Raw genomic sequence first — 72,089 nt, forward strand, 5'->3', positions numbered from 1 at the left:
TCAATCGACGGATTTTTCTCACAACAGAAAATATGGAAAGTCACGTGTGTGACCTGTTTTAGGGAATTTTAAAGAGATTAAAGTGTTGTAAACCTTCCCAAATATTTGTATCTATCTAAGGAAGAGTTTAGAATAAACAGGAAAGCTCAGAAACGCGTAGAAATTCTAAAACAAGAAATTGCCGCATAGTCCATCAAAATAGATCACAATCACTCAAATAAAAATCATATTCAATAATAGTTCAAGGAAAATAATCATATAATTATTGCAAATAAAAAGATAAAATAGAATATACCACTTTTTGTTGGAAAAATAGCTTCCTCTATCGCCTCAGCAATGGGGTTTAGCTCCTCATATTAATCATGATCTCAAAATATGTGTTTGTTGCTCAAAAGATGATTAAAAGGGTGAAAAGTAATAACACAGACTGTTTGCAACAGTGTATTGGTGTTGCAAAATAGCTGTTACAATGGAACTGTTACAGAAAAACTGTTGCTTTGTCGCTGATTTTAAGACCCTAGAATACGACTGCCCTGCACAACTTAATGTTCTTCAGCTGTTAAACAACGACACTGTTCTGCGACTGTTTCCCGTGCGTCAATGTTCTTCGCGTTCTTCCTCTTCAGCAGCAGCAGCAGTAGAAACAGAGTTTGGTAAAGCTCTGATTTCTTCTTCTCTGGCTCTCCTTAGGTTCCCAAACTCTCGACACCTCTTTTATATGACCCAAGACATCTATTTATATCAAAAATACCGATTAAATCTCTCCCAAATCTTCCAAAATCTCTTTCCTTCTCTTCACGGCCAAGTTGCGGCAATTTCTTGTTTTAGAATTTCTACGCGTTTCTGAGCTTTCCTTTTTATTCTAAACTCTTCCTTAGATAGATACAAATCTTTGGGAAGGTTTACAACACTTTAATCTCTCTAAAATTCCCTAAAACAGGTCACACACGTGACTTTCCATATTTTCTGTTATGAGAAAAATCCGTCGATTGAGCCCAGTCTAATCGATTTAAACACCCATATCAGATTCCTAGACCCATAAGGAGTCTATCCTATGAAAATCAGAGGTTTAATCGACCTCAAACCCCTCCAAATCACGATTTCCAAAACTGTTCTTCACTGCACCTATTTCCCCGCCAAAACCTGGTTTTTGAAATGTTGAAGATGGTTGCCCCTTATCCAGAGTAGGGGTGCGATTAGCAACTTCCCGGAAATGGGATGCCCCTTAGTAACTAGGTTACCCCTTATCCAAAGTGAGAGTCTGAATAAAAAATGTCCTCCGGGTGCTTTCCGACAACTTTTCGAGTCAATTTTTTCCAAAAATGTTTATTGGCCAAAAATACCTACAAATAAAAAAACACCATAATAAGTACGAAAATAGGCCCTAACAATATATAGAATCGAGACAAATCGGACAAAAAAATGTGTCTATCACATACGAAGGAAGACAGTAACTCGCTGACAGGGGATTCGCGAGTGTTTCGAAAAACTTACCTCCCGTACCAGACGGGGGATGAACCTTTGTAGTCGACTCGGGCCACGACTCCTATGTCATGTACGAACCCGAGGGGCCGAGGTGATATCGTAATCACCGTCCTTCTCTGCAAACAGTTTATATTTAAACTACCCTTCCATAGGGTTTAAAAATAATGTCCCAAAATTTAAAGTCCAAAGTCAAAAAATATAAAGTGCAAAACAAAAAGAAAGTCTAAAAAAAATAAAAATCTACAAAAACAAAAATGTCTCTCTTTTTTTTTTCTCTCTTTTTTTATAAAAAAAAAATCTTCTTCTTTCGCTCTTTTCGCTTTGCCTTTTACTCCAGTCTTTAAGTATTCACCAAAAGCTTTGGCAAAATTTTCTTTCGCTCCAAATTCCAAAATCTGAAAGAAAAAGAAAAAAACCCAAAAACGTAAGGAAGAACAAATAAAAATAAAAACCTAAAAAAAAAAATCTAAAAACTCTAGCCTAAAGACAAGTCCGCGTCGGCGGCGCCAAAAATTTAATGTATTTTCAAAGTTGTTGTAGTAATATGATTCGTTCAAGACTTGTGAAAGCGAATTTTTAGATTTTTTTAATAAATAAAAATAGCGAACTAAATTAAAAATATGTTGTGAAAATTATGGAGAGAATAGGACTAGGATTCCACCATTGGTTGATATTAGTGATTTAATAAAACAATAATTATGCAACTCAACATTCAGATTGATTCTAATAGTATTGCCTAGACATGTAGATTTCCAAAAGAATAGATGTTAATCCAAGCATAGAATATAAAAACCCTAAAGCAAGCATATTCTAATAAGAGAAAATACACCTAACTAATCAAAATCATATAAATAATTTTTAGTTCAATGCAAAAATCATAATAGAGTTGTTGTAATTAATTAATAAAAATATATCACTTTTACCGAAACAACGGCTTCCTCCATAGCCCCAAGGATTGGGTTTATCTCCGCATATTGGAAACACACTCAGAATAATTTTTCATTGCTCAAAAGTGTGTACAAGTGATGAAATGGGAGAAAATAATGATTAAACCGGGTTTGCTCTAAACGATCCCCAAACTCTCCATCCCCTCACTGATACCCAAGGCACTCTTATTTATACTGTGAAGCCAATCTTAGGTCGAAAATCATCTCAATTACTCCAAAAGATCTTTGCAGTTAATGAAAGTATTTCACAGGAATATTTCCTCTCCATTTTCACACGTCTTCTGGGTTGTATGGTATATCCAAATCTTCTCATTTAATTGAGCCAAATAATGAAGAGAATATCTTCAATTAATTCCGTGGATAATTCCTTCCCTGTTTTTGAAAATATCCAAAAGTATACGATTTCCTTCCATTCAAGACACGTACAAAATCTTACTATCATGGTAAGAAGATAATCATGTCTTAAAGACACAAATATCCCCATAATATCATGACCAGAATCTCACACAGTTGAGATTTCTTTTCCCGCCAAATATCTTTCCCGTGAAGAAGAAGATGGGTGCCCCCTATCCGGTCGTGGGGTGCGAATAGCAGATGCCATGAGGGGCGTCTCTGATCAGCTGCTTGGGTGCTAATATCCTTTGGGTACCCCTTATCATTTGGGCGCCCCTTATCTACAAGTGAGAGTCTGAATAACGCGTTCCTTCCGGTGCTTTAGACGACTTTTCGAGCCAATTTTTCCAAGAATATTTATTTCCAAAAATACCTAAAAACACATAAAATACCATAATAAGTACAAAAAATCGAGTACCAACAATACATGAAATTAAGGACAACATAGACACTAAAATGTGTCTATCAGTACTCACGTAACAAGTTTTTCAACTCCAGCAGAATTTCTAGGGATGAGAAATTCGGCAGTTCGTGGACTGAGTTCGCGGACTTGGCAACAAGCCATTCTTCCAGTTTCTCTTGATCAAAAAAGTTCGCAAACTTTGGTTCAAGGGATAAGACTTATGCGCATATGTGTTTCCACAACAATACTTATGTCCATCATTGGTTATGTAATCTAAACTCTCATTCCAACCATTGAAACATTCTTAGAGGACGTTATATAATTGTTACACCATTTCTCGTCAAAGCAATTTTCAAAGTGATTGAAACATATCATGAGTTTCGTCACTAGATAAAGATAAACATGGTCGAAGCGAAACGCTTACCAACACATATTTCGAGATATAGATATGCGAGGTATACTCGGCTCGAAATACCAAATGTGTATAATCTAAGTCTATATATAGCATACGACTTTTTGTCTCAAGAAGTAGGAGATAGAGTAGATAGATTTTTGAGTGACAGATAAGTTCAAGTCTTCACATACCTTTCTGTCGAGAAGTTCCACCGGTTCCTTGAGTAGTTCTTCTTCTTGTATGATGAATCAGCATGAAGTCCTTGAGCTCAACTACACTTTCTACCCTAGTCCGAGACTTAGCTATAGTAGACTAGAAATCAAGACTTATAGTTTTGATCACTAACGTTGACAAACATGCTTGAGATAGAAACGCATGCGAGTTCGACCGAGCAATGCTCTAACAGTTCTGGTTCATAAGTCTACTGGGGACGTTTTACGCTCTACATAACCTACGTGACCAGAAGTGTCTCTTCAAGTATATGCGCTAGGAGCCACGGCATCACGACTAGCAGTGTCTCGTGGAGATGTATACTGTATATGGTCTTGAAATTGTGTCTATGAGTGCCTTGAGGACCAATAGATTAATCTCTCCCGTGAGAGTTGAATTCTGTCTATGGTCTTGAAATGATACTTTTGTTCCTTATCCAAATTTCACCATCTACAACTTCAAATCAAGGGTGTTGGATAGTGAAGATAATCAGATGACTTCAAGGTTGAGAAAGTGATTCACTTGTTTCATGGTTTCTTTCTTTTATAATTAGTGTTCATTAGTTGGCATAAGAGAGCATAAAAAATTTAGATTACGTATTTGGGTTTCATTCAGCACTGAACATTGAAGAAGCTTTTCTTTTTTTTCAACTATAAATGTTCGTGATTTTGATTTTTGGATTGACAAAGAATGAGAGAAAAGGATTGGTAACCACTGACTTAGGTTTGCCCCAGGAAGTAAGGAATCGCAAAAATTGGAATAATGAAAATGATTCAGATAAAGGTGTTAATGGAGAAATGAGCCGTAACCTAGTCGTCACTAAGTTATCAACCAATTCTTAGTCAGGTCAGTGAGTTGGCTGCAGTAACCCGACTCACAACTACTTCATCTTGCTCGTTTTGTTTTTAATATATATCAGTAATCAACTGTGTTTTTGCTGTAATTAAATTTCGAGGCTGAATTCAATGAATCCAGGACTTGTAATTGTTTCAGTTCTAATAATTTTAAGTATTTTTGTTATACATTGTCATAGTATTATTACACAGTGTCAAAGTCCAATTGTATCACAACTTCAACAATAATACTATGGTGATATATATCACTCCCCCTTAGTCAATACTCCATCTCACATGGAAACCACTCCCCCTTACACAATGATCCGAAAACCATATGTATTTGTAGTGTGAACTACATATTAATTCTCCCTCTTTTTGTCAATAAAATTGGCAAAGGTATAAGAACGGGATCATAATGAAATTTCCGTAAGAGACATTTCATGACTAAAAGAAAATACATACCATCTAATTTAGATGCAATCATATAGCCGAAGCTAATAACATTCATCAAGGAGTTTAAAGATACAAGATAACCCCTTTAAAATTCCAAAGCCGCACACCACTCAAGATATGACCATTAAGCACAAGTTCAAAAGAACTCTCCCCCATATAATGTCATTCCCAAGGGAACAACAAGAGCGACCTTAATTTCAAAAGAAAAGTAAGATTTTGATTGGACACCAAAAACAATGAGAATGATTTTCTATATCCAAAAACTCAATCAAATTAATCATAAATAAATCCATGATTAATTTAATCGGAATACGCAATCAAACTAAACACAAAAGTGATCAACTTAATTGATTATGCTCGACATAAGAGAACTTACGGAGCATACGACTAATATAACCATTAGAAATTGAATAGGATAGTCGTTCATATACTCAACATAAGAGGAATCTTACGGAGTATGAAAATACTAAAGTAGATTAATTATAAGAGAACCCATAATTATTTTAATTGGAATACACAATCAAACTAATTACAAAAGTAATCAATTTAATTGTCATTTGTTTTCTCGACATAAAAAGACTTAGGGAGCAATAACTAAATAACCAAACAAGATGATTAATTTAGTTCAGAATGATCAACATAAAGTACCTTACAGAACAACCAACAAAGCTAATAAAAAATTAATCAACTTGGTTGTATCGTGCTCAACATAAGACACATTACGGAGCCTCACAGTATTACATAAAATATGGATCAGTGAAGATCAATACTGTGGAATACACAAGGATTCATTCTATCTTCCATCACTATTTTCATAACGATATTTAATAGACATAATCCTTGAACACAAAAGATTTTAACGTATCTTCCATCAAAGAATTGACAATATAGGCTTAACTTTTGTATATGTCAAATTTCGATTCATCCTTAAATCAATACATGAATACCGATCATGAACGACTTTACTTTTGAAAAAATGTGGGACATCATAGTTCACGGACGTAAACACCAATATCCCATCACAAATTGCAATATAACAAATCATAAATATTAAATACTGCAAACCATCATCCTCCAAATATTTTTAGAATTAAAACCAGTAAACCTAAAAAAAGAACAAGAAGATGAAAAATAATAGCTATGTGTAGTCACAATCATTGCTATTCAAGCACTAGTTATTCTTCCAACTAAACCAAAAAGAAGACATACTAGGCAACTAAAACAAGAAACATGATTAAAAACACTCTAAACTCTGTCAGCAACTAGAGATTGAACATGGACGAGCTCATCAGTTGCCTTCTTCAGTTTGTTTTTCAGAAAATCAAGATTCCTTGTTGCAATTCTGAGTTGTTCACGTACTACTTCAAGGTCTCGAAGAAGGTTTCCTACCAGTTGTGATGACATCTGAACTGGTACTTTGTTTCATGATCAACAACATGAAAGCATGTTATAGAAACAGGATTCAACTCAAGAATATTGTCCTTCTCAACTTTATCAACCTTGTTGCTTCCATCCATTGTGTACAAAAAGAGTCAAGTAGAATCTTTTGACCTTATGAAACACAGTATTTATAAGGTGTTCTGAGAAACCCTAGGAACAATGACATTCGTGTGGGTTCGGTATGTGTACTTGGTCAATCACACATGTGAAACCCGGGGAAAGGATAAGCACAATTATTCAAAGAATTTCCGAGAGACAGACACTCGGAGAAGGGATGAAGGAACACGAGGACCAAAAAAAATATCTTTTAAAAAAAAAACAAACTTAACAATGAATTTAATACAACCCCGACAACTTTCCCAAGATGGGTCATCTTGAGAACAAGCAGCATCCACCTTTTATATAAAAGAGGGATGCAGCTTCAAGCAGTCATGGTGTTGTAGATGGTGGATTTTCAACAAAGGACAAAACCGTAAAATCATGATACATGTTTCTGACACGGCTTTCAGGCATGTGACGATTCATATTTTACGAATGCATGATGAATATGCATTTCGGAAGGCCTCCACTAGCTGAGCGTTCGATACCTCGCATTTCATCATGCCCTCTATGTAGAATAACATAATTGGGAGGTTCTACTTAAGATTGAGAGCAACAACGCCTTCAGGACGTCGGTGATACTCACTGTTCCCTGACTATGTAGAGAGATGTGTATAGACCCAAGCGGTTCTCTGTAAGACTGGGAGCAATAACGTCATCAGGACTTCGGAAACACTTGTTGTTTCACTGACTATACGCAAGAGATTAAATTCTACCGTGATATTCACCACTGAATTCCTAGAAGATAATCTATCTTATCTCATTACTCTTATTTCATGATCGAAATGGTAATAGATAAATGTATTACTCCGATTTCATGATCGAATCCAAGGCTGATCTCATGAAATGGTAATAGATATTACTCCAATTTCATGGTCGAACCCACGCTGGTCTCATGAAATGGTAATATCACCACTTATTTTATTACTCCGATTTCATGGTCGAATCCACGATCCAATGGAATGGTAATACCTATTTTATTATTCCGAATTCATGGTCGAATCCACGGCTGATCCTATGAATTGATGATAAAAAACTACTCATCTTTATTACTCAGTTTCATGAATTATTCACCACTGAATTTAATAAATTAGTAATAAATACTCAGCAAACAGGTATCTGGACCACCACTGAGTAATCCCCATAAAATGGTGCAAGTGTACTCGACAATGATGCATGGCTGAGCACCCGGATGCACAAATGGGTATTCAAAAATATGGAAAACGAGGAATCCTACACAAAATAGGAGAGATAAACAAATACTAATAATAAAATAATGGAGAGGCGCCCATGGGCCGGGCCCACCGGCCGGCCGGTCCCATGGCTCTCCCATTATTTTTCTTATTTTATCATTTTTGTGAACTCATGAAAACTCCCTCATCCCATCAACTTTCCTTGTTTGAGCAAAACTCACGGTTTCTCCATATTTTGATGAACTCATGAAAAATAATATAAAATTAGGGAAAGGTGTGCGGGACCGGGCAACATAACCGTCCGGCCATGCCCAACCCGTGGTCGGTCCCACACCTTGCAAACCCTAACTTTTTATAATTATTACTTCCCTCAACTCACGAAACTCCCTTGTTTCAACAAAAACTCATGGATTCTCCATAACTTCAAGGATTCTCCATAACTTCAAGGATTCTTGAAGAATAATATTATCAAATAGGGAAAGGTGTGCGGGACCGGGAAACCTAGCCGGCCGGCCATGCCCAATCCTTGGCCGGTCCCACACCTTGAAAACCCTAACTTTTCATAATTATTATTTTCCTCAATCATGAAACCCCATGGTTTGAGCAAAATTCATGATTTCTTCATATTTTTTCATATATTGCTCAAATCACGAAAACCAAAAGCCAACATGGTCACACGACTGGCTAGCCTCTCACGAAATTTTTTAATATTAAAACACTTTTATTTTAGTATTTTCAAAATATTCATGAATTGAACATACTTTCTCATTCCAACAAAAATCAAGAGTTTCAGCCAAGATGAAACTCTTTTGAAAATTCACAATGTTGCTCGAACGCGCATCAAAAAATACTGAAACTCTCAGTATGGAGACACGGACACCAAGGAAACACGTACATGCCTTCATGACCTACCAGAGTCATTCCTAGGGCTTGCACAAAGCCGGTCCCACATGTTTTCATAATTCTGACCCAATTTGCTCAATTGCTCATACTGGGCCCAAACTCTCTCCAACCAACTGGAGGATTCTTCAAACGGCCAACAATTGGTCACGTGACCACCAAGAGCCGGTCCCATGGCCTCTTGGTCGGTCCCCCATCTGTCATACCTAGGTTTTATCACCCAATGCTGAACCCAACAATATTTCAGAAAATGATGAAACCGGCATTTAATCACCATTCTTTCACCAACTATCAAAACTGAGAACCCTGGTGCATGCTCACTCGAGCACTGGGCACCACATGGACGCCCATCATCCCATGTGGTCGGTCCCTCTTCACTCATGATCAATTTTCAGCAATTTGCCAATCGATGAAGGATTGATCAAAAATTAGGGTTTCGAACAAACGCTCGTGAAATCAGCATTCTGAGCAAGTTCAAACATTAAATTATGTTGATCCAGCAATCAACATCTAAATTAGTTATATAATATTCGGTAATTTACCAATATTTTAATTAATATTTTATTGGATCACGTTACCAGTAAATAATTCGCCGAATCGAGCAATACTTGCTCAATTGCCCGAATATTGATCCAACTAACAATATTCAGTAATCTGTCGAATTGAGCAATACTTGCTCAGTTGCTCGTCAAATTCTCAATATTCAGTGATTTACAGAATTGAGCAATATTTGCTCAGTCACTCAAATACTGGTCAATAATTCACTGAATCGCTGAGCATTCATCACTCATGCTCGATTCAACAAAATCTAGACTCATTGTCTAAGCAGTCAACAACTGAATAATTAAAACACGTCTGCCTTGCAGACTTCACGATTCGTGAGACATCAATCACGTCACAAATGGGGGATATCACTTAGGGTTTTGGTCTGGCGGTCTACGACACGTGGGTTCATCCACAACGAGAAGTGTGCGTAAGTTGTGCAAACAGTTAAAGGAGTTATCAAAGTAGTGGGTGCACGATCAGTCAAGTCTCCACACGACATGTAACTGACTTTACCACGATCTCCCACTTTCCCACTCTTTCACTCAAGAAACCGTCACACTTACAGGGATCAATGTGTTCACTACTCTGAGAGTATAAATAAGTCTCTGAATCCATGATTGAAAAACAGGAATTACATCAATAATCATCCACACAGAATTTCTCAAGTAACTACTCTCAAGAATTCATCAATCTACCAGAACTTATTCGAACTCAACAGTCACCAATTCATGCGGAAACCCACCATACATCCACAATCCTTGATCATCATTGATCTACACAATTCTCAGCTTCCCTCCTACAGATCAACCCATCTCCCTCTTTGCGACCGAATTGACTCTGGAACGGCCATTGTTTTGGTTTAGGCCGGAGTCATACAAATTGTTTTCCAGAATCTATGCACCCCTTTTGCAGCGGTGCATCTGTGTGAGGATTAACATTTTGCCCGGCTGAGGAGTCTCGATAGCACGCTCAACTCTTCACTTTCCCAAAAAACCGGCGGCTCGTTTTCCCCCATCCACAGGTGTATTAAGATGATCATCTTGCTCATCAATATTCACTTCTTCTTTTCCTGTATCAAGGGTATTTAGAGAGACATTACTCGTCATAGATGAAGAAGTTTTATCAAGAAAAGGGCTAGGAGTACCTGAGTTAACTGCTTTCCATGTTTTTTTGATGCTCCGTTTGAGTTTGTTACACTGATTTTTAAATCTGAGACTCGATTGTTGATATGTAAGAAATCTGGAGCGAAAGTCTTGGATTTGCAGCTTTCTCCAGGGAGAGATGAGGAACTCGAATTTTCTTTCTTTCTCCTATGCCTTTTTCTCTTTACAGGGTCAGTCACCCTTTTGCCATTCTTCCTTCTTCCGTTGTAGGAATTTTTTGTTTTGAACACACAACTAAGAAAGGACTTATAACAGTACATTCCTTGAGTGTTTAAAGTGCCTTTTCCAACAATGTGTGAAACCGGTTTAATGACTTCTTTAGACATCCAAGTAAGAATGTTATGAAGCTTTTCATTCCTCAACCGATAACGACATCTTTTCTCAGAATGTCCTTTATTCCCGCAGTAATAGCAGTTAAAGGAATTATTTTTAACTGTTCTCTTGTGAGCAGAATTAGAAGGAGCAGAATCCTTGTTTTTGGGACCATTGCAAGCTCCTAAAAGTTTTTCACATGGAGAATTATCACTAGCTTTAACAAAGTTGATCTTACTAGTTATTGGAGCGTCTATTCCTTTATAGCCCAGACCACGTGTATTACGGTGTTCTTTACATGCTCCAAGCATAGAAGGTAATTTTGTAGATATAGAATTGAATCTACTCAGATTCTCTTCCAGTGGTTTTACTTTATTAAGAGCAGCTGCAAGCTCAGTCTCCAAGGATTTTTCTTTGGCGAGAAGACTGCGCTCTTTGTTGCAAAAAAGTTTTTGTTGAAAGTCATATCTTGCTTCAGTTTCTACAAGTCTTTCTTTCAACACGAAGAGATTTCGAAAAAGATTATCACATTCATATTTTTTTGTGCGTACATCTTCTTCACGATATTTAACGATAGATTGTAAGATTTTATATCCACCATCGTATCTTTTAAAGAGTTTTCTCAACTTTCTGTTTCTTGACAAAGAGGACCCATGTATTTACTCAAGCAGGTTGTTGACTTCTTTTCTTTCAAGGCACTATCATCTGAAAGATCATCCAACTGTTGGTCAAGATATTTTTTCCAGTCGAAAGTAGTTTCAGTCAATGGACAAGTTCTTGAGTTTTTCTCAGAAGTTTCAACCCTTTGAGACTCACGTGAGTGGCTCTGAACTGGTGTTGCGTTATCAGAGATGTACTTGTCGTCCATAGAGTCAGATCGCTACAAACACATACTTTTGAGATCTTGAACAAGTTTGCCTGCTCTGATACCAGTTGAAAAAGCGGGGGTCTAACAACACCACCCAATATTTCACTTAGCAATCTGTATGGACAAACTCGAATATACTTTTAAGAGAATCAACAAGACTCAATCAATTAAAAGTACATCAACGAGTTTATATCTCTCTCTCTTGATTTGATTTCCTCAAACAGAAACTGCGAGTACTAATCAAATACAAGGAATAACTTGGATGGAACCAAAAACCAATATCCAAGGATCAATCAATGACAATCAACAACCAAAGGTTGGATTAATCTAATTGATGATATAACGCACAACCTGTATTATTTCAATTATAAAGATAAAACAATATAATGCGGAAACTGAAATAACACAGACACCATAAATTTTGTTAACGAGAAAACCACAAATGAAGAAAAACCCTGGGACCTAGTCCAGATTGAACACACACTGTATTAAGCCGCTACAGACACTAGCCTACTCCAAGCTAACTTCGGACTGGACTGTAGTTGAACCCCAATTAGTCTCCCACTGATCCAAGGTACAATTGTACTCCCTACGCCTCTGATCCCATCAGGATACTGCGCACTCAATTCCCTTAGCTGATCTCACCCACAACTAAGAGTTTCTACGACCCAAAGTCGAAGACTTAACAATAAACAAATCTGACTCACACAGACAAGTCTATCAAAGGATCAATCTGTCTCTCACAGAAAAACCCTAAAGTTTTTGTTCCGTATTTTGATAATAATCAAGGTGAACAGGAACTAATTGATAATCCGGTTTTATATTCCTGAAGAACAACCTAGATAAATCAATCACCTGACAACAATCTTAATCGTATGGTAGTGAAACAAGATGTTGCGGAATCACAAACAATGAGACGAAGATGTTTGTGGCTACTTTTTATATCTTTCCTATCGGAGATATGAATCTCAAGCAATCAATCTGATTGTACTCGTACAATAGAAGATGCAAGATCAGATCACACAACTACGATAAAAGTAGTATCGGTCTGGCTTCACAATCCCAATGAAGTCTTTAAGTCGTTAACCTGATTTTAGAAGAAGAAAACCAAAGGTTAAAGGAGAAACGACTCTAGCACGCAAACTAGTATCACACGTGAAGTGTGGGGATTGGTTTTGCACAATACTAGATGTCTCCTTTATATAGTCTTTCAAATCAGGGTTTCGCCTTGGTCACAAAGCAAACAATATCCACCATCAGATGAAAACCTGATTTAGATTCAAGCTAATATTTCTCAACCGTTAGATCGAAAACTTAGCTTGTTATGAACAAATGAAATGCACACTTTTAGGTTTGTTAACCGTACCCAAACGTGTACATTTGTTGGTTCAATAATAGTTAACCAAAAGGTTAGTCATATGAGCATTTCATACCAACCATATTCTTCTTCACCATAACTAGTTCAAATGACTTCAAATGAACTAGTTAGAGAATTGCTCAATTGCAAGGAAATCTTGTGTACTACACAAGACACAATTGAAGCAAAGATGATTTGATTCACTTGAATCGGTTCATGAACTTTTATAGCCACGGTTTGCAAATTACATTCCTTAGTCTTTATAAGTTTAAGTTCAGAAATCATCTTCAGATATATAACCTTCTTAAGTTCGCCCACTAGGTTCGCGGACTTAAGCAACCGAGCAGAGTTTACAAACTCCAACATAAAATCTCGGCAAAGAATTTCCGCCAGTTCGCGGACTGGTACTCACTAACAAGTTTGTCAACTCCAGCGTAATTTCTCGGGATGAGAAGTTCGGCAGTTCGCGGACTTGGAAACAAGCCATTCTTCCTGTTTCTCTTGATCAACAAAGTTCGCAAACTTTGGTTCAAGGGATAGGACTTATGCACATATGTATTTCCACCATAATACTTATGCCCATCATTGGTTATTGTAGATGGGAAAAAACGATTTGCTGTTTTTACGGAATTGAGGAGACGACCATGCAGAGGAGACTCCTTGAACCGAGCAAATGCTCAACCTCACACAGATGCACTGCAAGAAGGGAGTGTTTTAAGTTCGAGAGATCAATCTGTAAGACTCCGGCCTAAACCAAGACAATGGTTGTTTCAGAGTCAATTCGGTCACAAGAGAGGATGGGTCGATCTGTAGGAGGGAAGCTGAGAAATGTGTGAGATCAATGGTGATCAAAGATTGTAGGTGTGTTGGGTATTCTGCGTGAAGAAATAAAATAAGTTCTGATTGACTGATTTTGCTCTGTTGAGAGTAACTGCTCAGACGTTGAGTTGTTAATATCGTGTTGTCTGCTTGACGAGATATTGTCTCCTTTCAATCATGATTCAGAGACTTATTTATATTGCTAGAATTGTAAACACCATGATCCCATGAAGTGTGACAGTTGATGGAAGCAAAGAGTGGAGAAGTGGAAATTTTGTTAAAACCAGTTGCTCAACATGCAGAGACTTGGTCGATTTTCCATCCACTACTTTGTTAACTCCTTCAACTAATTGCACGACTTGCTCACACTCTCATCGTGTGTATGAACACATGTGTCGTACACCTCCAGACCAAAACCCTAGTTAATATCCCTCATGCGACATGATTGATGTCTCGTGATTGTGGAGTCTGCAAGGAAGACGTGTATTTAGTTAGTCAGTTGTTGACTTCATGACTTCATGGGACGATGGGTCCATGTATTGCTGAGTTGAACATGATTTGCAAATTTTCTGAAACGCATGAATTGAACATGTCTGTTGAGACAGAGCTATAATTCTCAAGTAATCGTCGATAGTTAAGGTGAGAAAATATTGCTCATTCGATGAATTGTTGAATATTGATAGTTGAACCAATATTCCTTGGTTTGAGCAAATATTGTTCATCTGAGTAAATGTTGCTCGTTTGACGAATAATTGGTAGCGTGACCAGATAAAATATTAAATTCAGATATTGGCAACTGGACCGAGTATAATTAATAAAATGTTGATCTTGAGATTAACATAAAATTATTAGCGTTCGAATCTGGAATTATGAACCTTGGACTCGAAACCCGAATTCGATCAATCGATGATCAATTAATGTTTCATTGAAAATTAACCACAAAGTGAAGGAGGGGACGGCTACGTGGGATCATGGATAACCATGTAGCTCCTATATGCTCGAGTGAGCAAATACCAAGGTCTCTTGAAGAGTTGATGAAAGGATGATCAAATGCTAGTTTAATCATTTATTATTAAAATAATGCTCGTCTGAGCCTTATGTGATAAAACCTAATTAATTATGAAGAGATGAGGGACCGACCAAGGGGTCATAAAACCAGCCCTGGTTGGTCACGGGATCGTCTGACGATCATTCCATGAAATTCCAAGTTGTTTGGAAGAGTTTTGGATCGAAATACGTGCAATTGCGCAAATTAGGTCAAATTGTGAAAATGCGTGGGACCGGCTTCTTAGAAGCCAAAGAAACAACCTTGGTCGATCAAGGTAACATGCTCACGTCGCCAGAGTGTCCGTGTCTTAGCCCTGAGAATTTTGATATTTTCTGATGTGCGTTTGAGCAACATTTTGAGAAAATATGATAAAATTAAGGTTTTTGCTGAAACTGAGGAAACTTAATGAGATGAAGGAAAAATAATAATAAAATGAAGAAATCATGAAGTGTGGGACCGGCTATGTCCAAGGCATGGCTGGCCGGCCAATGAGCCCGGTCCCATAGCATTTTTCCTAACTTTATTATATTTTTCATGATTTTATGAAAACACCATGAAATCAAGGAGTTTGTTGAAATAAAGGAGTTTTTGTTGAAATCAAGGAGTTTCCATGAGATGAAAGAAACAAATAATAATAAAATAAGAGCGTGTGGGACCGGCTTGGGCATGGTCGGCCGGCTAGGGCCCGATCCCGTGAGTTTTCCCTAATTTTATGTATTATTTCATGATTTTATGGAAATTCCATAATTTGAAGAAAATATCATAAAATCAAGGAATTTCATTGGATCAAGGAAACATAAAAAATCATTCTTACAAAAACAAACGGTTTTTTTCCAATCTAGCGGACATGAATAAGCTTATTTCTCCCATCGACGGTTACTAATGCTCACAAATTGAATAGATAAATGGTGGCTGAGAATCAATCCATGTTTTACGCCCACATCCAACAATCAAAAATCTCCTTATTCAATTGTATTAATATCACCGTTATTATGCTATTTAATCACTTAAGCTGTTACAGCTTCGATGAGACGTTTTCTACTTTGATTGCTTCCCAAAATGGCGCCATCAAATACTTATTCTTCCTCCGTTACACCACAAAGTATACCCCGCCTCAATGTTATTAACATCTGCAATCAAGAGAATGTTTTACTATATAAATGCTCCATCGGATCTGTAATTTGTTGCAAGGTTAGTATGTTTCTCAAAGCTTAATTATTTGTCAAGATTTGTATGGTGATAGGCAAGTTTTTTATTCCAAAAACTTGCTTTGGTAAGCCCTAAGAAAGGTAATTCTTCTTATCTACTGTTTTAATTTGATTTACCAATTTGTTTCTCATCAGTTTTCTTTCCCATAATTTTGATTCATGGAAACTCTTTTATTGCCCTAATTCAACTTCTTAGCGCGATCGTTTAATTATTTCTGGTATCAATTTTTTTTTTTTTTTGGTCCTTGAAGGGTGCTGGAGAATCAAAATTGCGAATGCAGAATGAAGATGGAAATAGGGAATAGGAATTACAGTTCATAAAATGTGATGTGTATCTGTGTTTTAGTCGGAATCCATATGACAGTTCTTTGATTTTTGATGCCCATATAGTGTGATCTAGGTGCCAGCATGGGCTACAAAGGGCTGCCCATATAGTGTGATCTGGTGATGTGTATCTGTGTTTTAGTCGGAATCCATATGACAGTTCTTTAGTGCTTTAGGCTCATCAAATTCAATATTTTTATCTAGGAAACTTGACACTTATTTAGGTTATTGGACAATATGTTCACCTTTGTTATGTTTTGAAAATGTATATATTTGTCGAATGCGTCAAAAAACATACATGGTAATTTTCCTTTTATGGTCATTCTATCTACAAGTTGTTCATGTTCCGTTACGGTGGTGAGTTGCGCTGATGAATGGTGGTGCATTGACCCATTAATTAAAGAGTATGGATGTTTTTGTCGATGTTTGATCAGACCAAGCACACAATGATTCACTTATTTACGAGATATGGTATAACTGCTAGATGGAACATGGTGTACCGGTACCAGGAAGGTGTGAGGTGATTGATGAAAAACGGGCATTTGGAACAATTGAAGACTATACCTTACACTGATATACCTAATGCCTTATTACTCCTCATTTGCACTAAACTCTCTAGCTTTTTCTTGCTTTACAGAGATTTTCTTAAATATCAATTACCTTTTTAAGGAATCTTATAGTTTTGATATATATATATATATATAGGTACCATTTATTTCTATATTTGAACTTCCTAAATTTTTTCATATGTTGCCCTGTTTGTTTTTGCTTTGTCAGGAATTCCTTTTTATTGATATTTCAAAGCACTGCTAACTTGAATAGTTATTGCTTAACCTAGCCCATTAGGTAAAATTTTCATTGATATCAAGTACGATCAGTTTAAATTCGTGAACATGCATAATTTTTTTTTGGTTAAATGTACAAGTGCTTATAATGCAAAATACATGCATACGTTACGGAACAAACAATTTAGTCACAATATGCTTCTATGTAGTATAAAAATGTATGCTACAATTAGGTTATTTGGTCACTCTTTCTAACCTATTATCATTTTATTTGTGCTGTGTACAAAGGATTCAAAGGTTGATGAAATATACAAAGGATCTCAAAAAAATAGTATTGGACAAACATAAACATTATGGCAGGGTTTGCACACTAAAGTTCACATTTTTGGGACATTGTATGTGGCAAGTAGTCAGCAAACAACGTAGCAAATTGGCCTGGATCAAACAACCATGGTAATAGCAGTGCTTATACTTATAGATGGTTATTGACTTAGTGTAGTCTATGTTTTTCTTACTTTTCTTATAGGTTAGTCAAATATGAGCAGGATAACGAATCATGCCCGGTACAGGCAGGTAGTGCTAACCATGTATTTTTGGTACTGCCTTAACTGATATAAATTTGAATAAACATTATGTATATCCATGTAGTTCCCTTCCATTTGCTTCATAGTTCCCTAACATTTTTTGTCTTTATTTTTGAAGCCTCCAACATCGTCCTGGCCTTTCATAAATAGGATGAAAAGTTTGACTTTGAACTACTCCAGTCCATTTTCATTCCTCGCTGTTTCAGGTTAACGCTTATAAATATATACGTGCACTGCTAAATTTAACAGTAGGTCATTATATCCCAATTTTATTAGATTTGAATTCAAGAAGCAAGGTTGTTTTGATTGGTAAGGTTTATTCATGAGACAACACAATTTTAAGTTGAAATCATTTATTGTCTACTTGAATTTCAAGTAAAAATAGTGAAAATTTGGAAGGCTTATTTAGTTAAAATTTGATTTTTGCTACTTGGGGAACATCTTTTTGATTTTATGATTTAACATGTGGATATTTGTGAACTTGGATGATTAATCCGCACCGTGAATGATCTAATTCATAGAGAAAAATAACCCCGTTTCTTGCTCATCGTAGAAAATCATACTAGCTGATTCTACCTATTACAGGAACGTTACATGGGAGGCCAAACAGAACGATAATAGCTCCATACAAAGGTACACAGGTCTATCGATTGCCATGGTAAATATGGAAATGGCCTTGAGTCCCTCAACATTGTTAAGCTACAAGTAGTACATATACTGTTACGGCATTAATTGAAAATGATCTATTAAATCAAGCAATATACAGTTTCATATTTTGTTTGAGCAGTAAACTGTGAGTACTATCACCACCATTTTCCCATGTTATATTTAATCTTCCTCTTTGTTGGTAAGATTAACTTGGATCTGAGTTAGATATATTTGACATGGGAAACAGTAAGCTTATCATATGTTACTTGAGCTGTCACTATTGTTCGTCAAATCGTTGAAAATGGTGTGTATTTCCTGGCTAATTCTAATATGTTAATTACTTTAGTTTCCTTCTTTTGCCGCAGCGATGCTTATAACTGATGTAAAGGAGCAGAGTTCTAGATGTTTATCAAGTGTCTCATAACACTCCTTGAGTTATGATGGCCTAATTGTATTTGAAGATATAAGGTGTTCAAAAAGAAGTTAGTTGAATCCTTTGAGCTTCCCCTACAACTTTTGCTCCCTTAGATGCTCTGAGATATTTTTCTTCTACAGTAAGCTCTTCAAGAAGCACTGTGTAACTGAAACATTTTGCATATGAGAAGTACCGAAAGTTAGTATTCATCTAACACAAGTTAATGCCGGGATCAACAACTTGCCTATGCCGCACATGGTGTGCAACCAACATTTACATTAGAGATTCTACTAATATAGTAGATTATTGTGCGCTTCTTTTGAGGTTGATTAAATACCAATTTCATTTGGACATCATGGTATTTTAAATTGTGATTTTAGGGATTTATTAATTACAGTAATTTGAACTATCTCCATCTTTTTTTTTGTTAGATTTCGCCCGGCTAAACAAATCGTAATTATAAGTTTCATGGTTGGTGAAGTCAAAACTTAGGAAATGAAAATGCCACTTAAATATAAAGCTCTGCTAATTTACCGGAACAAAATATTTCAATCCTAAAATTTCAACTTACATTGATATTGTTACCGTATAAAGTTACGCGGTAATAAAGCTTATACAATAACGAAGCACCAACAGCCGTTCATCGGTACCACAAAGGTGAGGAAACTGACGTAGCTTGCAACGCCATTGAATAAACCAGTTAAGCTCGGTTATTAAGAGTAACAATATTACCTAAATACAATCAAGAAACATTTCTAACTAAATATTTCAAAAATGAATGAATCCTAATCGCATGCAGTATGGGTCATCAAGGAGAATTAGTGACGAGTGCTAGAAGTGAAAATTGCGACAATATTACCAGCCCACGGCCCGGGCCGTTACGGAACAGGTCATACTCTAGTAATAATAATAAAATAAGAGATGTGTGGGACCGGCTAGGGCATGACCGGCCGGCTAGGGCTTGGTCCCACGAGTTTTCCTAATTTTTATTATTTTTCATGACTTGAAGGAAATATCATGAAATTAAGAAAATACCATGAGATCAAGGAATTTCATGGGATCAAGGAAATAAGAATAATAAAATAATAAGGAATGCAAGGTATGGGACCGGCCACAACTAGGGCATGACCGTCCGGCTAGTAGGCTTGGTCCCGCACACCTTTCCTAATTATTTTATTATTTCCTTGATGTGAAGGAAACACCATGAGACTGAGGAGTTTCCTTGAAACGGAGGAATTTTGCTCAAATGAGGGAATTTTCATGAGATCAAGGAAAATAATAAAAATATGATAAAATATAAAATTGGGCGTGGGACTGGTCACGACACGAACGTACGGCCGGTGGGCCCAGTCCCCAAGCGCCTTGGTTAATTTTTTATTATCTATTATTTTCTTTACTATTTTGCATAGGTTCATCGTCCCGTCGTATTTTGAGATGCTCGTTCGTGTGTTCAGGTGCTTGTTAGTGCATTATTGTTGAGTACACTTGCATCCTTTTGGTCGGGGCTTACTCGAAGGTACCTCAGATGCCCGTTCTTTGAACATTTATCACTAACCCGTAGAATTCTGCTGGGAAGAACCACTAATTGAAGTGACGAAATATTACGAAGAATCGTAGAATATTGCTGAATATTCAGTTAACGATTTGAGATAATTAATTGATGACTCTATACTAGCAGGCATGCTGTCTAGGAGCATTAATTATCTGAGAATTGAGAAATATGAGCTTGTTGAAACGTCATATCTCCTTTATATAGTCAGGGAAAACCTTGTTGCATCCTGAAGACGTTATTGATCTATACTAGCAGGCAAGCTGTCTAAGAGTCGTCCAATCTTTCGATTCTATATAGAAGTAATTACCGAAATTGCTCAGTATTCATGAGATGTGTCGTTGCCTCATCTGAGAGACTACACATCTACATATACTCTGAGAGACAACATTCTCAGTCAGAGATTTTGTGGCATGAGCTTTCATGCTTTCGACGAGAGACATGAGTCTCAAATACTCATATGATTGCTGGATCAGGAGTACTATAATTATGGTTTTACGATTTTAGCCTTTGTCGAAAATCCACCATCTACATTAAGTTCCCTGCTTGGTAAGGGACAATCATGTTCCTCAGTCAGCACTGAAAGGTGATTTTCCAGTTATGAACGAAATAAGTAATTGAACTTAGTCGTAAGATAAGATGTTACCGGATTTTCGATCGCGTGAGCGAACCACGGCTTGGACGGAGACCTCAGTGGCATGATAGAGCATCGTCTAATGAGCATGAATTGGTGTAGAACCGCTGATTTGGTTATGGAACCTTGGTCGATTTAGGATTCACGGATCCGACCCAAGAAAGGAATTCGTTTTAGCGCGGACGTTCGTTTGTCCGTTAGTTTAACAAACAAACAAAATAGACCTGAGTCTAATGATAAAATTTTTGTCTATGAGCTTTCACGAAAAACAAATTTTATTTTTTAAATACGTGAGATTTCACAAAGTGGAATAAACTCTCGTTTCAAAGGTGGATGCTCGTATGAGAGGATTTTTTTTTTGAACAAACGTGCGTCTGTTAGTAATAAAATTTTGTTTATGAGCTTTCATGAAAATTTATATCTTCGAGCTTTCAGAAATCTTTGAAAATATACTCTCGCCTCAAAGAAAGATGCTCGCGCGAGGGAGCATATATATATATATATGTTATTTTTCAAACTTACATGAGTTTCACGTTAAATATATATATATATATATATTTGTAAAACCAATGTTTTGATTTTGAACAACTGTTGAAAGTAGGCAATTATACATGGTGAAATAATGTCTGTATGTAAGTTTTCAAAATTGTAGAATGGACGTTTGTCCAATTTTTGAAAAACCAGTGATTGTTAAAATTCACGTGGGTTGTTCACGGTTTTATAAAAATCAAGTCATGATTTTGAATATAATGAATTTTGCTCGTCTTTGCAGGTTTGAAGGAACGAGCAAGTTTTCGAAATTCTGACGTTATAATCACTACAACTAGTGAAATGGTAAATAGGTAAGAGTTGGATTGTTATCATTTTGTTACGCGTTTGTTATTGGTATATCCATGACTCCATGTCTTTCGCATCAGATAGTGGTGACTTCTGGTTACATCCACTCTTCTGGCTCTTCCGGGGAACGCTCCAGAAATATCATGTCAAAGATGAAGACTTCTGCAGATGTTCATGCCGAGGTGAATCAACCTTTCAGAGACGCTGGAAAGCTGATGCATTGTATGTCTCTCGATCATCTGGGAGTCATCCGTGATAGAATCAATGCTTTCTTAGCCTTAGCGGATGCAGAAGAGAAGCAGGGACGAGATGAGTTATTACTGAAAAGGAAAGTTGAAGATGAAAGGCTTGCAACTTATCAGCAAAACGTCGCCGGCTTCAGCAAATGAGACTAACGGCTGAAGATGAAGTCTGATCTCGCGCGGAAGGCGTAGCTTCTGATTCAGATGTAGATGAATGAAGAATTTTGTCATAATTCGTCATCAGAAAATTCAGAAGCCGGGTCTTCATTGAAAATGCTGTAGAATCTTCGTCCAATGTAGGACTTTCGTGATCTACCCATGTTTCTTCATCCTCAGAAAATTTCAAAGCTTTATTGAAGAAGATTTTCGGCTTTTGAGCACGTTTAAGGGCCGAAATTAACGAAACAGTAAACTTGCAGGAGACTTCCAAAACTTTTCAGCTGGTATGTAGTCCAATGTTTTGGCCACATCGTTTTGCTTGTTTATCCAATTTCTATGAATTTTGGATATGTTGTAGAGGACATCCATACGAAGAGAATGGTATATGAATCATCCCTAGATTCTCCACCAATTTCTCCCAGCTCGCTGCTTTGTGCGTGACAGTGTAAAATCATCTCAGACGAGCTTGTTGTAAAACACTCATGTCGTGTCTTTAGACCATTCACTTGTATATGGAACGGTTGGTGAAGGATTTTAATGTCATTGATTCATTAGATATCAGGACCCCTTGATTGATACATAAGCATGGTGCTTGCAGTGCCATCTTTTTTCTGTCAGTCGTAGAAACGTCACTTCTGAAACCGTGGTCACGAGACCATAACTGAGGTTGCTCTCAAGAGGGGGTGATGTAATGACCATGGTTGCATGTCCCGGTAGTAGCATTCCTTTTATGATGAATGATTAGCACATGAGAGTCTGGTGCCACGGGTCTTGGACTGTGAAACTGATCATCAATCCCTAGTATTTTGTTAAATCTCTCCCTTTCGTTTTCCCTTCTTCCAACAAGATCTAGATAGAGGACCCAGGTAGAAAAATTGATGCAAATACCTAGGTGGTCGAAGTTGGAGGTAACTTGATGAAGGACTTGATGGAAAGACCTGGTGGACACCGATCGACTGTGGAAGTTATGAATCCCGTCCAAGAATTGCTGTCTGCATGTTGTATGCTCTGGAAGTTGTAGGAACCTCATACGACGTCGGAATTCAATGCTTGACCCCAACTTTTGAAGCTAAGAGACCGAGTTATGACACGAGAAATAAATAACTCAATTTGGAGTTGTAGAGGTCAGCCAACGAAGCATGCACATTTGTAATTTATAATCCCGTACAAATTTTTCAGATTTCGTAGACCTGACGGTAAAGGCCATATCTTTCATCTGTTATGTCTGATTGATGCGCCCTTTTGGTATGTTACAGAAGAGACATAGACGAACATATTTTGTTGTGGAAGTATTGTCCCATTCCTCACTCATTGGTACGTTTTTGTAAACCCATGAGCTGAAGTATGTTGTATCTCATTTGTAGAGGTGATGGGAACTTCTTGTAGAAGAATTGGGATTGTGCCCGCCTGTTGTGCAAGCTTCGGAAAGACTTTCGTGTGGACATATTTCATGTCTACACACCTTGATATGAATCATCAGTGCTTGGAGAAGTCCGATATATCGAGTAACACTTCAGAGAACGGATAATTGGTGAAGCTGGTCATGAGGATGTTGCCCTTGAGACTGTCGTTGATGCTGGATCACGATATAATTTTTTCCATAAATACTTGTTGATGCCGATACTATGGTCGGATTTGCTCCAGAGACCTAAAAGGCTAGATCCATGATTATCGACATACTCTTTACTCCTTCATCCAGTGAGCCTTTAACTAATTTATGAGTTGAGAGTCCCTAAGATGAGGGTGTAGGGTTTAACCCAAATTCTGATGAACCTTTACTCTGAAGTAGGGGTGTAAATTCGGGCAGGCCAGGCCGCCCAGCCCAAAAACTAAGACAGACCGGGCAAGCCAAGCTTAACATTTGTGAGCCCGTAAACAAATTCAGGCCAGACAGGCCGGGTAAAAGTAGATAATTTGCTACCCAAAGCCCGCTTTTTATACGGGCAGGCCAGATCGGGCCGGACAGGCCACTATTTTGAATTTTTTTTCTTTTATTTTAAGTTTAAATTTTCAAATGAATGGTATTAAATGTATTTATTTTTAATACAATATCCTTTCCTTTCTAACATTGCATACCGTAAGTGATAGTATTATTTTATATTTAAATTACAATGACAAACTTTTAATTTTAGACTATAATAAATAATTAATTACAGTACAATAAACTTTCTAATAAAAAAATTTATTACCATTAATGTTTTTAAAAGGCTAATTATAAGTAAAAGCAACTATATATTTTATTTTTCTTGACACAAAATTGACAATTATAAAATGGTAACTTTTAAGTCTTTTTAAGAGGATATTAAATGATTAATGGCACACAGAAGGCTTTCAGGCCGAGCATTAGGCCGGGTATCAGGCCGGGCATCATAATTAATTGCAAAGCCCGAGACCGCCCAATAAATTAATCCAGGCCAGGCCGGGTGGCCCATGACGAACCATAACAGACTTTGAGCTACTTCGGGTACAGGCGGGGTCAGGCGGGTACAGGCAGGCCGAGTATTTTCGGGTATTATTTACACCCCTACTCTGAAGTGCCTTTTCAGGGAATCGATGTTGTTACGGTAGATAGCAGTGGAAGTTTCCATTATGGATGTGATCGGTGAAGAGGGGAAGTTTCTCAGTCGTGCAGGGTCTTGCGAAGTAAAGAGACCCATTGATGAAGTTTCATGGAATCACGTCAGGTTGCAATAACTTGTTATGTGGATAACATTTATTGAAATAAAATTGATTTCTCCAATAAGATCAAGTCCCCGGTGTATGTTGAAGGAGTTTGTGCCACCGATGGATGAATGATGTTGCATATGCTTCAGAAGTCTTATCATGGGATAATGAAGACTTATCGATTGTAGTTCAGTTTCACTTTGATCGTGCTATTGTTGAATCCGTGTGTCATCGTCGAGATATTTGTGCTGAAGCCAGATGCGCCATCATCGAAGGTGTACTCTTTGATTGGGACTATAATTTGAAGGCTTATTAGATGCTTGAGTGTTGAAGCGTACATTCCTTAAGCATCGAATGTCTTAGGGGTTTGATCATCTTGGCCTTGGAGTATCTTCTGTTGATTCAGCATCCCTTTTATTGCGGTAGTGGAATTCGACACTTGTGAAGACATCGGAGCTTTCTGATTTTGTGGAACACATGGACTTGCAGGAGAAATTCCCAAAGTGTTCTTTGCCATGTTTGGAAATCATCTCAAATGTTTCAGTGCTTGATTCATAGAAACGTCAGATTCAACCACTTGTTAAAATACTAATGCGGTGAAGCTACCATTCATAACGTCTTGCGGAGTTGCTAGCAGAATTGAGTTCCCATGCTAGGATAGCATGTGAATAAATAAATGACATAGACATGCAATGGGACTTGCCTGAGTGTGGAACCTCTTGATGAATGTCTATGCATCTTTTGCAGGTTCTTGCTTCAACCTCGTCAAAGTTTGAAATTATTCCAAGTACTCTGATGATGGAATGTCCGTCAAATCTTCTGGATCAGAATTTTCTTCGTTGGAGAGATGTGCAAACAAATGCGCTTCGTCAGTACCCATCTTTTCAGCGTGAATCCACGCTCGTATGAAGGACATGTCATATCCTGGATCTTCCTGATTATGTGAAACTTGGTTTCTGTCCAGGTTGAACTTATGTTCACTTTGAGAGTGATGTAGCCATAAGTATTTCCGAGCGTTCCTTCAAGGTCTCTGATTGAGATGGGAGCATGAATAGCTTCTTTTCGAGTGATGCATGTGGATCCGATGGTTTTCGGTGGAATGTTGTTGATGGCGGTGCCAACAACAATCAACGTTCTTCCAAATTCGTTCCTTCTGAGATTGACTATGGTAAGCAGCCCCCAGTCGTGCATCTCTTGGTATGTGGCTGGAGGATCAAGAATTATTTCCGGAATGGACTTCTTGACACGATGTGGTTCAGTGCTGTGAACATGTCTCTCTTTGGTGCCTTCGACAGATAGAGTAATTCACCTTCGACCAAGGATTGAACTGCCTCTTTGATAGGTTGTTCAGAGAGTGTCAAGGTTCTGATTGGGAGAGGATTCTTGTGTACTCCTTCATTCCCCAGTTGAATCTATCATGGATCAACCTTCTCTTTGAAAATGTGCTTCAAAATATTGCAGTTGCTTGTTGGATGATTGATGAATCTATGAAGGTGACAGTATTTGGGATTCTCCATTTCTTCTTCAGTTGGCACTATCCTGATGAACGACAATTTGATTGCACCATCTTGAACCCAGACTTCCAGTAACTCGATCACTCCTTCATGAGAAGAGAGAATTTTGAGTCTGTCCGATCATTTCTATGTTCGTTGATGCAGGGTCGAGGTTTGTGTATTTCAGGATTGGTTATCTTTTCTTTGTGCCTTCAGAGGAGCCTGGGATGTTGGAGAAGCGTTCTGATGTTGTGTCTCGGTTTTCCTTTCAGCAACAACGTTTGTTGAAGGCTGGAGATTGTACTGATTGTTGACTAGGCGTTGGATACTTCGAGATTCCTCGACCTTGCAGACTTTTCTCTTTCCAGTAAAGCAAGTGCAGTAGTCGCTGATCGCTTAGCCGCTTCGTGAAGTTCTGAGAAAGTATGGAACCAGAGATTTTCCAGTAAAGCTCTGTAGACCAGGATCGTTCCGTAGATGCATAAGTCTACAAGTTGTTGTTATGTGATGTTTGGATCATGGTAGTCCAAAGCTTGAACTCTGAAACTTTTCACATAGTCATTGGGATGTTCGTTGCTCCTTTGAAAAATCCTTCCAAGATCGGAGAGAGTGACTGGTTCAGGTATATGCTCTGCCTGTTAGAGACTTTGAAAATTCCTTCAGACGAACGACATGATTGTGTTCATGCTCGCCTAATGATTCCAAGAATCGAGAGACATGTTCTCGAGCATTTCCTGTTCCGTTGTAAAGTGTGAACGTTGGAGAATTGGAGCCTTTTGGAAGAGGAATTCTCTGTGTAACTGCAGGATATGGAGGTTGATGACAATGGACAGATGATGTCTTGTATTTTCCTCGATCCTCTAAAAAGCGCTCCAAGTCTTCTCAAGTGATGAAACTTGCAGGTTCCTTTGCTGGTGGATCGTTTGCAGCTTTGCGTAATTCTTCATCGTCTACAACATGGATTGGAGAGATTTTAGGATCAACGGTTGAAGATGTTTATTTAGCTTTTCCTCTCTCGTTTTGAGGCTGAGTTTGTTTAGACGCAAGCTTCTCCTTGAGAGTTTTGAGATAAGCACACAACTCTTTATGCGTGGCAGCCATTTCAGTCTGAACCTTCATGAGATCAACTATGGTAGGCTGATTTCCTATGGTTTCTTCAGGAGACCGTCTGAAGAGAGGATTGTTGATGGCGCAACTACCGTCGTTTGCAGGGGTGATCACTGGAGCACCAGTATTCGGAGGAGTAGTATTGGCAGGTTACGCCGGAAGAGTGGTATTAGTGGTACCACTAGAGCTTGCAATGTTAGGGTTGGGTGTTGAGCCCGGGTTGGTAACTGAACCAGACCTAAGATCGACCATCTTTGTGAGAATTGAAATTACAACCGAGAGAATGATCTCCCACTGTGGTCGGCAATCTGTAGATGGGGAAAAACGATTTGCTGGTTTTTACAGAATTGAGGAGACGACCGTGCGGAGGAGACTCCTTGAACTGAGCAAATGTTGAACCTCACACAGATGCACTGCAAGAAGGGAGTGCTTTAATTTCGAGATATCAATCTGTAAGATTCCGGCCTAAACCAAAACAATGGTCATTCCAGAGTCAATTCGGTCACAAGAGAGGATGGGTCGATCTGTAGGAGGGAAGCTGAGAAATGTGTGAGATCAATGGTGATCAAAGATTGTCGGTGTGTTGAGTATTCTGCGTGAAGAAATAAAATAAGTTCTGATTGACTGATTTTGCTCTGTTGAGAGTAACTGCTCAGACGTTGAGTTGTTAATCTCGTGTTGTCTGCTTGACGAGATATTGTCTCCTTTAAATCATGATTCATAGACTTATTTATATTGCTAGAATTGTAAACACCATGATCCCATGAAGTGTGACAGTTGATGGAAGCAAAGAGTGGAGAAGTGTAAATCGTGTTAAAACCAGTTGCTCAACGTGCGGAGACTTGGTCGATTTTCCATCCACTACTTTGTTAACTCCTTCAACTAATTGCACGACTTGCTCACATTCTCATCTTGTGTATGAACACACGTGTCGTAGACCGCCAGACCAAAACCCTAGTTAATATCCCTCATGTGACACGATTGATGTCTCGTGATTGTGGAGTCTGCAAGGCAGACGTGTATTTAGTTAGTCAGTTGTTGACTTCATGACTTCATGGGATGATGGGTTCATGTATTGCTGAGTTGAACATGATTTGAAAATGTTCTGAAACGCATGAATTGAACATGTTTGTTGAGACAGGGGTACAATTATCAAGTAAACGTCGATAGTTAAGGTGAGCAAATATTGCTCATTCGATGAATTGTTGAATATTGATAGTTGAACCAATATTCCTTAGTTTGAGCAAATATTGCTCATCTGAAAAAATGTTGCTCGTTTGACGAATAATTGGTAGCGTGACCAGATAAAATATTAAATTAAGATACTGGCAACTGGAATGAGTATAATTAATAAAATGTTTATCATGAGATCAACATAAAATTATTAGCGTTCGAATCTGGAACTAAGAACCTTGGACTCGAAACCCTAATTCGATCAATTGATGGTTCATTGAAAATTAACCACAAAGTGAAGGATGGACCGACTACATGGGATCATGGATCAACCATGTAGATCCTATATGCTCGAGTGAGAAAATACCAAGGTCTCTTGAAGAGTTGGTGAAAGGATGATCAAATGCTGGTTTAATCATTTATTATTAAAATAATGCTCGTCTGAGCCTTAGGTGATAAAACCTAATTAATTATGAAGAGATGAGGGACCTACCAAGGGGTCATAAAACCATCCCTGGTTGGTCACGAGATCGTATGATGATCATTCCATGAAATTCCAAGTTGTTTGGAAGAGTTTTGGACCCAAATACGTGCAATTGCGCAAATTAGGTCAAATTGTGAAAATGCGCGGGACTGGCTTCTTACAAGCCAAAGAGCCAACCTTGGTCGGTCAAGGTAACATGCTCACGTCGCCAGAGTGTCCATGTCTCAGTCCTGAGAATTTTGATATTTTCTGATGTGCGTTTGAGCAACATTTTGAGAAAATATGACAAAATCAGGGTTTTTGCTGAAACTGAGGAAACTTCATGAGATGAAGAAAAAATAATAATAAAATGAAGGAATCATGAAGTGTGGGACCGGCTATGTCCAAGGCGGCTGGCCATCCAATGAGCCCGGTCCCATAGCATTTTTCCTAACTTTATTATATTTTTCATGATTTTATGAAATTTCTCAGAAGCATCCGACGGTCGCTCCTTGCTGAGCATCAAAATCTGATGTCTCTGCCAAGCACCACAGCGCTGAAATTCCAAGCCTTCAGATTAGATGGTAGCTGAATCCAACGGTTGCTCCCTTGCTGTTCATCAAAGTTTGATATCCCCGCCTTACACTACAGTACCTAACTCCATCTGGTGCCGTTAACTTCGTTGCACCTCAGAATCCGACGGTCGCTTCACACATCCTTCCATCTATCCGTTCGATTCCACTCAGATCCAATGATCCAACATCTCAGCTCGCCAAACATCAAAGTTTGATGAACCCGCTCAACACCCTAAGCATCAAACCCATCGACCCAAAACAAACACCCACCTTCTTCTTCCCCAAAATTCATTTCCCCCAAATTTCTTCTCTTCCCCCGACCATGGCAGACCCTGCCATGTCTGCTCCGCCGTCTCCATCTCCACCACGACCACAAGGACGCCACCACCATCACCTACCTCTTCCCTAGTCGTGTCTGTCTTGTTCTTAGCATTAATTTTTGATGCTACCAAGAAGACAAACATAGCTAGGGTTTCACAGTGGAGAGAAGAAGGAAATTGGAGCAGCGTTCGAGTAAAGGATTAGCAGAGGAGGAGAAGTACAAGCATGGGTCGAGGCTATTTGCATCAGAGAGTGAGTTTAATTTCCAATTTAAAAATTAGGGTTTCCAATTTAGGGTTTCTGAAAATTTGGATATTTTGTAAGCTATAAAAGGGAAGTGATGTGAGATGTAAAAACGGTTCTTGGACTAGCCAAGTTTCCCCCTAATTGGGTTAGGTTTGATTTTAATTTCACTTTCAATTTTAACCATTTGCATATTTTTCTCCTTGTTCACTGTTAGTGTTAATGCCTGGATTAGCCAGTGTATCCAGAACCAAGTTCTGTTAATGATAATTTTTCTGCTGTTCATGTTGTGTTCCTGTTGTGTTTATGTCAGTGCAATACCTTGTTGTGTTATGTGTATGATGTTTGTTCCTGTGATGTTGTGCATCTATCTATTCTATCATGTTCCTGCCTATCATGCTCTAAGTCAATTGCTAAGATTAGATGAAATCATATAAACCATAAGGAAGTTTCCTAATCAACACATGTCAAACATCCTGCTTTCACAGTGCATATCATGTATGCATTGTAGTTAGAATTCCCTTGTGTTATCATGTACAGCTCATGCTTAAAATGCTATTATGAACCCTCTGACTAGTTGTGCTCTAAACAGACAATTAGTACTTAGGTAATTACCTTAGCTGTGATTAGAATGTTCCTTAGGCTGGTAGTGGATTCAAAATCTTAGTGATCATCCTCTTGTTCTCACTGTTTTCATATTCACTTCACTTATTTTCTTTCTTCCATTTACTGTTATCTTCATATCTCTGCCCTTGGCCTTAGGCCTTGGTTCAGTCTTGTTGTGTTTTACTTTTGTTCAATGATCTGTTGATGTTTGTCATTCCTTTACTTTGTTCCATTGTTTTTGGCCTTGTATTGCTTTTGTTGCTGTTTTCTTGCCATTTCTGGTACATCCTGCTGTTGCTGCTGCACTGCTGTGCATCTCTTCTTCTGCTGCCCTGCAGCACTGCTGCTGCTTCTCCTGTGCAGAGCTGCTGTTGTTTCCACTTTGCTGTGCAGCTCTTGCTTCTCCTGAGCTGCTCTTCTGTTGTGCAGTTGCTACTACTGCTACCACTTCCATTGCAGCTGTTGTTGCTGTTGCCCCCCTTGCAGTTGCCCTTCTGTTGCTGCTGCAGCTGCCTCCCTGCAGCTCCACTGCTGCTTCCTCCCTAAAGGCTTAGCCACAGTTCACTAAGGCCCATTCCATAGTTAAGACCAAAGGCCTAGTTCAAATAGCCAAGCCCAATTCAGTCAACCTGTGGGCTTAACCAAAGCCCAGTTGTTTCAAGCCAAAGCCCAAACTCATTAAGCCCAATCCATTCAAAGGGCATTCAAACCCAATAGTACATTAAGCCCAACACTTCCAAAGGGCTTCTAAGCCCAAAGCAAAACTAGGAACCCAATTTAGCTAAAACACTTCCGAAACACACCCGATCTCTGTGGATCGACCCGTACTTGCACGAGCTACAACTGACGACCGTGCACTTGCGGTATTACTGTAGGCCCGTTTTCATCGCATCATTTTTATACACTCTTCCGGGTCCAACAAGTTTTTGGCGCCGCTGCCGGGGATCGAACCCGGGTCACCCGCGTGACAGGCGGGAATACTTACCACTATACTTACCACTATACTAAAAAAAAATCAAGTATTTATCAATTCCATCATCTCTTGTTCCAAAAATAAAAAGAGAATAGTCAATGTAAATAAGAGTCATGTAAATAGTCATCTTTTGTTGTTTCTTTTGTAATAAGCAAGGAGGGTGTATGCCATTGATGTACAACGCGAGTAATTGTGAAATACCTCCAACTCATTCACAATTCTCGTAAAGTCCGGACAGCTAGCTAGATTTCGACCTCAGTTCTTAGCCTGAGAAACTATCTCTTGGTGATTAGTAGTCATAACTTCAGATCTTTCTTTACACATGTGTAGATACACTTTACACTCTTATCACATGTCCTTATTTGTTATCAGTGCTAGGATTGTGCCTTGATAGCTAGATTGACATCTCCATTTTGCTGTGAGCTTAACTGTTTTGCACATGTCACATTTGATGGAATCTGAGCTCATATTTTGTCCTTAGGTTTTGTAGGCACACCTCTGGTAAACCTTCACGAGACTTCAACTCGTCCACTAGGGACACTTAGTGGTTTAAAAGGCTTAGTGCATACGCTAAATGCATTCGAGAGACCAGCGACAGTGGTATAGTTAGGATTTCCTTAGTCTTGTTTTTACTTGAGGACAAGTAAAATTCAGGTTTGGGGGTATTTGATGAGTGCCAAATATTGTATATATTTATCCCTTTTTGTTGGCATTTAACTCATCTTTTGCGCATTAATTCTACATTTTATCCCATATTCTGTATTTTCATTGTTTTCAAGAATAAATATTTTTATTAATTAATTTTGCATTTTTAGGTAATAAATAAAGTTCGGATGAGTCGCGGAGCGAAAAGAGCAGAAAAGTAGTGAAAAGCCGGGAGAAATTACGCAAGGAAGCCGCGAAGAATGGTGCGCACAACCTCATTTTCTACACACAAAAGCGCCTCCGTTCTCAGCCATCAGATCAGTTCTCAGGAGCATCCGACGGTCGCTCCTTCATAGATCATCAAAATCGGAAGTCTCTGCCAAGCACCACAGCGCTGAAATTCCAAGCCTTCAGATTAGATGGTAGTTGAATCCAACGGTCGATCCTATGCCTGTGCATCAACTCCCGATGATTCCTCCTTACACTACAGTACCTAACTCCATCTGGTGCCGTTAACTTCGTTGCACCTCAGAATCCGACGGTCGCTTCACACATCCTTCCATCTATCCGTTCGATTCCACTCAGATCCAATGATCCAACATCTCAGCTCGCCAAACATCAAAGTTTGATGAACCCGCTCAACACCCTAAGCATCAAACCCATCGACCCAAAACAAACACCCACCTTCTTCTTCCCCAAAACTCATTTCCCCCAAATTTCTTCTCTTCCCCCGACCATGGCAGACCCTGCCATGTCTGCTCCGCCGTCTCCATCTCCACCACGACCACAAGGACGCCACCACCATCACCTACCTCTTCCCTAGTCGTGTCTGTCTTGTTCTTAGCATTAATTTTTGATGCTACCAAGAAGACAAACATAGCTAGGGTTTCACAGTGGAGAGAAGAAGGAAATTGGAGCAGCGTTCGAGTAAAGGATTAGCAGAGGAGGAGAAGTACAAGCATGGGTCGAGGCTATTTGCATCAGAGAGTGAGTTTAATTTCCAATTTAAAAATTAGGGTTTCCAATTTAGGGTTTCTGAAAATTTGGATATTTTGTAAGCTATAAAAGGGAAGTGATGTGAGATGTAAAAACTGTTCTTGGACTAGCCAAGTTTCCCCCTAATTGGGTTAGGTTTGATTTTAATTTCACTTTCAATTTTAACCATTTGCATATTTTTCTCCTTGTTCACTGTTAGTGTTAATGCCTGGATTAGCCAGTGTATCCAGAACCAAGTTCTGTTAATGATAATTTTTCTGCTGTTCATGTTGTGTTCCTGTTGTGTTTATGTCAGTGCAATACCTTGTTGTGTTATGTGTATGATGTTTGTTCCTGTGATGTTTTGCATCTATCTATTCTATCATGTTCCTGCCTATCATGCTCTAAGTCAATTGCTAAGATTAGATGAAATCATATAAACCATAAGGAAGTTTCCTAATCAACACATGTCAAACATCCTGCTTTCACAGTGCATATCATGTATGCATTGTAGTTAGAATTCCCTTGTGTTATCATGTACAGCTCATGCTTAAAATGCTATTATGAACCCTCTGACTAGTTGTGCTCTAAACAGACAATTAGTACTTAGGTAATTACCTTAGCTGTGATTAGAATGTTCCTTAGGCTGGTAGTGGATTCAAAATCTTAGTGATCATCCTCTTGTTCTCACTGTTTTCATATTCACTTCACTTATTTTCTTTCTTCCATTTACTGTTATCTTCATATCTCTGCCCTTGGCCTTAGGCCTTGGTTCAGTCTTGTTGTGTTTTACTTTTGTTCAATGATCTGTTGATGTTTGTCATTCCTTTACTTTGTTCCATTGTTTTTGGCCTTGTATTGCTTTTGTTGCTGTTTTCTTGCCATTTCTGGTACATCCTGCTGTTGCTGCTGCACTGCTGTGCATCTCTTCTTCTGCTGCCCTGCAGCACTGCTGCTGCTTCTCCTATGCAGAGCTGCTGTTGTTTCCACTTTGCTGTGCAGCTCTTGCTTCTCCTGAGCTGCTCTTCTGTTGTGCAGTTGCTACTACTGCTACCACTTCCATTGCAGCTGTTGTTGCTGTTGCCCCCCTTGCAGTTGCCCTTCTGTTGCTGCTGCAGCTGCCTCCCTGCAGCTCCACTGCTGCCTCCTCCCTAAAGGCTTAGCCACAGTTCACTAAGGCCCATTCCATAGTTAAGACCAAAGGCCTAGTTCAAATAGCCAAGCCCAATTCAGTCAACCTGTGGGCTTAACCAAAGCCCAGTTGTTTCAAGCCAAAGCCCAAACTCATTAAGCCCAATCCATTCAAAGGGCATTCAAACCCAATAGTACATTAAGCCCAACACTTCCAAAGGGCTTCTAAGCCCAAAGCAAAACTAGGAACCCAATTTAGCTAAAACACTTCCGAAACACACCCGATCTCTGTGGATCGACCCGTACTTGCACGAGCTACAACTGACGACCGTGCACTTGCGGTATTACTGTAGGCCCGCGTTTCCATTGCATCATTTTTATACACTCTTCCGGACCTGCCACTGGGCGGCCGGTGGGCTAAGTCCCCCAGCGTCTTTATTAATATTTTATTATTTATTATTTTCTTTCCTATTTTGCATAGGTTTATCGTCCCGTCGTATTTTGAGATGCTCGTTCGTGTGTTCAGGTGCTCGTTAGTGCATTATTGTTGAGTACACTTGCATCCTTTTGGTCGGGGCTTACTCGAAGGTAGCTCAGATGCACGTTCGTTGAACATTTATCACTAACCCGCGGAATTCTGCTGGGAAGAACCACAAATTGAAGTGACGAAATATTACGAAGAATCGTAGAATATTGCTGAATATTCAGTTAACGATTAGAGATAATTAATTGATAGCTCTATGCTAGCAGGCATGCTGTCTAGGAGCATTAATTATCTGAGAATTGAGAAATATGAGCTTGTTTAAACGTCATATCTCCTTTATATAGTCAGGGAAAACCTTTTTGCATCTTGAAGACGTTATTTCTCTATACTAGCAGGCAAGTTGTCCAGGAGTCGTCCAATCTTTCGATTCTATATAGAAGTAATCACCGAAATTTCTCAGTATTCATGAGATGTGTCGTTGTCTCAGCTGAGAGACTACACATCTACATATACTCTGAGAGACAGCATTCTCAATCAGAGATTTTTTGGCATGAGCTTTCATGCTTTCGACGAGAGACATGAGTCTCAAATACTCATCTGATTGCTGGATCAGGAGTACTACAATTATGGTTTTACGATTTTAGCCTCTGTCGAAAATCCACCATCTACAGTTATGTAATCTAAACTCTCATTCCAACCATTGAAACATTCTTAGAAGACGTTATATAGTTGTTACACCATTTCTCGTCAAAGCATTTTTCAAAGTGATTGAAACATATCATGACTTTCGTCACTAGGTAAAGATAAACATGGTCGAAGCGAAACGCTTACCAACATATATTTCGAGATATAGATAGGTGAGGTATACTCGGCTCAAAATACCAAATGTTTATAATTTAAGTCTATATATAACATACGACTTTTTGTCTCAAGAAGTAGGAGATAGAGTAGATAGAATTTTGAGTGACAAATAAGTTCAAGTCTTCACATACCTTTTTGTCGAGAAGTTCCACCGGTTCCTTGAGCAGTTCTTCTTCTTGTATGATGAATCGCCATGAAGTCCTTGATCTCAACTAAACTTTCTATCCTAGTCCGAGACTTAGCTATAGTAGACTAGAAATCAAGAATTGTAGTTTTGATCACTAACATTGACAAACATGTTTGAGATAGCAACACATGCTAGTTCGACCGAGCAATGCTCTAATAGTTCTGGTTCATAAGTCTACTGGGGACGTTTTACGCTCTACAGAACCTACGTGACCAACAGTATCTCTTCGAGTATATGCGCTAGGAGACACGGCATCACGATTAGTAGTGTCTCGTGGAGACGTATACTAGAAATTGTGGCTATGAGTGCCTTGAGGACCAAGAGATTAATCTCTCCCGTGAGAGTTGAATTTTGTCTACGGTCTTGAAATGATACTTTTGTTCCTTATCCAAATTTCACCATCTACAACTTCAAATCAAGGGTGTTGGATAGTGAATATAATCAGATGACTTCAAGGTTGAGAAAGTGATTCACTTGTTTCGTGGTTTCTTTCTTTTATAGTTAGTGTTCATTAGTTGGCATAAGAGAGCATAAAAGAAGAAGTTTAGATTACGTACTTGAGTTTCATTCAGCACTGAACATTGAAAAAGTTTTTCTTTTTTTCAACTATAAATGTTCGTGATTTTGATTCTTGGATTGACGAAGAATGAGAGAAAATGATTGGTAACCGCTGACTTAGGTTTGTTCCAAGATGTAAGGAATCTCAAAAATTAGAATAATGGAAATGATTCAGATAAAGGTGTTAATGGAGAAATTACTGAGCCGTAACCTAGTCGTCACTAAGTTATCAACCAATTCTTAGTCAGGTCAGTGAGTTGGCTGCAGTAACCCGACTCACAACTCCTTCATCTTGCTCGTTTTTTTTTTAATATATATCAGTAATCAACTGTGTTTTTGCTGTAATTAAATTTCGAGGCTGAATTCAATGAATCCAGGACTTGTAATTGTTTCAGTTCTAATAAGTTTAAGTATTTTTGTGCCTGATTTAACATCCTAACTTGATTTGATGTGTTCTGATGAGAAAGGTAGGGGAAGACTGCCGAGGGAAAAAAAGAGTAAGGGAAGAATGAAGAGTGATGCGACAAGGGATAAATTTGTAATATTGTTAGAAGACGAAGGTTTGTTTCTATCTCCATAGAAGAATGAAATCATACACCCATCGTTTTCTTAAGAGATGAGAATATGAGATAGTTCAGTACTCTGTTTTTCCAATAAAAATTGATTTCCCTAGTATAAAAAGAAATTCGAATCGAATGGACCAGGTTAATAATTGAAACCGAGACTATTACGTTCCCTTTGTATTGAATAAAGTATATTTCATTTTGATTAACTCCTTCAAACGAACATTTAAATTTGATGATTTCTTCTTATTTCTATTTTGAATGAAAACGACGTTGAAATTGATCGATTCTGATCGGTTTAATGAATTATTTGATGAACTTCGAATTGGTAATGTGTTTCTTTGATGGTAATTGGGTGAAATTTCTAATCAATTTGATTGACTATCCCAAATTCAAACTTAATTTCATGAAATCGTGAGAAAAAAAAACCAATTTTATTTCCGTGGGACATTTTCTGTGTGTGCCAAACATAAAATTTCTTATCGTATAGAAAGCCTCCCCACATGTCGGCAAATTACATGAACGGTTGATAGTCATCGGTTTTCCATTAGTTTATCAGTTCAGTTTGACATCAAGTCAAAACCGAAACCACTAACCTCAGTTTTTAATTTTTTAAAACCAAAATCAAATCACTAGTAAATAGTTCGGTTCGGTTTCTGCTAATCAGTTTGGTTCGGTTCGGTTCGGGTTCATAGGTTTCCCATTTCTAGATCCCTAAAATTTAGAAGACTGTTTGGTTACTTTTGCTACACGTTTAGTTGGGCGAAAACAAACAAGCCCTTAATGGTTCTTCTCCTAAGTTCCCAGGTCCTAACTCCTCTCGGTTGCAAAAAGCCGTAGAAGATTACACTCTGAAAAAGCGCGAAGAAAAAGATGGCGATGCAAGCTGGCGTTTCAACTTCTAAAGCCCTAATTCTCGTCGGGGCAGGTCAGTTTCCCTATTAAATATCAGCATCTTTATTTGTTAATCTAAAATTGTGATCTTGAATTTTGATTCTGGATTGAAAGTTTGGGGGTAATTCATTAAATTCCAATTCATTTTATATCTGTATAGCATACCAAAACTTAGAGAATTATCAGAACAATTAGGAATTCAAATATCATAAGTTATTAGGTTGTCATTCTAAATGGAGGTTTTGCTGATTGCCCATTTAAAATTTTGCAGAACCTAATTTGGACAAAACAAAATCCCGAGGTGTTTTGGTTCTTATTGTTTTTTTAAGTTAAGTGAATTATGTTTCAGGGTTATTTGGTGACTATAACAAACATGGACGTTTTGATTAACTAAGTATCAATTGAACTGGTTATATAAGTTTATATATTCTCTATTTCTCTTCGATGATTGGGACTGTGATGAAGAAATCAGGTTGCCGAACATTTGTACTTAAATTCTTCATTTTCAACTTACTCAATCGATCATCACATATTTGCTAAACGATCTAGTGCTATTGGTACTTTCTCTAGTACAGAATTTAATCATTGGTGTAGCATCTTTGTAAAACCAATGGGTTACTCAGTTGTCTTCTGTTGTCTTGTCTGTATCAATGCATATTTCATTAATTTTAAGCATTTGTATCCTCCCAGTTTTATCTGAACAGTGTTTTTTATTTAAAAAAAATTTCACTCCTATCTTAAAAGATCTTCTATTACCTTTTTATTTTAGAGCGAAACCAATTCAAGAATAAACAGTTATTCGTGTTGAGATTCGGGTGTAGCTGATATCGTCTCCTTAAGATCCTCTTGTTGACGAGGATATCTGAAGGGTTCTGTTGTAGACTTGTAGTTGTGGTTATTACTAATTTCCTGTTCCTAGTGATGTGAAGTGCATACTTTTGACATCTAATGCTTATGTTCTCTATCTTTTATTATGCAGGTTTGACAGGCTCAGTTATTTTAAGGAGTGGTCGGTTGTCTGATGTGATTGCACAGCTTCAGGTACTTAAATATTTGCTGTGCCGTGTAGTTTGTGAGATTATTTGTCAGTACAGTTCTATTCTGTCATGACCAGGAACAACATGAAATTACTCATCTCAGCAAAAAACTTAGCAACTTTGCCCGACCCATAATTATTTTACAAGAAGCGTTTGGTACATAAAGTAATATACATATGTACATATAAAATATAATCTTTAGCTCTAGCTTGTTGAATTTTGGCCTTCTTCATGTGGTCAAAGATTCGTTGCTTTACCTTTTGGGCTTAAGGCTGATAGCGTAGCTATGACTTATAAGTTGTTGACTTATGAGTTTGATGGGAACGGGAATGCCTGTTACATATACAGTTACTTTAGATTCATGTTTAAGGTAATAAGGAGCACGCTTTTGCCTTTCTCAGGAGGTAGTGAAGAATGTGAATGAAGTTGAATTCGTACCTGGAAGATATGACGCTGTTCTTCTTGCATCCCAGGCATGTAATTATGTTGGTCATAAATTTTTTTCACCTTTGTTATTTATCTTCATGCATTGGGTTTGTTAATAAGATTTTGATTCGTTTTCTTATCTCCTAGGTTCGGAAATTGGCAGAAGAGATCAGGGAGTTGACATTATCCAGGCCTGTTTCCATTTTTAATGGAAATTCGGATTCCAGCGGTACGTACAATGATACATAGGTAAATGCACTTATTTGTTTGGTTTAAAGGGAGACCCTTGGAAATCTCATGTTCAGACAGTTTCTGGGGTATTCATACTGGATTGTGTCTAATGTAAAGTTGCTCCCATCCTGTATAGGAACGGGAATTTAAAATATGCCAGCTCTATGCACTATAGGTACTATAGTAACTGACGGAAATAAATTTGATGTGTTTCTCTTGTTGGCACAGGGGGTATTGCATCTTACTTGGTACCAGCTGCTGCAATTGGTGCAATGGGATATTGTTATATGTGGTGGAAGGCAAGGTTCTATATAAGTCATTTTATTTAATTGAGTATTGTTTGTAAAGTCTGAATTTTAGGAATTTTTTTTCTATGTTATTCAAACTGTTCTTTTCACTGTTCACGCAGGGGTTGTCATTTTCTGATGTTATGTATGTCACAAAGCAAAATATGGCTAGTGCAGTTTCAAGTGTGTCAAAACAGTTAGAGCAAGTATCTGGAGCATTGGCTGTGCGTTAGTAGTTAAAAAATCAAATTATGATAATCTTTTCGTGCTCATTTTATTGCGTTCAACAGAATCCTTCTTCAGATACTTTTTTTGCGGATGTAGTTGGTCGGCAACATCAATCATGCTTCTACTTTTCGATTGATGAACTCGTTTTTTTGATTAACTTTTTGCAGGCAACAAAGAGGCATCTATCTCAGAAGCTTGAGATATTGGATGGGAAGGTAGAGGAGCAGAAGGAAATGTCCAAACTTATCATGAATGAGGTAGGTTTCATGATACCTGATCTTGAACTGGTAATATGATCTCATTAGTGTTGCATAACTAATAGACCGAAAAGTAGGGACACTTCATCTAAACGGTCAACGTGTCTTGTTCCCCATTCCCCATGTCCATTTTCTCGTCTTTGGAGTATTTTATTTTACGAATGGGTTTGTCTGTGTTTCTTAGATAGTGACTGTTTCCCACCTCGCATCCGTTGATTATGAAGGTAGTTTACGAATATAGAACCCTAGAAAATAAAATGTGTACCATCACTGTGAGAAAGATTTTGCAACTGAACTAGTACGTAGAGTCACATAATTTCCTTCGATTTGGGGGTCAAAATGCATATTAACATGTTTCCTTCCGTTGATATGTCCACTTCATATATGTTAAATTATCATGTCTATTCATCTGCTATCTATTTGTATGCAGGTCACTGAAGTTACATCTAGTCTTTCTCAAATTGGATGTGATCTCGATACAATCTTCAAGATGGTTGCTGGAATGGTAACTTAGTCAACTATTGTTGAGGATGCATAAATTTTGGACTAAGATTACTTACTGCGAATTTTCATGAATTATGATGTAGTTTTTCCTCTTTACAGGAAGGGAAGCTGGAACTTCTTGAAAACAAACAGGTTAGGTTTCAGTTATCTTTCTCGATTACGCGCCGTTACACGTTACACTAAGTTAACTTTTTATAAAATTGGTTTGTGTGTGTTTCTTCTATGCTGCGCAGGATGTCACCAACTCAGGTCTCTGGTATCTATGCCAAATGGCTGATAGCAGTAAAAATGGTCTCACTCCTGCTGGGATTCAGGTCAGAATTTGATGTAGTCTCACTTGATGGCAGGCTCCTTTTTGAGTTGTCAAGACTAATTTCCTACTATTTGATCTCCTTCGTATAGATTCCTATTTCTTTTCATTTCTTCTTTATTTTAATGTGGCAGAATATTAGGGGAAATCTCTTACCAAATCGATCCGTGATGTCCATTGAGGACAAATCACCTAAGGTACTATTATTTCTCTTCCCAATATATATATCTTCATAATTTGTGGTCCATTGATGAAAATTCTTGGTATGTTGTTTGTTCAGGGACTTCAGTTCTTTAGTGAAATCGATGACGTGCTGCAAGCAGATAACTCCAAGATCAACTCAATTACACAGAACGACTCCAAAGACATGCCCATTAGAGCGGATACAGTTTCAAAAACAAGAATACACAGGACGTATCCAATGGGTATCTCTTTGTCAAGGGGAATGCTCGACCTATGAGTACATCATCACTCTGGCTGTTTTGTTGGGCTTTCATATATCCCCTTTATACTTGTTCAGTAGACTATATTTCATAGACATGGCCATCACCACCAAGTTGTGACTGGTTGATGGATTTGAATATCGAGTTGTTATGTCCTTGATTACCTTCCCCATGATTGATTATATTGTTTGGAGAACCCCCTAATGCTGCGGCCATTTAAGGTGCAGTTGGCCTGGTTCTAGATGTATTTCTTTTGTGAATGTCAATTGGTATTTCACCATTAAAATAGTGATACTAATTGTTCAATATTTTGATATAATAAAGATGATACTTGTCAAGTAGATCTCAATTCTAGATTTTGTCCTCCCTGCTATCCGATTATTATACAAGTTATAAGCAGAACCATACTACCAATTGCCGGATTAAATCTTGAACCCTCAAAATCGAAGTTTTAAGTTCGGCCGGAGATGTCTTATGGCAAGCTGATGGCCCATTAGCTCAGTTGGTTAGAGCGTCGTGCTAATAACGCGAAGGTCGCAGGTTCGAGACCTGCATGGGCCAAATCTATTTTTTTTAATGAGCCCCACAACCTCCGTACACCTTTTTGGTATGTCTTGCGTTTCAACAGAGTGAGGTCAAGATCTGCTTACCCTTTAATCAGTCTTTGAGTGCCAGCTAACTTTGCATCAATCCATGTTTTTCCATAGCTTTCTTGAGCCTAGAACAAGCTTATTGCAATTATCATTCTAATCTTGGATAAATTAACACAAATGATTGTTATCGTTGAATGCATTCTAGGTTCAAGAAAGCTGTGGAAAATTATGACCTGATCCATGCATTTATTTGCTGTAGTTCCTAAACATACAAGCAAGAGAAGGAGCGATGGAAAAACCTCAAACATAGTAGTATAAGCTAAATAGTTTGTATTGGATACACTACAGATATTGGTGCCGCTGAAACACCAAAGCCTACCTACTATTATTTCTCTGAATAATGAACTCCACCAGAGATGTGGTTTATATAGAGGAGATGTAGTGACGGTAATAAAGATACACACAAATCCCTAGAAGTGAATTAGAAGAAACAGAGGTCAATCACACTGAGGTACGTCCTGAGTATGAAATGGCCGCCCACTCTCTCTTTTGGGTCTTCTATTCTATGATTATCTCTACAGATATTCTCGGCCTATTTTGATCTTACATCTCAATGGGAGACATGTAAATCTCTTTTATGAGGGTCTTGCGGCGTGATTTCTTCATGTCTAATGACAATCGTACGTTGGTTGAATCCTGAGACTAGCACTGTATAGTAGTTGAATTCCATGTCGATATATTATATATAGCATTGAATGTTCAACATCGTCTTCTGTAGGAGGGTAATGCTACACATGAGCCGACCACACGTGAGGACTCCCAGCTAAAAAATCTGTAGTTCCTGCCGAACATGGTCATGAATGTTTGGATTTAGTGTATGCTGCCAACAAAGGTCAGAAAAACATTTTTATCAAAATACTAAGCCTATATAATACAAAAAAAATTCAATATTAACACTAACCCATGCGATTATCTTCCATATTCCTGATTCAACACTACAAGGGTTGTATCAGTATTTTACTTTAGGAAAATTTGCTAGTTGGTCCTAGGCCCATATAGTTATTTATAATAGGGTCCAATCGGATTTTTTTTTATTTAAAGATCCAAAATTAATTAAAACATGGAAATGACCATAATACCCCTTCCTACCAAACGTGTGTGTCTACACGCTCATTTATATCGGGTACATATTTGTTACACTGCTTACAAATTCGAGTACATATCTGCTACACTGCTTACAAATCTGAGTACGTATCTACCGCACTGCTTACAAATAGGATACGTATCCGCTACACTACTTACAAATTCGAGTATGTATCTGCTGCACTGCTTACATGAAAAGTACATGTTTGTTAAAATCAATGATAAATAAATTAGAAAACGTTTTACATCACATATACTGTAGGATCATACCAATTAATCTCTAGTATTTCTATTAAATCATAGAAAAATAAAGGAAAACCTATATATGCACAGTAAACATAGAAAAAGTTGTACAAAATTAGCACATATTTCAGTGTTTCGCATACGTACTCATGGATCAAACAAATAAAAAAGTGGCAAAAGTCTGAAAAAAACAGAACCGGAAGAAGTTTCTATCAGTACGCCATATACGTACTGCATATTCATGAACTAAAAAATCAATTGCATGTAAAGAAGAAGTGATGAATATAACCTAATCAAAGCACATATTTTAGTACTACACACGTACTCATGGATCGAACCCAAAACCAGTGGCAAAACTCTGAATAAAACATAATCGAAAGAAGTTTCTATCAGTACGCCATATAGGTACTGCAAATTCGTGAACTAAAAAACAAACTGCATGTCAAGAAGAAGTAATGAATCCATGCATATAACCGAAACAAAGCACATATTTCAGTATTACACATACGTACTCATGGATCGAATCCAAAAACAGTGGCAAAACACTGAATATAACCGAATCAAAGCAAATATTTCAGTACTACACATACATACTCATAGATCGAACCAAAATAAGTGGCAAAACTCTGAATATAACCGAATCAGAAGAATTTTGTATCAGTACTTCGTATACGTACTGTCAATTCGTACACAAAAATAAACTGTAACAAACCTAAAAACATAAAAGCGTCATGAAAATCGATTTGATCTTCATAATACTATCGAAAAAAAAATCAAAAGAAGAAAAACGAACAAAATAATTGAAGAAGATGATTAGAAAACATACCTGGAAACACAAACAAATCTTCTCGTCGTAAATCATAAAGATGCATCTTCTTCTTCTTCTTCTCAAAAATAAACCAGGTTTCTGTCAGTACGGGATATACATACTGTTGCTTCATATATGGTGGCAAAAGGAATATGTCCCAAAACTATGTTTTAACCTAAACCTGCAAGTATACAGGATCTAAAGTAGTGAGTGAGCAAATAAGGGGAAGTCCACAGGGACAAGGAGGGAGCTGGTGTTGTTTTCTAAATCTTTCTAGTGACTAAAAGCACTAGGGCATTTGAATCCACCCAATAATCCTAAGCTAAGGCAATACCTATTCAAATTATGTTCTTGTTCCTTTCCAGATAAAACTACAATGAAAGATCTATCAGTTAGTCTCCCTAACTCACCCCTAGTATAAGCTGTCTTCTTACAGCACAACCTATCACAGGCTCATTTGGTTCAATTAGCTAACTGTCATTCCTTTATCAATTAAGCACATTTCTTCCTTCAGAGAGGTCTCAAATGGATGACTTATCAACCAACTTCACTAACTCACCCCTAGTATCAACTGTCTTCTTACAGTACAATTGATCACAGGATAATTTGATCCATTAGCTAACTATCATTCCTAAAGCAATGAAGCACAATAAGAACAACAACATGAACATGAATTATCTTAACATATGATTATGGGTTTCATCAAAACCCTAGTTATTAAATTATAACATGATGAACACAATACTGAAAATAAACTACTACAACTTGGTGCACCGGCTACTCCGGGCATAACTCTAACACATACCCACAACATCTATTTATACTCAATTACACTTTACAAGCAAAACCCCCAAAACAGTAAATTAGGGTTTCTAAAAATTGAAATTCAGTTTACCTAATCCTTGATAATGGCTTATGTACGTCGACCCATTCTTCTTCTGACTCTCCTGCTCCTCTCCATGCCTTCCAATTGCATATCTAACTCGACCTAATTCATTGATTTTCTCATCTAGGGTTTCAGAGAAAAAAGAGGGGAAATCGATGAATTAGGTGGGTAGAGTGGTAGGGAAATGATAGGAAAGGAGATGGGTTGTTGTAGAGTGGTGATGGTGGCTATGGCAGGTGGAGAAGGTGGCTGTGGCAGTGGCAGGGCGTGGTGGTGATGGAGTTGCAGACGGAGGTGAGGGGAAAGAGAAGAAGAAGTCGATGGGAAATTTGGGTAAAGTGTGTTTGGTTCGGGTATAGGGAATTTGGTGTTTGGGTGTTGATCGGGTACAACGAGTTTGATGATTTGAGAAGCTCAGCCGTTGGATGTGGAATTGATAGATCAATCTGACGGCGAGATAGAAGGGAGCTTGTAGCGACCGTTGGATGAATAATACATCAAAATTAACGGCGCAAATTAGAGTTAGGTGTTGTAGTGTGAAGCAGGATCTTCAGATTTTGATGAGCGACGATGAGGCGACCATAGGATGCTGAGATGATCCAATCTGACGGCTACAGGAGAAGTGGGCTATGGATATTGGAAATGGGTTTGGGTGAGGGTTTTGGGCCTTGGGAATGCCAAGCCCATATCTTCTTTAAGGACAATTCTTCCTCTTCAAGCCCAGTTCTAGCCTTTTGGTCTTGCGCACAACATTCTTCGCGGCTTCCTTGTGTAATTCCTCCCGACTTTTCACTACTTTTCTGCTCTTTTCGCTCTGCAATTCATCCAAGCTTTATTTGGTACCTAAAAATACAAAATTAATTAATAAAAATATTTATTCTTGAAAACAATGAAAATACAGAATATGGGATAAAATGTAGAACTAATGCACAAAAGATGAGTTAAATGCCAAGAAAAATATATAGAAATATGCACTTTTTAGCACTCATCAATATACAAAAACGAACTGAAACACATCTAAAACCAACAAAATAGAAGTGGTATAACCAAATTTAGTAATGAAATGAACAAAAAATGTGATTATTCATCTGGATCTAATATATAATCAACAAATCAAACATGGAGACATAATCAAACACAACAATGATTAGATCGCCAAAACCCTAAAATAAACATTGCAATAGAAAAATCTTCATCTGATTTGGTAGAAACGAGAAAGAACGAAGAAAAATCTCCGTCTGAATCTGCAGCGCCGGTGAGAGGAAAGAGAAGAAGAAGAAAATGGATCTGAAATGATAATAATATTTCTCGTGCTTATAACTTGTTAAATAGAGAAGGTTATTTGTGATATTTTCAAATTACGTATACCTGATCTCGCACGTGTATTGGACCTGGAATAAAAAAAAATGGGTCCATTTTTCTGTTTGCTTTTAATTATGGACCTCCAGTTATTGGGCTCTTAATGGGTGAACCTGCTACTAGCTAAGACCACTATAATAGTACCTATTGGGAATTTCTACTTTTTTGATCGGGTTTTCTTACTGTTGCTAATAGTGAAGTAGAGAAGACGAAGACAAAGAGGAAAAAGAGAAAAAAAGAAGGGAAGACTATTTTTCAAGAGGGTGTTTAGATACCGATTGTAGAATAGTGCTTCAACAAAAATATTTTGCTTCATAAAACTTCTTGTTTTTTGACTTTTAGAAATCGAAAAGCTATTTCTTAGTGTGCATGTAAGCATTCTATAAGAAGTAAAAAATAATTTGATCAAAAGAAGAAAAAAAACTGTAAAGTTTATATACTCATTCTCTTTTTTCTTCTCGTTCTTGAATAGTCTGTAGCCCCAACTTTGCTAGACACCGCGTAACATTTTTTGACTTCTTATAACTTCTCACCTTTTAACTTCTTTTGCTTCATAAAACTATTTGGTTTTTAACTTTTAGAAGTCGAAAAACTATTTCTTAAAGTGCATATAAGCATCCCGTAAGAAATCAGAAATAACTTATACACGATTGATCTGATCAAAAGAAGAAAAAAAAACGGGAAAGTCTCTTTTTTTTTTAAGCGTGAAATTTATTAGATTAGACTGAAATTACACGGGGTACGTAATACCATAGAATCTGCTATTACAGTGGAACTGATAGATTAAAACAGTAAAGTTGATATACTCACTCTTTTTTCTTCTCTTTGTTGAATGATCTGTATCCCCAACTTTGCTAGACACCACATAACATTTTTTGATGCGAGGCACCCACATAATCTTGGGGATTACAGAAACGGTTCCAAGGATCAAGTATGACCCTATGTTAGACCAGGATATTCCCAGAAGATACGTACGTATTATGACATTTTTAGTTGGAAGTCTTAAAAGAGAAAATAACAAGACTGGTGAGTCATGATACACTGCCAAAATGAGAAAGTACGGTATTCATGCTACATGGCCGACGTAGGTTATATGGTTGTGTATGTTTGAATGAAACGATAAGATCGTATTAAATAATACACATCCATAGCTTCAACTGCATTGTCACTGTGGCGGGTCTTAGCTATTAATGGCTTACTTACCTTCTTATGGCTATTACTGTGGTAAAGTTTTACCCTTCGTTTTCTTTCCTCTATAAATTGAGCCTAAAATCACATTAGTTTCCTCGTTCTTCCAAATATCTTTTGGGTACTGTACTTCTTCTTGAGATACATTAGTGCATTCCTAAAAGTATTTCTGTTTAAAATGGTTACGAATAGTAGGATTTTCATTATATTTGCACTTCTGCTTGCTGTTGTTCTTTTCATCTCTTCTGAGGTGGCTGCTAAGGACTTATCCAAGAAAACAGGTACGTTATATTGTTCAAACAATCTTTGTAATCTTTTCCTTTGGTTGTGCGTTATATTAGTTGTCGATAATCACTTACTTGTCTGTCTCGGTGTTGCTGATAGAAGAGACATTAAATGAAAATGGAGCAGAAGATGCAAAGTACCACGGTGGACGAGGCGGTGGTGACCACGGTGGACGTGGAGGATATGACCACGGTGGACGTGGAGGTGGCGGAGGAGGATATGACCATGGTGGACGAGGTGGCCGTGGTGGTGGGCATAACTGTCGTCATGGTTGCTGTGATCGTGGTGGATACTATAAGGGTGGCTGCAATAACTGTTGCTACTCCGCTGCCCAAGCCAGAGCTTTTGAAGCTTCTGTTGCCGCTGAAGTTAACGGACCTCAAAACTAAGTAGTCTAGACGGTAGAGTTAACATGAATGTGTATGTACTGTGTATAACTCTACCGAATTAGTAGCACTAGTCCACTATAGCTAGCAAATATATATGTATCAGCAGGTGCTCGTAGAGACACAAATACATATTTGTATGTCCACCGGTAAAAGTGTTTACTTATCCTGGTGAATAAATAAATGACGAACATTACTTATGAGAATGCATGATTCTTATTGCGTGTGAACGTATAGCTAGATATATTATCAATCGTGCACATGATCATTCACAGTTGTCTATAAAACTGTAATATGACAACTTGAATTCAGATGAAATGGATACAAAACTTGAGAAACAAAAACAGTTTCAAATTACTTTCAAAGGCCAGGTAGAACAGGCCTGCACAAATTACAAGCTTAAATCATGCTTGTAAAGTAACAAAAGAATTTCCGTACATAACACATTTATTTACCAATCGTCTCTCTAATCTTTGAGGTCCTTAATCTAGAGTTTGGTAACGAAATACGGAGCCTCTGATCCTTCGTATAGAAGATCAAGCTTACAGAGAGAAGATCTCAAGTTTACAGAGAGATAAGAACCATAGCGATACAGCAGTCTAGTTATAAAAATGGTACTTGATCCTTGATTGAATCTAACCTGCATATCAATTACATAAGATAACTCTAAACATTCTTGGCACTAAGTACGCATGACCTGGAAATGGCTTGCCATCTCCCCTGATACAGTCATGTACTTGAGGACATCTTTTTGTGTTAGTTATATAAGTTGATCTAACTGTTGTTTGGGTCAAGAGGTTTGGGCTTTGCTTTACCTTCTTTGTTTTTGGGCTTGAACTTTGAATTCTTGTTTATTTGCTTGGTGAGTTGGTGTTCTTAATTCTTTAGAACGATTTTTTGGGGACCATTCTTTTTTTTTTTTTGAGGGGACCATGGTCTTATTAGGCCACCTACCCTACAATGTTAAGGGATATCCTATAATCAGATGAGATTACTAATTTGGTCCTTATCCTAATTAAATTTAACTCTAATCTAATAACTACCCTTGATTAAAATTAACCCTAATTTAATGTAAAACAAAAACAAAAGTATCTAAATCTAGCCGCACAAAAAAAAATCAGTTCTCCTCTACTTCTCTTCTTCCCCATTTCAACATCATCTTCATCGATTAATCGTCGATTCATAAAATTTTCATCGTCGATTAATCAATCGACTATAAGAATGGTTCTTCGAAAGAAAACCAACAGACTCCCAAGAACAGGTCCCCTATTAGGGCATCTAGCAAATAAACCAAGTGATTTTGAGATTCATAAAGAAGTGGAACAACCAAGTGAATCCACAATCCAGTATAACAGACGCAGTAAGAAGCCTGATTCTGCCATGGGATCGATTCGAAGGTATTTTCCAACAAACCCATTAATTTTAATTTGATTTTGATTCGTTTAATTGAATAGAAATCATCAAAATAGGGTTCAAATGGAAGTTACAGTGCACTGTTCGGTTAGGACGAATTTCTAAAGAACCCTAGTTTGTTAACCGAACTTCCTGAAAGGAAGAACACGAAAAACAGTTCAGTTCTATAGGATTCAAAACTAGGTCACCGAACTGCCAGTTCGGTTAGTTCGCAAAGAAGCCTAAAACTTTTTTCTCACCGAACTTAACCAGTTTTACAACAAATTGTTTTTCCACATGCAACCGAACTGTCCAATTTTGCCCGTTATTTTGAGTTTTTGTATAACCGAACTGAGCTATCTAGTTCGGTTGGTTCGCATAAAATTCTAAAACTATTCAGTAACCGATCTTTACAAAAAAAAAAAAAAAAATTCAATGTAACCGGACTATGCTATTTTGCCCAATATGTTGAGTTTCAATTTAACCGAACTTGTCCAACTTTGTTGAGTTGCATACATGAGGAGTTCGGTTTATTCGAAAAAAACCTTGACAAACCGAACTCTTCACTAATAGTGACCAATGTTGAGTTCGGTTTGTTCGCAAAAAATCTTGACAAACCGAACTCTTCAGTAGTTGCATACATGTGGAGTTTGGTTTGTTCGCAAAAAAACTTGACAAACCGAACTCTTCACTAATAGTGACCAATGTTGAGTTCGGTTTGTTCGCAAAAAAATTTGACAAACCGAACTCTTCGCTAAGTACCCTTATTTGCATCTGATTTAGTGAATCATTTATCGGTTAAGCTGATATCTTTTGTTTTCTTGATTTGTGGCAGAGGCAAAAAATCCAACCAACCTTCACTGGAAGATCTGAGAACTCCCATGCCTCGAGGCAAAGTACATTGTGATGCCGGTAAGCGTGGAACCAAAAATGCTAAGCATGGAGGTGGGTCATTACCGGGTGTTGTCATCCAAGATGGTGTCAATAGAGATAATGTTGACAACGTAATCCAACAAGTTAATGAAGAGATCGTGGAAGAGATGGGCAGTCAAGAACATAATTAAGGTGGAGAAGATGAACCAGCTCAAGGAGGAGGAAATGAGGGTGGCGATGAAGAGGGTGAAAAAGATGAGGAAGATGGAGACAAGGCTGGAGATAAGGATGATGATGAATTAGAGAAGGACTCGGATGAAGAGGAAGAAGAAGAGGAACAAGTAGAAATAGTGTTAAAGAAACCTAGAAAGACGCCTAAAAAGCCTTGTGCTAGATATTCATACATTCCTGATGACAATTTGTGTTTTCCGCCAAAGAATCCAACATATGGTACTCCAAGAGATGGCGGGGAGGTATTGATGGGCTACAAAAACTCATGGACTGCCAAGATCTTTGCGACAAAGGTATGGTTCAATCTTAACCATCAAGATTTAGATTTCTCGGTCATTTTATTATATTTTGACATATATTGTTCTTTTCTATATATATTAGTATATAAGATATGATGTTATTTTTGTAGGACCATAAAATGTTGTCCGCGTTTTAAAACGTCAAAAGAACAAGATATGAAATATTGAGAATGAGTGTGATGAGGTCCAGTTGGCGGTATATGATTGTGTACTTTGGAATGCGATACAACACGCGCACCAAAAATTTGATGTTGTCACTGTTACTGCATTTGCCGAGAGGGATTATCCAGAGACGGATACCTTTCATCTACCGTTTGGCGAGATGGAAATAACTCCGGATGATTGTTTTAGAATCACAGGCCTACCAATTACGGGAACAAGTGTTCGAGAAGGCTTGTAAAACCTTAAAAACTTAATGCAAGCATGTGAAACATTATAGTGTAGTCCCTTGAAAAACCTAATGTCCTCCATTTTCTTGATGTTACCACCTTTGTCTACAATCTTATTGTACTTCATGATGCGGATTTTTTTGGAACTTCTCTTTAATTCTCTCAATATCGCGTTTGAAGTAACTCTCCATTGCGTTAAACACAACCACAAAATTATCCACACATCCAAAAAGATTTTTCTTCAACCGGTGGTGAGCCGATTCTACCAAACTTGTGGCTTGATTCCCAAAGTGTTTATGGTGGTTGGTAAAAGCATAAACGAAGCGCTCATTGTTTGGTTCCAACCATTGCTCCACCACATACATTATTATATCCTCCGGATATTCGGGGATAGACCAATGTTCTCTAAATTCGACAAGATTTAGATAATACCCTTCTTTGGTGAGAGACCAAGACAATGCCTCCCATGCCCCGGAGAAGGAAACCCATTTCGCATGATTTATGGTGTATTATTTATCGAATGCCTCTTTTGCATCCGCTTGTTCATCTTCCGGTAGCTTACTAATCTCTTAAAATCCTATCCTCTTAGGTGGACAAAGTTGAGGCTTGCACCTATTCATCACATTGCACCATATATAAAATGTACAAAGCATATTATGTGCCAATGGGAAGACTTTCTCTATTACATTCATCAATGCTACCTCATTGTCGGTCACGATAACCCCGGGGATATCATCATCTCGATAGATCGCCTTCACTTGTTGTAGCGCCCAAGTGTAACTTGGTTCTTGCTCGTCCTTTAGAAAACAAAAGGCAACGTTAAACGGTGATTTCGTCGACGTACGACCAACAATGTTCAACAATGGCATCTCGTATTTGTTTGTCTTGTAAGTGCAATCCATTATAAGAACTTCATGGAATGATTGATCCAATTGAACACTCTTCGGATGAGCAATGAAGAGATGACTTATTTCTTCTCCCGGACCTACCTTCTTTTGAACCGCATAGCCTTTATCTTGAGCCAAAAAAAAAATTGTTGCATTACTTGTCTATCCTTCCATTCATTCCTTTTAATTGTCTCAATTGCATTGTAAATGGTTTGCAAACCTGATACGTTATCCGGGTTATCTTCCTTTAATAAGCGAAGCATAATGGAAGGTGGAATATTCATTTTCCTATACTTAGCAATTTTTTCCATTTCTTGAGGAGCGAGCCTTGCGGACATTGCATGTCCTTCAAGATCTTCCGGACGACGGTGGTTATGACGACCTACCACCTTATCCATACCTAGAAACCATTTCTTCGTTAATTTACTCTTGCTAAATACTAGCTTGAACGGACATTTAATTTTCTTTGAGCATGTTGTGTTCTTCCTCGTCGTCTTTCCTTTATACTCATAACCCTTCCTCTTGTGACTAACATCGGGATCTCCACTTCTCTCACAAACCATTTCAAAACGAGTTTGGCTTACTTTTCCATTCAAAACTAGGACGCAATTGTCTCTCTTAGCATGTTCTCTAGCCCAATTCTTCGCATCAATAGGTAAGTCAAATACCAACTCATTAGCATAGTGATGAGATGTATCTTCGAAAAACATATTAATCGGAGAAGGTTGATCATCCATTGGTATAGGTTGGCTTTCCATCTACAAGAAATGTAAAACATCAATTGGAATTACATTAGAGTTCGGTTAATTGTAAATTTTATCGCAATAACCGAACTCAAGGTTCGGTTTATATAGCAAAGTTGACATATAACCGAACAAGTAACAAATAAAACGTTCGGTTACTTCTTATTTTATCTAGATAACCAAACATTACACTGGAACTTCATTTTTTTTTTCCCCTAAGTTCGGTTATTTACGCTGTTATTTCGAGTTTGCGAAACAACTGAACTTAATACACTAAGTAAACTCTAATATTACGTAGAGTTCGGTTATCTAGTTCGTAAACATGCAGTTTGCGAAACAACCGAACTTTGTACACTAAGTTAATTCTTATTTTTACTTAAGTTCGGTTAGTTATTGGTTGCGTACCAACCGAACTTTGTACACTAAGTTAGATCTAATTTTTACGTAAAGTTCGGTTTTAATTTGTTACGAACCAACCGAACATTACACTGAAATCTGAGAAACCTTCATTAATGGAGAGTTCGGTAACCTGCGTGTTTGGAGAAAGTAACCGAAAAACACTTTCAGGTGAGTTAGATTACTTCCGTGTATAGCCAAAGCAATCAAACTGCACTTCCAGATGAGTTCGGTTAGCTGTTCTTGACATAGTGTAACCGAACTAGCCCAAATCCACTTGAAAATTTTACATTTTTAGGAAATTTTTGACCAATTCAACATACATTATCTAAGTTTGGAGCATACCTGGACACCCAAATACTCTTCCTCCGGTTGTGGTTGATAAATCCATCATATTCATCTTGAGATTGAGTTTTGGAAAGAACAGAATCACCATCTAAGAAATAACTCATATCCGGATCAGTGTGAAGATTAACAAATACTCTAGGAGAGGATGGAGATGAAGAATCAGATGAGTTTTCATCACTTGAACACCCAAACTTAGTGAATTGGATTTTTTATTTTTATTTTCCATGTTTTTTTCCTTCATCTTCTCTAACTTACTCTCCCTAAAATTCTACTCATCTAATAATCATACCATCTTTTAATATAATCTCAGTAATTATTATTAACTAAATCATTTAACTAATCATAACCTAAAATTAATTATTAGGGTAGTTTAGTTATTAATATAAATATCATATATGGGGTGACCTAGATTTATTTATGTGGTTTACCCAAAATAAGACAATGGTCCCCCCAAAAAAGGATGGTCCCCAAAAATTCGTTCATTCTTTATATCTGACATGAACTCCATTGGGATGGGTAGCTAACTAAACATGAACTCAAAATTGATACATTTCCTAGAGTGCTACAAAGTGTTTGTGAAACGTTTATTTTGAAATTAATAATTCACTAATAGTTCTGTGCTAGATTAGAAATTTTTCGACCCGTAATTGTATAGAATGTCTAAATATAATAACCAGTGTATGGTAATGATGATGTGGCTTCGCCAAGTATCCATATGTGAAGATCGACACTAGTAGATACGTTCATTTTTTGAATTTATCACTAGGAATAACCCATCTCAAAGAATCTAAAGCACTTGATTGGGTTATACGTTGAGAGCGAATCAGGTGGTCGAACATTTTCATGTCTCGAGAACTTAGGAGATCACCGGATAGATAAGCACACAACTATTCTAGGATTGTTAGTAATAGGTATAATGATCACGGAATAGATAAGCGCACAATTATTCTTGGATGGTTAGTAATACTATAATGCAGAGAATGTAGCCATGTGTTGCTGGTAAGACTTCTTTTTCTTGTGGCCGAGAAGAACTCCTTGATCACTATTAGTAGTATTTCATCGGTTTCATAGCTTTCAATTATATTCAAAAATTTGATTAACAAATATAAATCTCCAATCCCACTGGAACGAACCTTCTTATCAATTTACTACTATTTAAAGTAGAAAGAAGTAAGAAATTATTTTTGTGAGTTTGATACCTTATCGGCTGTATTTGCTAGTTATTTCACAATTTTTCTTACGCGTGTAGTTACACCGTCCTTTGGCATGGTATGTCTAGTCTCAGTGCCACTAATCTTTTTTAATTTGCTACTTGTTTATACATTTGGCATGTAAGTTCTGACCGCCATAGTATGTCCGTAAGTATTGTTGGTTGGTACAATCTAGAAGCTCCGCTATTTGCGGTCTTCTGAATGTCATTATTATCCGTATCGTTAAATCGGATGCTAGATTTATCTGCAGGCTCGTCCGTAGATGGAGATTTCTTTTGTCTTCGTATAGGTGTCGTGAAAACACCTATATTGATAGTATTTATGTCAAAGGGGATCAAACTCATGAGCATTGGTATGTCAAGTTGGTTATCAAATTTAGATGCCAAAATTATTTTTCACTTATATTCTATTAAAATCTAATTCAGTCTAGATTAATAAAATAGTAGAGTCTTAGAAACTTACAAATTACTCTCAAAGATTAGAGATCACGCAAAGATATCATTTTTAAGAACTCAATCAAAATGAGAATAATAATGGAGTATGGATAAATAATCAACCCGGTATTTTACAGTGATTTTCGACTGAGGATCACAAGGACGAGCTTTTGCTCGAATAATTAAGTGTATTAAGTTAGGTTTTCTGGCCTAGCCAGTGTACCAAAAGAAAATCAATACAACTTTTTGTTTGTTGTGACATGCTAGCCCGGATAATTTTGGCACTGTGAAAATAATTACTTTAATAATAAAAATGTCAAATTTATAACGAACATTGGATCTTTTAGTACAAATATTGTGCCAAAAATTTATTTAGCAAATTAAAAGCTTTTTATTATTACTTAAATTCAAATCTAGTATCAAATCAAATTTAAAATAACTGAAGCAAATTTTTGCAAGTTATCTTCTCCTCAGATTTATGCAGGGCGAAGACAGGAATTCAAGAGAGGGATGCAAGATAAAATACATATCAAAATAAATTGTTCATAAAAAAATAAATAAATAATCTTTAGAACCTAAGGACCAACAATACAAGAAACATATAATCCAAGCTCTCACTCTCGCGATCATGATGTAATTGAGAAAATAATTCTTTTCTTAAAAAAACAAAGTACCTAATTAACGAGAGTTATGTTTTTGGTTTGGTTTTCGAATATATGTCTCTCATGTGTGTGTGGAGTGTGAACGATTAATGATTATGGGAAATAGTCAAGTGGATTTCTCTTTTGGGATTACTTTCTTTTAGGCCTAGGGTTGCAACTATTTGGATCTGAGAGGGTGCAAACGTTTTTTCTCTTTTTTTCCGGCTTTGAAAAACACTAGACTTTTTATAGAAAATTTTGTATAGAAAACTGCAACCCCTTGTACAGGGCTGCCTCCGCCCCTGGATTTATGTTATGTTTTTTTTTCCTTTTTCTACTCATTTTGTTATTATGATTGTAATGTTCTTTTGTTTTCTTTTTCTGGTTAACTAAGAAACCATTCCAATAGGAAAGCGTGTATGTACCATTTATTATAAAGCAAGCACCTGCACATGTTCCCAAAATCAAATTTTTGTACATTAATATTTTTCATTCGACTTGGTTGAGTAATTTCTTTTGTTCGATCAAAAGAGAAAATTTATTGAAACGAGAAGTACTTAAGATAGGTACCTCAACCCAATGAATACAAGCGGGAATGAAAAATAAAACGGAAGCGAGGGGAATTTGGCAACCCAAGACAACAAAAACAAGCTCACAAAGGCCTGAATAAATTGTCCCATGAAGCTATCACCATATTTTCCGTTAGACCTAACATCCTTGTGTTTGGTTCGTCCCAAAATAACACTTGTAGTTTAACGTTTCTAATGTGGTTTGGCAAACCTTTTTTTTTCAAAGACTCTTGCATTTCGCTCTCTCCATATGCGCCACCATACTGCAATCGGGATGTTATTCCATATTCGACTAAGTCTTTTGTCACTCAAATTAAACTTCCGCGACTTTACATTTGTGGTGACATTTGATTGTAAGTCCAGCGAAAAAAACATCTTTTAACAAAGTAATCCCAAATTCTACGGTTCGTCCAACATTCCATGGAATAAATACGAATTCATCGTTTTCGTTACAAAAACAACATAAGCTAGAAACATACATATCCCTTCTTAAAAGCTTGTCCGTCGTCATTATCCTATCATGAGAAAGAATTCAAAGGAAAAAATATGATTTTGTAAGAATACACACGGCTCCATACAACATAGATCGGAAATTGGCTCACCTTAACCTTCTTCTCTCCTAATATCATCCTTTACCATATATTGACCATGATTATTTCCGACCCAAATTCGGCTATCCAAAACACCTTCTTGAATAGAGATAGAATAAAGAAGATTTGATGTAGTTAGTACTTCACTTGAAATGGTTTGAGAATATCTTTTTATAAACATAAACCTCCACTTTATACAACATTCACTAACTTTATACATACTAGCCACCACAAACTCCTTGATTCTTGAAGCTTCATATATCAAAAAAATCATATACATACTAGATACCACCTTTAGGTCCTTTGGGTTGGAGAGTTTCCCGGCCGTTAAATGTTTCACAAAATTTTCAACTATAATCACCACAACACATATTTCTCTATGCCAATTCGCCACCACCATTTTCTTAGTAAATCCGAATTCACTTGCTAAGTTATTCTTATACCAAGACCACCTTTTTCCTTTGGTTTTGTAGTCACTGTCCAACCAATTTTGTGAATTCTTTTCTTATTTTGATCATCATCCCATAAGAAATTTCTCACAACTTCATCGGTTTTCTTAGTTATGGAACATGGTCAAGAAAAATAGAGAGATACTAAATGGATATATTAAAAAAAATACTTTTGATGAAAGTTAACTTACCTGGTCTTGCTATGAAAACTGACACACTTGCAATCCGACAAGTTAGCATAATTTTCAACTCCCTCTTAGACCGCGACCCAAATAAGCTACTCTTAGAGAAATTTATCTTCACACCCAAATTTAGCTCGAAACAAATGAGTAGGTAACGAAAGGCATCAACTTGTTCTCTCTTCCCATCAATAAAAATAATAAATATCATCGGCAAATTGTAAGTGATTTATTTTTATTCCCCTCTTTGACCGAAAACCCGATATTTGATCAAGTTTCTTGTGTTTTTCTCGACGTACAACTTAAGATTTCACCAACTATAGTAAAAATAAAAGGATATAGTGGGTCTCCTTGACGTAGTCCCTTTTTTACTGCCAAAGTAACCGTAAAACGATTCATTAATATGAACCGAGAACTTGGAGAATGTTAACTAATTTCTAATCCAATACCTTCAAACACCACCAAACCTTATTTTGAATAAGACTCATTTTAAAATTTTCAATTCACATATCAAACGCCTTTTTAAGGTTTAGCTTGCAAACCAACCCCGTTAATCTTTGATGAAGTCTAGAATCCACATATTCTGCTATGAATACTCTATCAAGAACTTGTCTTCCTATAAAAGTTAGATTTATATGTTGAGATTAAAGTAGGAAGGTATACATTTGAATGCTCCGCTAATACCTTTGAGATGATTTTGTACACACTCTCAATAAGGCTAATAGGCTGAAAATATTGTACTCCCTCTAGACCCGCCTTCTAAGGGATAAGCACAATAAAATTGTTTTTCAATGACGTATAAACAATATTGTGGTTATGAAATTCTTAGAATACCTTCATCAAATCTTCTTTTAGAAAATCCCAACAAACAATAATGAACTTCATAAGATATCCATCTGGACTCGGAGCACGATCAATTCTCAGATCTTTAATTGCATTCGTGAATTCCTCTTCGCTAAAAGGTCTCTCAATTCATAAACTTACATTGTCATCAATAAACTTTATACACATATTTTTGATTCTTTGGAGTTTGTTAGAATATCTTTAAAGGCTAACTCAAAATGATTTGCAATACCCATCCAGATTTCTTCTTTGTTTTCGGTTCATCGTTCATTGATAAGAAGATTTTTGATGCTTTTAAAACTTGTATGACCCTTAACTACTCGATGAAAATTCTTGGTGTTACGATCGCCATCTTTAAAATATCTAATTCGTGACTTTTGTCTCAAAATTATGTTTTTCCGGAAATGAGCCACCTCACTTCATCCGTCACAAGCATGTCTTATTGAACTTCGGTAAGACCCCTACCATCATCTAGATCGTTCAATTCTTTCAAATTGGTAAGAGCCATGTTTATAGCCCTATAAATGTTCCCAAAGACATTTTTATTTTACAACTTCAATTTCTAGCGTGTAACTTCTTTGTAAAATATTCACCCGCCTTACCTACAAAAGAAAAAGACTCCCGTAGTTTTTTCATTAAAGGGATTATGTTAGTACCTTCAAACCAATCTAATTAAAATCTAGAAGAGCGAGCACCCCAATCCGAGTCTAATGATCATGAATCAATAGGATAATGATCCAAAAAGGGTCTTGCAAGGTTCTTGAAGACAATTTTTGGAAAATGTTCTTCCCAGTCTGGAGTGAGAATAAAACGATCGATCTTACTCTTCTTATTAGGCGGTCTACCCCAAATTTACTTGGCATAGGAAAGAGTCAAGTCCACACGATCAAAACCATTACATAGGTCAGCGAAGAGTTTCATTGAATTTGATACTTTACGACAACCTATTCTCTTCTCCATGTATCTTATGTCGTTGTAATCTCCGTTGAAACACAAATGCATTTCATCCCAATAGCCATATAAAGTAGTTAGCTCCATACAAATTTTTTTCTCATACACAATGCAAGGACCATTGATACCAATTAAAGCCCAACTGAAATAATCCTCTAAACTATGACAAGATATACTTATAGTAAAAAAAACCTTCAAGAAAATCATCATATTAAACCATATATGAAATCTGTATCAAACAAATTCCAACTGATCTTCCATAAAATTTTAATGCAATCCACCTGCACGAAGTTACACCCCAACATAGTCTCACAATATTGTCGGTACAAGCATTAAGATCTGTCTCTTGAATCATAAGAATAGTAGGCTTCCACTGTTTCACAAGTTTTTTTTTTAACTTGGGGCGATTATCCTGGTTTCCAACGCCATTAACATTCCAAGAAGTTAACTTAGTGATGGAGAACGGAAGCGCGAAACATAGAAAATAAGGTAGAAAATAGGGATAAACCGAGTTTAACTCATGCTCCAATGAATATTTTAAATTGTATCCAAATTACAATAAGCTTATCTCTTTTTATTGGAAACAACAACTTAAGTCTTAATAAATCTTAATTAACCTATTTTGGAAAATAAATAATTCTAATCTTAAATGATTTCTAAAAATTATAAATAACAAAATAATAATGATGATAAATAACAAAAATATACTAGATGTCCTATATCAAGCCCGTCATTTTGAAAAGAATTCGTCCCAAGTATGAAAAATATCGAAAAACATGTATCCACCATCTTGAAAACAAGTCTCCCCCAATTGACAAAATACCGGAAAATTTGTCCTGCATCAGACCCGTCATTTTGAGAAGTTGCCTTCGAGGTTATTAGATATTTGGACAATGTATGTAACTTCAACTTGATATCTTTTCCACCCAACTAAAAGAAAATGTGCGAAATCCGTTTCCCATGATAAATATCAAACTCAATGAAAAAATTGTAACAAAGTGGTAGTTGATAATTAAGAGAATAAAATCATATTTTTTTTGTTGGGATTTTCACCAAAGAATCTTGTAGAAAAGGTAAGGTCGGAATATGAACCATGAATTATAAAAAATGAAGAAAAAGATATGTAAGACAAGAAATGGAACAAGATTAAAAGGTGACAGTAAAAGATGATGATTTTTTTTTATAACTAAAAAGTAAAAGGATCGATGGTTGGTAAGATTTAGACGAAGAGATGCAGAGATCTCAATAGGTAGAAGTGATGAAAGGATAAAGAAAATTAGATTGAAAATAACAAGAGGTTTGAAGACCGGCTCTTAATGCACTTGACGAAGAACGGAAGAGTGGAATGTAGAAAATAGGGTAGAAAAGAGGGATACCCGAGATTAATTCATGTTTTCATTAAATAATTTTAATTGTATCCCAATTACAATAAGCTTGTCTCTTTTTATAGGGAACAATAACTTAAGTCCTAACAAATCTTAATTAACCTAACTTGAAGAAAAAAATAATTCTAAAAGTAAATGATTTCTAAAAACAATTAGCCTAACAAAACCTCTTTGTTTATTCTCTAATAAAAGCCCCCAGAGGCGATCTTTAAATTTTTAAGAAAAATAAAATAATAATAACAAAAATATGAATTCTAAATCTACTAAATGTCCTAACGTCACTTAAACATTCAAAAATACGGCAACCCATCAAACACAAAAACCAAGTCAACCAATCATTAATCTTTAGCACTAGCTTCTCGAGCCATTTCGTCTCTAAATGCATTCACATGAGAAAGAATTGAATTTGACACGAAATTGATTTCCTTATTTGGAAACTTAATCCCTGAATAATTACCGGACCTTTGAGTTTGTCGAATGGTACCTTGAATTTCTCGTGTAAACCTTTTACCATCTCCAAAGCATCACCATCATCATGCAGTGATCGCTTCTTACCATTTCTTGTTTGCGACACTGCATCATCACTACCACCAGAATTTTCTTCATGCATTTCTTGATTTTCATTCTTATCACAATCGTCTTGCTTTGAATTGGTATTCCTCTCCATAAATATATTTCCTTTATTTCTTGAAACTCTCTCATTTAGAGAGTCAAGAGTGGTGATATTGCATCAATCATTGATAATTAAAGATAAACTCCATTACAGAGAAGATAAGTTTTCATTACAACTTAAGAGATGTAAAAAAAAATTGTATTTAAAGGGAGGTTGAGAACTAAACCCTAATTAGGAAAATGCATGTACAATACACATGAGTGACTGCATAAGTAACATGCAATCTTATCCTACACTACAGCCCGAGTTATTCTGCACTACACCATCTGTGTCATTATCCCCCTCAAGCTGATGGGTGGTGCAACAACCTGCAGCTTGGATCGAAGCATGATGAATCGAGAAGCATGTAATCCCTTGGTGAATATATCAACCAGTTGATCTAGAGTATTGACATAGAAGATATCCAGTGACTTGTTTTGAACTAGTTCTCGGATGAAGTGTTAATCAAGATGAACATGCTTCATGCGAGAGTGCATGACAGGATTTGAAGCCAAAGAGATTGAGCTGACCTTATCGCAGCCGATTTTGGGTATTCCTGGTAAGGTAAAGTGAAGATCCTGTAGAATATAACATATCCAAACGATCTCAGCAGCACTGTGAGAAAATGCGCGATATTCAGCTTCTATGCTTGAACGTGCTATTATGGTTTGCTTTTTGGACGACCATGAGATGATGTTAGGGCCAAGAAAAATACAGTAGCCTCATATGGATCGTCTGTCATCAATGCAGCCGGCCCAATCATCACCATAGAATGCCAATAAGAATGAACTAACCTTAGTGAATTTGATTCCATAACCCAGTGTGCCTTTGATGTATCTGAGAATTCTCTTGTCAGCAGCCATGTGAGTGGTTCTAGGATGTTGCATGTGTTGGCATACCAAATTAACTGCATAGGAGATCTCTGGTCTAGACAAAGTGAGATAACGAAGAGAACCAACAAGGGATCTGTATTCAGTTGGATTGTCAAGCAGTGTGCCATCTTCTTTTGACAGTTTGGTGAATGCTGCAATTGGGGTTTGACGGGACTTGGACCCTTCCATATGAAATTTGTGCAGCAGATCAACAACATATTTGGTTTGGGAGAGAAAAAAGGATTTGGTGGTTCTAGTGATCTCAAGACCAAGAAAATAATTGAGAGAACCCAAGTCCTTGATAGGAAACTGAAGTTGCAGCTGAGCAATAACAAATATTAAGAATCCTAGGGAGGACCCTGTAAGCATTAAGTCATCAACATAGATCAAGGCAACTGTAATATGAGGACCATCCTTGTGAACAAAGAGTGATGAGTCAACAACTGAATCGATGAACTTGAGAGAGCATAGAATTGCACTAAGCTTTTCATACCAGGCCATGGGTGCCTGCTTGAGGTAATAGATGGCTTTGTGTAGGAGACAAACATGATTTGGCTTGTCGGGTGATAAACACATTTTTGTGACCGAATTGTCCTCAAATTTCAGTATTGTTGGTACTCGATTTTCTACTTATTATGGTGTTTTATGTGTTTGTAGGTATTTTTGGAAAATTCGCCTCGAAAAGTTGGTATAGGCATCCGGAGGACACATGTTATTCGGACTCTCAGTTTTGGATAAGGGGCACCTAACTGATAAGGGGCACCCCAGGGAACCAACTGCTAATCGCACCCCATTACTGGTTAAGGGGGCTCCATCTTCTTCCTTGATTTGAAAAGAAAAAAATTGGCGGGAAATTTGGTTTCAACGGTAAAGGATTTATTATCTTTAAGATAAGAATATCTTCTTACCTTACAAACATGATGTTTTGAAGAAAAAGGAAGTTATCTTGTATTAAACAAGAAAGATATCCTTAGAAGATTTTATCTTGGATTTTATTCTGCGAATTAAAGAAGATATGGGTTTAGTAAAGAAATATATAGAATAAAGAGAAGGAAAAATTCTGAAGATATTTTTAATTAAAAAGAAGAAGATTTTGGAGTTAGGGAAGAATATATTTGAGTGATGTGTATTTGTGTGTATAAATAGAGAGCTAGAGAGCACATTTGGAGAGAGTTTTTGGGCGAGAAAATAAAATCACTGTTTTATCATTGTTTCTCCCATTTCATCTTTGTAAACACCCTTTGAGCAATAAAAATGAATTTTGAGCGTGTTTCCATGATGATGAGCTAATTATCGCGCAACCAAGGCAATGGATGAAGCTATCTATGCATAAATGATTCGTAACAATTTTATTTTCTCTAATTTACAATTTATAAATCATTCAATCACCGCTTTTGCAGAGTTCTAAATGTTCACATGATTTTCTTAATTACTTGTGATTCAATTTGATAGATTATACTTTGTTTAATTGATTGATAGTCTATTCTTAAGGAATACAATTAATATTTGGGAATATGTTTGATTATGTGTGAATTAAGAAATAAAGGACTTAAAGGATAGTTAGAGTTTTGAAACATATTTGGTATCGTTCATTCATGTGTCATAGTGGAATCTAGTGTCTTGGTTACTTTTAATATCTTGAAATCAATTTTGCAATAAGTTTTCTATTTTTAAGTTTTATAAGTCTAAAATCTTTTTCTTTCACAAGTCTCAACGAACTTATTACTACAACATCATTGAAAAATAATATCATCAGGATCAACAAAGCCTGGTGGTTGAGCCATATAGACAGTTTCTAACATCAAGTTGATGGATTTCCCAATCAAACTGAACTGCCATGGATAGAATGACTCTGATGGTAGTTGGTTTCACCACATGGTAAAAAGTATCCTCAAAATCCATACCTGGTGGTTGATAATAACCCTTAGTGTTAGAGCATAACTCGGTTGAACCCACCAATTTTTTACTTTTTTTATTTATTTCTTTTGGATTATCTTTTTCTTTTTCACTTTATTTTTGGACTTTGGACTGTGGACTTTGGGACTTTTTTTTTAAACCCTACGGAAGGGAAGTTTAAATATCAACTGTTTGCAGAGAAGGAAGGCGATTACGATATCGCCTCGGCCCCTCGAGTTCGTACATGACATAGGAGTCGTGGCCCGAGCCGACTTCAGCGGTTCATCCCCCGTATGGTACGGGAGGTAAGTTTGTCGAAACACTCGCGAATCTCCTGTCAGCGAGTTACTGTATTCCTTCGTTTGCATATATGCCGAGGAATTGAAAACGGCTTCTTTAATTTACTAGTAAAGGGCAAGGACTGGCCATACAAGATAAGGGTTCGAATTTCATCACCATTCCCTTCTTGCCCGCCTTAGGAAAACGAAACCAAACGCGAACCTAAGCCTAAAATTTGACTAGAACGAGACCTATAGGGTAACGAGATTAATAGGAAAGTCATTCGAAAAATATTGGTTACTCTTTTAAGCATGCTTCAAAGTTCATGATGGTTTCTGTGAGTTGAATACGCCGCCTTGTAACGCCGGTGAGGCCTTGGGAATCAAAGCTCCATTGAGCTTCCCTCGTCTCGATTCAACTTACTTAAACTCAGATTGATTCCAGAGGGTTTTTCTTAAATTTTAAGGAATTCCCTTTCCAAGGATTAGAAGCTGGTCTAGAAACAATCTAAGTGGAACCATCATGATTTTTGTTTACTAGAAATATTTATGTTTGCTTTCGTGGAGTCAACCTTGTTTGTGTTTGCATAGAACTTCCCTTCTTTTTAGGGTTTCTTTCTTTTTCTTTTGTTTTTCTAGTGTATGCCCAAGGTTATTAAAGAGCGGGCTTGGAAAAGAAACACTCTAGGTCGTTTGATTAGTGATAAACCTAGTAGTTATTCTTGTGAAGGCGGGGATCTCGAAGACTCTTCTTTTGAGAGCCCTTGTTTTTGGAAACTTCAGTTTTGAGAATCTGTCTCTTTATGAGGAAAATACCCCTAGTACTTCAGTTGTGCCAGTGATGGCAACTTTGAAAGATTACATGTTCCCAACTAGGTCCACCCGAGCTTCGTGCATTAAATTTCCAGCCACTACGGCTAATTTCGAGATAAAACCTAGTATTCTTCAGATGATCCCTATATTCATAGGGAAAGATGATGAGAACCCTTATTTTCATATTAGGGACTTTGAGGAAATTTATGGGACAATTAGAATAAAATACCTTACTGATGAACTCTTGAAACTTAAGATGTTTCCCTTTTCCTTGAGAGATAAAGCCAAGACCTGGCTGAACAACCTACCATCTGAATCCATTGAAACATGGCAGGAAATTATTGCTGCTTTCTATATGAAATTCTACCCTAAGCATAAAACTGCGTCTGTTAGGCAGAAAATTAGTGCTAGTGTGCAACAAGAGGGAGAGTCTCTTTATAGGTTCTTAGAGAGATTCAATGATCTCCTATCCCAATGTCCTCACCATAAATTTGATAAGATGAAACTCTTAGAGATTATTTATGATGGTTTAGACTATTCAACCAAATCCATGGTTGAGTTTATGTGCGCTGGTGAGTTCACTAGTAAAAGTGATGATGATGCTTTAACCTTCTTAGGAGCTGTCGCTGAAAAATCCCAACAGTGGGAGTCTTGTGTTGAACCCCCCAAAAGACTCTTGGTCAATAGAAGTAGCACCAATGTGGTAGATACAAGCTTCGGGTCTGATGTTAAGTTTGCTGCTTTGTATAGAAGGTTAGAAGCTTTGGAATTGAATCATCCTAAACATAGGTCTCTTGTTGAACCTGATGATAGGTTTAGAGCCTCTCAAGTGTCTAGTTGTGGAGTAGAACCTAATAACTCGTTTTGGGAAGGTCAGGTTAGTGAAGAGCAAGCCCATGTTGTCTATAACAATGCTAGGTTTGAGAACCGACAGAAGTTTGACCCATACTCAGAGACTTACAACCCTGGTTGGAGAAACCATCCTAATTTTTCTTGGTCTAAGGGTTAGAATCAAGGACAGTCTAGTAATTCCCAGCCTCCCCTAGGTTTTGGTTATGCTAAGAACTCTTCAGGTCAACCCCAGTTTCAGAATGAGAAAAAGATCTCCACCTTAGAAGAAACCCTTACTATGTTAGCAAAGAGCCATGAGATGTTATCAAAGAACCACTGTGGTTTTCAAAAAGAAACCAGGCTGAATTTTAAGAATAATTCCCAGTCTCTTGCTAACTTAGAACTTCAAGTCGGCCAAATAGCTAAGTTTCTTAGTGAAAGAGAAGATGGAAGGTTCCCTAGTCAAACTAATCCTAACCCTAAAGGAGATAAATCGTACAATCATGTGAATTCTATAACAACCCTTAAGAGTGGAAAGAAAGTTGACAATAAGGTTGCCATGCATGATAGTGAACATGATGTAGTTCACCCTTCTGAACCAGAAAATGAGGAGACTGATAGAGTCTCCAAAGAGACCAATGAGGGTCCTGCTGATCCCGGCTTTGTTCCCAGAGCCCCGTTCCCCCAGCTGCTAGTTCCAACTAAGAGGGAGTCCAACTTTAATGATATATTGGAGGTTTTTAAGCAGGTTACTATCAACCTCCCATTGTTAGATGCGATTAAGCAGATTCCCGCTTATGCCAAGTTTCTTTAGGATATGTGTACGCGAAAGCGAAAACTTAGTGTCCAGAAGAAAGCCTTCCTAGCTTGTCATGTGAGTTCTATTATTCAGAATACCACTACTCCTAGGTATAAAGACCCAGGGTCCCCTACTATTTCTTGCAGAATAGGTAAATACCGTGTTGAGAAAGCTTTGCTTGACTTAGGAGCCAGTGTGAACTTACTGCCATACCATGTGTACCTTAAGCTAGGACTTGGTAAGATGAAACCTACCCAGATGACATTTCAGTTAGATGATAGGTTCGTTATAATTCCTCGTGGTGTGATCGAAGACGTTCTTATTGAGGTCGACAAGTTTATTTATCCACTGGATTTTGTTATCCTAGATACCCAACCTGTCCCTAACCAGAGAACCAAATACCAGTGATTTTAGGTCGCCCGTTTTTGGCTACATCCAATGCGATTATTAACTGTCGAAATGGTATTATGAATTTGTCTTTTGGTAATATGACTATTGAGATGAACATTTTTAATATTAGTAAGCTACCCTCTGAACTAGATGACTCGAGCATAGAAGAGGTGAACATGATAGGAACATTAGTCGAGGAGTCATTACCAAACACTTTGTTAGAAGATCCATTAGAGAAATGCCTAGCCCACTTTGGGATTGATTTTGATGATGACAGTGTGATTAATGAGGTGAATGCTTTGTTAGATTCAACCCCTTTCATAGACACTAGTAATGGCTGGAAACCTAAGTTCGAACCTCTACCCGTTTCTAAATCTAACCTAGTTCTTTCATTGGAAAATCCTTCTAAGTTGGACCTTAAACCATTATCAGATACCCTGAAGTATGTGTTTTTAGGCCCATCTGAAACTTTACCTGTGATTATAGCATCCGACTTGGATAGTGATAAGGAAAGTAGGCTAGTGACCGTCCTTCAGAATAACAAGGAAGCTTTAGGGTGGACCATAGCAGACATTAAGGATATAAGTTCTACTGATTGTATGCATCATATCTATTTAGAGAGTGACACCAAACCTTATAGGGAGATGCAACGTCGACTGAACCCTAATATGAAAGAAGTAGTTCGAACCGAGGTTCTTAAGCTGTTAGATGCATGCATTATCTACCCCATTTCAGACAATAAGTGGGTCAGACCCGTTCAGGTTGTTCCCAAGAAATCCGGTATTACTGTAGTCCAGAATGAGAATAATGAGTTAATCCCAACCCGGGTGACCACGGGTTGGCGTGTCTGTATTGACTATAAAAAATTTAACAAGGTCACTAGGAAGGACCACTTTACCCTTCCCTTCATCGACCAAATGCTAAAGAGATTAGCTGGACGTAGCCATTATTGCTTTTTAAATGGATACTGCGGTTATAATCAGGTTTTCATAGCCCCAGAAGACCAAGAAAAAACCACTTTTACCTGTCCCTTTGGTACCTTTGCGTATAGACGCATACCTTTAGGACTATGTAATTCCCCTGCGACCTTTCAGCGTTGTATGCTGAGCATATTTTCTGACATGGTAGAACGGTTCTTAGAGGTCTTTATGGATGATTTTTCAGTGTTTGGTTCGTCTTTCGATGAGTGCTTGCATCATTTAGCATTAGTTTTGACTAGGTGTAAGGAAAAGAATTTAGTGCTTAATTGGGAGAAATGTCACTTCATGGTTCGTTCAGAAATTGTTCTAGGGCATATCGTATCTTCGAAGGGTATAGAGTTATATAGATCCAAAGTTGACCTTATTAAAACTTTACAGGTCCCAAAAACCGTAAGAGATATTAGGTCATTCTTAGGGCTTGCAGGTTTTTATCGTCGATTCATTAAGGATTTTAGCTTGATTTCTAGACCTCTTTGCAATTTGCTTGCAAAAGATGTTAAGTTTGTCTTTGATGATACTTGTTTAGAGGCTTTTGAGAAGCTTAAGACTTTACTCACTACCGCACCCATAGTCCAGGCACCTAACTGGAACCTACCCTTTGAGATCATGTGTGATGCTTCAGATTATGATATTGGTGTTGTGTTAGGTCAGCGAGAAAACAAATTACTTCATTTGATATACTATGCTAGCAAAACTCTGAATGATGCCCATTTGAACTATACCACTACCGAGAAGGAACTGTTAGCCATTGTGTTTGCCTTAAAAAAGTTTAGACCCTATCTCTTAGGTTCTAAGATCGTAATATATACTGATCATGCTGCTTTGAAATATCTTCTGTCTAAAAAGGATACGAAACCTAGATTGATTAGGTGGATCCTTTTGTTGCAAGAGTTTTCTCCAGACATTAGAGACAAAAAGGGTGCCGAAAATGTAGTAGCAGACCACTTGTCTAGGCTAGTTGTTGATTCCCCTGATGATTCCCTTCCTATAAGGGATGGCTTCCCTGATGAACAATTGTTCTTTGTAACCCAATTACCTTGGTATGCAAATATAGTGAACTATCTTGTTACTGGTCGAATGTCCCAACATTGGGGTAAACAAGATCGTTCTAGGTTTTTAGCCGAGGTGAAGCACTTCTTTTGGGATGATCCTTATTTGTTTAAGTATTGTACATACCAGATTATTAGGAGATGTATACCTGAGAGTGACCAGTCCAGTATTATTTCCTTTTGTCATGATCATGCTTGTGGGGGACACTTTAGTGCTAAGAAGACTGCTGCTAAGATATTGCAGTGTGGATTCTATTGGCCTTCGTTGTTTAAAGACTTCCATAGTCACTGTGTTACTTGTGAGCGTTGCCAGAAATTAGGAACCATTTCCCGTAGGAAAGTGATGCCCTTGAAACCGATTCTAATTGTTGAGGTCTTTGATGTGTGGGGTATTGATTTTATGGGTCCGTTTCCTAATTCTTTTGGTAACCTATACATCCTTGTCGTTGTAGACTATGTCTCTAAGTGGATTGAGTCGGTTGCGTGTAAAACCAATGACCATAATGTTGTGTTTGAGTTCTTGAAAGATAATATACTTACACGTTTTGGTACACCGCATGCTATAATTAGTGATGGAGGGTCGCACTTTTGTAATGGAACTTTCAGGTTTTTGATGAAGAAATATGGTATTACACATAAGGTAGCTACCCCGTATCATCCACATACTAGTGGTCAAGTATAGGTTTCCAATAGGGAGATAAAACGTATATTAGAGAAAACAATTAATCCTAATTGGAAAGACTGGTCGTCTAGGCTCACTGATGCCTTATGGGATTACCGTTCTGTGTTTAAGACCCCCGTCGGAATGTCACCGTATCGACTTGTGTATGGAAAGGCATGTCACTTACCTGTTGAGTTAGAACATAGAGCATATTGGGCTGTTAAGCAGCTAAATTTTTCACTCGACAAGGCAGGAGCCCATAGGAAACTCCAGCTCAATGAGTTGGAAGAAATTCGTAGAGATGCATACGATAGTGCTAAGGAGTATGAGAACAAAATGAAACTTGTGCATGATAAGAATATTTTAAGAAAGTCATTTTCTCCAGGTCAAAAAGTTCTTCTGTGTGATACCCGCTTGCATCTTTTCCCTGGGAAGTTACGTTCTCGGTGGACGGGTCCTTTTATTGTTCGCAGTGTCTTTCCTCATGGAGCTGTTGAGATCGAGACAACGGATGGTAGTAGTTCTTCGAAGGTTAACGGTCAGAGATTGAAACCCCTTTTAGATCCCTTTCCTACAGGTGATGTTGAGGAGGTCCCTCTGGAGGACCCTGTTTACCCTTGATTGACCATCGAGGCGATTGTATGTTGTATATTAGTTTTTGATTCTATCTTCACCCAAGTACTATCTTTCCGACTTCTCTCTTTACTGATTCCTCATGTTACTTTACTTTTTGGTATTGCTCTTGCATTAGAAACATTGAGGACAATGTTAGATTTAAGTTTGGGGGTGGGGAAGAAACTTTTTCTTAGCTTTTAGTTGCAATAAATAAACTCCAGAGCCTAGAAATTTATGCTTATTAAGGTTGGAACTAACCAATCTAAGTGGATGGGAACATCTTGGTTGTAGGAGTTGAGGAACCAATCTGATTAGATGTAAACATCTAAAGAGTCTATTCATAAAAACACAGAGCTCAGGTGTTAGAATTAAAAAAAACATGGTAGTTTCGCCATATCTCGTTGAATCCTAATCCCTTCTGTTTTTATTTCTTAAGTTATTTGGTGGGGCACACGATTCAAGTTGTTACCATTGCTAGGTGAAATAGAGTAATTGAGATACCAAAAAAATATATATATATTTGAGACCAGACCATCAGACGGAATAAATTCAATAAAGTCGACCACTGGTACCCTTGTATATGCAGTTTTGTTGACCTAAAGTTAGGATTATCGACCGCTGGTCCCCTTGTATATGCCAGTTGTGTTGATATTAGTCTGACC

The 72,089-nt window shown here is 37.4% G+C and overlaps 2 protein-coding genes, 1 long non-coding RNA gene and 1 other non-coding gene across 8 annotated transcripts; all 4 read left to right on the forward strand.

The window, feature by feature from the left end:
* Positions 1-15,891: 15,891 nt before the first annotated feature.
* Positions 15,892-19,236, forward strand: LOC113288077. Of its 4 annotated transcripts, none has more exons than XR_003330469.1 (3): positions 15,892-16,155; positions 16,326-18,400; positions 18,781-19,236. It is a non-coding gene; the product is annotated as an uncharacterized LOC113288077 (long non-coding RNA). The 4 variants fall into 4 exon arrangements; XR_003330470.1 differs by having other exon boundaries at positions 16,326-17,244; positions 17,472-19,236; XR_003330467.1 differs by having other exon boundaries at positions 16,326-19,236.
* Positions 19,237-38,047: 18,811 nt separating this feature from the next.
* Positions 38,048-42,228, forward strand: LOC113288078. The gene is made up of 12 exons (XM_026537018.1): positions 38,048-38,201; positions 39,147-39,208; positions 39,606-39,677; positions 39,778-39,859; positions 40,090-40,160; positions 40,271-40,372; positions 40,544-40,633; positions 41,064-41,138; positions 41,237-41,269; positions 41,371-41,451; positions 41,582-41,644; positions 41,728-42,228. The coding sequence occupies exons 1-12, from the start codon at positions 38,147-38,149 to the stop codon at positions 41,905-41,907; spliced, it is 966 nt and encodes a 321-aa protein (XP_026392803.1). The 5' UTR covers positions 38,048-38,146; the 3' UTR covers positions 41,908-42,228.
* Positions 42,229-42,377: 149 nt separating this feature from the next.
* TRNAI-AAU lies at positions 42,378-42,451 on the forward strand. Its single transcript has one exon. It is a non-coding gene; the product is annotated as a tRNA-Ile (tRNA).
* A 5,767-nt stretch (positions 42,452-48,218) lies between these two features.
* LOC113285783 (cold and drought-regulated protein CORA-like) lies at positions 48,219-48,987 on the forward strand. Of its 2 annotated transcripts, none has more exons than XM_026534548.1 (2): positions 48,219-48,391; positions 48,495-48,987. In XM_026534548.1, the coding sequence occupies exons 1-2, from the start codon at positions 48,289-48,291 to the stop codon at positions 48,782-48,784; spliced, it is 393 nt and encodes a 130-aa protein (XP_026390333.1). In that variant the 5' UTR covers positions 48,219-48,288; the 3' UTR covers positions 48,785-48,987. The 2 variants fall into 2 exon arrangements, with proteins under 2 accessions (XP_026390333.1, XP_026390335.1); XM_026534550.1 differs by having other exon boundaries at positions 48,498-48,987.
* Positions 48,988-72,089: the final 23,102 nt, after the last annotated feature.

This window comes from Papaver somniferum, chromosome 6 (genome assembly GCF_003573695.1).
Source record: "Papaver somniferum cultivar HN1 chromosome 6, ASM357369v1, whole genome shotgun sequence".
NCBI lineage: Eukaryota > Viridiplantae > Streptophyta > Magnoliopsida > Ranunculales > Papaveraceae > Papaver > Papaver somniferum.

Coding starts and splice junctions, on each gene's coding strand:
- LOC113288078 (XM_026537018.1), top strand. CDS start 38,147: ATGGCGATGCAAGCTGGCGTTTCAACTTCTAAAGCCCTAATTCTCGTC. Junction 38,202..39,146: donor CCTAATTCTCGTCGGGGCAG/GTCAGTTTCCCT, acceptor TTTATTATGCAG/GTTTGACAGGCTCAGTTATT. Junction 40,634..41,063: donor CCAAACTTATCATGAATGAG/GTAGGTTTCATG, acceptor ATTTGTATGCAG/GTCACTGAAGTTACATCTAG.
- LOC113285783 (XM_026534548.1), top strand. CDS start 48,289: ATGGTTACGAATAGTAGGATTTTCATTATATTTGCACTTCTGCTTGCT. Junction 48,392..48,494: donor GGACTTATCCAAGAAAACAG/GTACGTTATATT, acceptor TGTTGCTGATAG/AAGAGACATTAAATGAAAAT.